At 45.5% G+C, this 61,869-nt stretch overlaps 1 protein-coding gene and 2 long non-coding RNA genes across 4 annotated transcripts; 2 read left to right on the forward strand and 1 right to left on the reverse strand.

Annotated features, from left to right (window-relative positions):
- Nucleotides 1-1,850: 1,850 nt before the first annotated feature.
- HSPB8 (heat shock protein family B (small) member 8) lies at nucleotides 1,851-5,480 on the forward strand. 2 transcript variants are annotated; one of them, XM_005524414.3, is made up of 4 exons: nucleotides 1,851-1,959; nucleotides 2,052-2,721; nucleotides 3,744-3,807; nucleotides 4,705-5,480. In XM_005524414.3, the coding sequence occupies exons 2-4, from the start codon at nucleotides 2,343-2,345 to the stop codon at nucleotides 4,865-4,867; spliced, it is 606 nt and encodes a 201-aa protein (XP_005524471.1). In that variant the 5' UTR covers nucleotides 1,851-1,959; nucleotides 2,052-2,342; the 3' UTR covers nucleotides 4,868-5,480. The 2 variants fall into 2 exon arrangements, with proteins under 2 accessions (XP_005524471.1, XP_087921343.1); XM_088065217.1 differs by having other exon boundaries at nucleotides 1,872-2,721.
- Nucleotides 5,481-19,371: 13,891 nt separating this feature from the next.
- LOC148182766 (uncharacterized) lies at nucleotides 19,372-22,627 on the reverse strand. Its single transcript, XR_015774227.1, has 2 exons — nucleotides 22,466-22,627; nucleotides 19,372-22,164 (listed from the first exon to the last, which is right to left on the reverse strand). It is a non-coding gene; the product is annotated as an uncharacterized LOC148182766 (long non-coding RNA).
- Nucleotides 22,628-24,244: 1,617 nt separating this feature from the next.
- Nucleotides 24,245-25,477, forward strand: LOC148182767 (uncharacterized). Its single transcript, XR_015774199.1, has 3 exons — nucleotides 24,245-24,365; nucleotides 24,920-25,021; nucleotides 25,148-25,477. It is a non-coding gene; the product is annotated as an uncharacterized LOC148182767 (long non-coding RNA).
- Nucleotides 25,478-61,869: the final 36,392 nt, after the last annotated feature.

Here is a 61,869-nt window from a genome sequence, read left to right on the forward strand (position 1 = left end):
GCTGGTATTTGCCCAAGGGGGTGCAGATCCTGCTCCCCAGCCAAGCTGACGTGTGCCCAGCCTAGGCTGTGTGTGGCAGTGACCCCCAGGACTGTCCCCGCACTGTCACCCACGGGCACCAGGAGCTCCCAGCCAGGCAGAGGCAGCCGGGCAGGACAAGGAAATGGAGGGGGATGCTCAGTCCCTCCACCCGCAGCTGCCTCCCTGCACCAGGAGTACTCAGCTGGCACCTGGGACCTCCCAGGCACCTCCAGGTATCCCTTGGGACCTTTGTCTCCACGCACGGCGGGCAGCCCTGCCCTTGCCATGGACAGGCAGCTCCCTGCCCCCAGCGATGCTGCGGTGATTAATGCCATGGAGTGACCAGCGGCTGCATCCCTGCGCGGCCCGTGCTGCATGAAAGCATTCCTGCTGCAATTACTTCCATAGAGTCCATTAGAAAAATTGCAGATGCTGGAGAGAAGGAGCATGATGCAGAGCCAGGATGCGGCATGAGGAAGTGGTTCCGCAGCCAACGTGACCCTCACTGATCACATCCCATCCTCCAGCCCACCGGAGCCGTGCCTGGATCACCTCCACGGGGACCCGGTCGCTGCCAGCCGTACCCCCGCCCGTGGCCGGGCTGGGGGCCGTGTGTCCGGCTGGGGGCCGTGTGTCCGGCTGGGGGCCGTGTGTCCCGGCCCGGCCGTGTGTCCCGGCTGGGGGCCGTGTGTCCGGCTGGGGGCCGTGTGTCCTGGCCCGGCCGTGTGTCCCGGCTGGGGGCCGTGTGTCCCGGCTGGGGGCCGTGTGTCCCGGCTGGGGGCCGTGTGTCCGGCTGGGGGCCGTGTGTCCCGGCTGGGGGCCGTGTGTCCCGGCTGGGGGCCGTGTGTCCGGCTGGGGGCCGTGTGTCCCGGCCCGGCCGTGTGTCCCGGCTGGGGGCAGTGTGTCCCGGCCGGGGGCCGTGTGTCCCGGCTGGGGGCCGTGTGTCCCGGCTGGGGGCCGTGTGTCCTGGCCCGGCCGTGTGTCCCGGCTGGGGGCCGTGTGTCCGGCTGGGGGCCGTGTGTCCCGGCTGGGGGCCGTGTGTCCGGCTGGGGGCCGTGTGTCCCGGCTGGGGGCCGTGTGTCCGGCTGGATGCTGGCTGGGAGCTCCCCCTCCGGTCAGTGCTGCTGCCGCGCCCCTTCCCCAGCGCGCAGCCCGCTCCCTGTAATTATTCTCCCGGCCGCGGCTGTGATTAGCGCCTCGCCCTGCCCGCACCGCGATTGCGGCAGGGCCGGGGCATGCGGTGGGGCGAGGAGAAGGAGGAGGAGGAGGCAGGTGCTGAGCAGCGCCGTGAGCGCCCTGCCGGCTGCCCGGGGTCCCTCCTGCAGGGTTAGGGGATGTTTCTCCGGGCCCAGCTGGTGAGGATGGCCAGAGAAGCAGTGCCGGAGAGGCTCATCCTGCCCCCCTGCCCCACCACCCCAAACACCCCGCTGGGGTCCCAGTGCTCTGGGGGTCCTGCAGTGACCATTTCCCGGTACACTGGGACCCGCTGGCGCGGGGACACGTGGCTTTACAGTGATGGGAGCAGCTCGCTCAGCCCCACCGCGGTATTTTTAACAGGTGACACCGGGGTGAAAGCAGCCAGCCCTGAGTGAGCTTGGGGGCTATTTTGGGCGGGCAGAGCAGCAGGAGGGGGCGGCAGGGGCTGGGGCAGCTGCCGAAGCGCCGTGGCCCCGTGGCAGCCGGGATCCTCGGGCCAGCGGGAGAGGTCAGCTGCCACTGCCCAAATTCTCCACGGCTGTTTCATCCTCTCCAAAATACTCGGCTGACAGGGCAGGACTTGCAAAACACACACCCCCCTCCTCCGAAATCCATATAAATAGTACTCGCCCAGCGGCTGGAAGGTTAGAGAAGTTTCTGGGCTCCAGGCTCAGGCATTTATTGCAGCTCTCACCCAGGAGCAGCAGAGAAAGTTGCACATAAAGTGCTGGGGAGTGAGAAGTGAGAGAGAAGCTTTTTAATCTCAGGATATTTGGGTTTTATTATTTTTTTTTTCTCTCTCCTGACAAGAAGTTTTATTTTCCTCTCCCCAGTCCTGGGATCACAGCCAGACAGGAAGCGTTTTCTCGCGGCCAGAGAGCTCCCTCCGTCCTTCCTGCGCTGCTCCAGCTCCCGGTGATTCAGCCAGAATTGATTTTCTCATCGTCCTTCACCTGGTGCCGGGAAGGAGGGGCCGTCCCCGCGCACCCACGTCCCACCCGGGGTGGATGCGTCTCCTCCGGGACAGGCTCCCGGGGGAAGTTTGCAGCCAGGAGCAGCCACACAGAGGCTGAGGCTCCGTCGGAGAGCCCCGGGGACACGCTCAGACCCCTCGGCAGGCAGCCATGGCCGATAGCCAGATGCCCTTCTCCTGCCATTATCCCGGCCGGCGCAGCCTCCGCGACCCTTTCCGGGAGCCCGGCCTGACCTCGCGCCTGCTGGACGATGACTTCGGCTTGTCGCCCTTCCCCGGGGACCTGACGGCGGACTGGCCCGACTGGGCTCGGCCCCGGCTCACCACCACCTGGCCGGGCCCCCTGCGCGCCGGCCTCGGCCGCAGCCCGCCCATGGCCCCCGCCTACGGCGCCCACTTCGGGGGGTACCCCGAGAGCCGCAGCCCCGCGCCCTTCCCCCGCGAACCCTGGAAGGTGTGTGTCAACGTGCACAGCTTCAAACCCGAGGAGCTGACGGTCAAAACCAAGGATGGCTACGTCGAGGTGTCAGGTGAGAGCCAAGGCACCGGGGAGGCGACGCTGCCAGCTCAAGGAACTGCTGCAAAATGCCAAAACCGCCTTTATTTTAAAGCGGCGGCAGCAGCCCCGTGCTTGGGAGCGAGGGAGGGCTGCAGCAGGGCTTTGGGGCATCTCCAGAGGCAGTTCGGGTGTCACGGGGGGATCTGGCTCGCAAGCCGCGGTGGTTTGCTGCCAAAAGGAGAAAGGACACGTGTCCTTTGGGGTAAATGTCCCTGCTTTCTGCCCTGGCTGGCGGCACCCTGCAGCGAGCGGCCAAGAGGGGCCCCAGCTCTGCTCGGTTAATTATAGCCAGGGTGAGGTCGGCACGGAGGGAGATTCCCTTTAAAGGGGCCGAGGGAGAGGCTGGGAAGAAGGGAGCAGCTGCTCACAGCCCCCAGCCCAGCCCGGCTCTGAGTCGGCTCGAAACAGGTCCCCGAAAAGTCAATTAATGGAGGGAACAGTGGGTGTGGGGTCCAGCACTTTTGGGGTGCCCGCGACTGCTCTCAGTGTCCCATCAGCCTGGCACTGACATTCCCCATTTTCCCTGGGTCCTCTGGGCTTGGATCACCAGGGAAGGCTCTGGGTGTTTATCTGGAGCTCTCTGCAGCACAGGGGGAAAGCCACGGGCCACGGAGCTCCAGGCAACCTCTGGCTGATACTCCAGGTACAGGGACCCGCAGCCTCACAGAGTGGTGGAAAGGAGCCCATCCTGGGGAGTGGGGCCAAGGGAGATGCTGCCACCTACAAAGGTTTTATTATTTGTTTATTTTCTTAAGCCACAGCTCTTGACAGCCTGTGAGACCCCAGTTTTTCACTGGAAATGTGGCTGTGCTGTGTCTAGCATCTCCTTCCCCACATGCAACGGCTTCCTGAGCCCACCCCAGAGGAAGAGTTTGCAGTGGGGCAGGCAAACAGCTGCTCGGAAAACTTTCCTGTTGGGTTTAGTTGTTGTTTGTTGGAGAAAAAATAATCTCCTGGTAAAGTGCTGATGTGGGGCGTTTGCTTTCCCTGCAGGCAAACACGAGGAGCAGCAGGTGGAAGGAGGGATCGTCTCCAAGAACTTCACCAAGAAAATCCAGTAGGTGCCGGTCGGCCCGGCCGAGCTTTGCCAGTCCCCGCGCCCCAGCTCTCACACGCAGGGATTGTTTTCCACCCCAAAATCTGCCCTTCTGCAGCCTGGCTGAGCCGGGCCGCAGAGTGATTTCTCAAGGGAAGGAAAGGAGGAGGAGGCCTTTTTTGAGGCGCTCCGTCAGTCTCCTGCCCGCCCGGGGCTGTGTTTGGGGGCGCGGGGGGCAGGAGGGGCGCGGGGAGGAGGCGGCCCCGGGGAGCAGCCGGGCACTGCTGGCACCGACCCCGGAGCGCATCCCTGCGTGTCCCCGCATCTCGGTGATGTCAGTGAGATCGCTATCGCCCTGACTCACCCGTGCCTCGCTTTGGCAACAACAACCGCAAAGGCGAGCCCAGAGGCCGGCGAGCCCCGACCGATGTGGGGGGCAGATCCCACCCGCGGGGCTCGCACGGTTAACAGGGAAAAGCATCAAAGCCCAGGGCATGGGAAGGGTTTCCTCGGCTGGCAGCGGCTCAGCTTCGCTTCTCTGCCCCGAAGGAGCCCTGTGCATCCCGAACTCCCACGGGAAAGCTGGGGCGAGCACCGCGCTCGGGCTCCTTTTACGGGCAAGGCTGGCGGCTGCCCTGGGCTGCGGCACGGCCGGGATTTACTCGCGCTCCGCAGCAGCGGCGCTGACATCCCGTCAAACACATCTGCCGGGGAGATTAAACAGAGCTCCCACGGGGCCAGGCCGGCCAGGAGCCCGCTCTAAATATCCCCCGCACATTCCCGGGCGCTCCAGTAATACCAGAGGCTTTGCCGGGGCTGCTGCCTCGGCAGCGCTGCTTTCCCCACGTGCTGGGTGTCCAAGGCTCAGGATCCACCGGGGATGCGGCATCCTAACCCATCTTTCCTGCCCCCCTGCAGGCTGCCCTACGAGGTGGATCCCATCACGGTGTTCGCCTCCTTGTCCCCGGAGGGGCTGCTGATCATCGAGGCGCCCCAGATCCCCCCCTACCAGCAGTACGGCGAGGGCAGCGGCGGCAGCAGCGAGATCCCCGTCGAGAGCCAGGAGGCCACCTGCACCTGAGCAGCCACCGCGGCCCTCCCGCGCCCCGGCACCCCCGTCCCTTGTCCCCTTCCCCTGCTCCCCGGTCCCTGCGGCGCGGCGTCCTGACAGCCTCCGGCACGGGTGACGGGTGCCGCTCGCAGGGATGGCAGCACCCGCCACCCCAGCGGGAGCCGGGGCACACACCGGGTGCCAGGCCACCGTCCCTGAGGGCTCCCAGCGGCCTGAGCTGCCCGTAGAGATTTAGTGCCCACGGGGCCAAGCAGAAAGGATGTTCCTCCTTATGGTTATTGTTTGTTCCGAGTCGCTCGGATGGGATATTTATAACAGTAGCAAAAAGGGGCCTGTTTTGTTTCTTTAAAATTGACACGGAAACCTGTAGATCTGTGTCTTTTCCTCCTCCATGAGTTGTTTTTGTGGTTTTTTTTTTAAACTACATCTCTGCGAAGGACACGCGTCCGGCGCGCGGAGCTTGATGGCGTGGCCTCCATCCTGAAAAACGGTCTGCGTGCTTTGAACGTTGGTTTGGGGTTTTGGTGGTGCTTTTTGTTTGTTTTTTTTTTTCCTTATTTCCAAAGAGAATTTGTGCTTTTACTTGTCAGACCTGAGGAATAAAACCCAGTTGATGTTCTTAGCCTCCGCTTGTCTCGGCTCAGCCGGTGGGGTGGGCGGAAGGCTGCGGGAGGGTGGTGGGGAGGAGGGGAATGTCACCATGTGTCACCTCCCAGCTTGGCACAGGTCATCCCCATGAAGCCAAGGACAAGAGGGATGTGTGGGGGTGCCTGCACTGATGGGGGAATTCCAAATCCCAGCTACCACTGTGCTGGGGAGGCATGGAGCCTGGCAAGGACCGTGGGCTCATCCCGTCCTTAGCCCCTCAGGGGCTTGGAATTCCTGCTTGGGGATGCTAAACCAGGCTGTGAGCTGGGAAAGTTTGGTTTGTCCCATCCCCATTTCCATCTCTCCATGCCAGCTCCACAGGGAAACTCTTCCCAGTGGAATGGCAAAAGGTTTTGGCTGGGTTTGAGTTGATGGGAATGCCTTCAAGGAATGGCCTTGAAGGCATTCCCAGGGGCAAAGCACTGCTGGTATCCCACTGCAGCGCCTGGGGCTAGCAAAGCCGAGCTCTCCATGGGCTGGTAGGAAATTTTCCATCGATCTGTGAAGCACCTGGGCCAGGCACCCAGTTTTCCATGTCACCAGCACCTCAGAGTTAAAAATACAGCTCCACGTGTCCCACTCTGGCCCATTTGGGATGTGGTTACCAACAACACCCACCACGTGCTGTAAGCCCTGGCCCAGCACCCGCCTGCCACGAAGGCACCCACATTCCAGGTCATGGAGGGGAACCTGGGCACCCTCACCCAGTTTTGTGGATCATATTTAACTTCCAGCAGTTGTCCCAGAGCTGGGACCCCCCCGATGGTGCAGCCCCGAGCTCAGCCACTCCGGTTCTGCCAGGCACGGCTGTGAGCACAGCGATTTTTATGAATAAAATATAATCCTCGAAATGCGATACCGGCACCGGCATGGAACGCCAAAAAGTCACGAGTCACAGCTCCAGCCCTGTGTCCTTGTGCCACTTGGAGCCGTCAGGCCCTGTGGGTGACACCTCTCCAGCACAAATTGTCCTTCCTCTTCCTCACCCCTTCAAAGAGTTATTTCGATCAGACTTTTGGAAAAAATGTCCCCAGGCCCAGCCTCAGTTTTTTCCCCTTTCACAGGAGGACCCCAGGGGCTCCTGGGGACACGCTCAGGCCCAGCACCCCGGCTGGATGTCCCCCAGTGGACCCCTGGCCTTGCACCCACATCTGGCACAGGATGGTTCCCCGAGCAGGGCTGCAGGTGCAGGGGACCAGCTGTGACTCCAAAGGGAGCTGCCAGGGGGGAATGAGCCGCTGCTGAGCCACTCTCCCATCCTGGGCTATTTGGGGAGGGCCCCAGGCTGGTGCAACACCAGAGCTGGGACAAAGGGAGCTCCAGGCTGAGCTGTGGGGCTGCTGCGCTGGCACAACAGCTGCAGCTCTTGTTCCTGCTGATCCAGCAGTTTGGGGTGAGTTTTGTTTTTCTTTAATAGCTTTTTGCTTTATTTGGTTCTGCTTTCTGATGAATTCCTTAATAGTGTCTTATAAAAGCTGTTGTAAGGTGCATTAGCAATAATTTTCTAATGGCTGGGGTTGGCATTGGCAATTAGCACTAAGGACCTCTTCCATGGGCAGCGTGCTTGGACCTGTGCAGACAGCAGCTTCCCAAGCTCTTGGATGGTCTGGATTCATCACATCCTAATGAATTAATTGTAACTGGAGATCCAGAGGCTCTTTTCAAGTATGATCTGATTATCCCTGCAAAGGAGGTTTTAAACAAGTAATCCCAACTGGTGATTCTGCAAGCACAAAAATCAGTTTGGAAACACTGGGGCACTTCTGCACCAGCCTCTCCCCCGTGTGTGAGGAGAGGGGCTGGGGTCTGTGCATTTCTGGGGTTCCAGGGTGAGCAGAGCTGGGGCTGGTGGGGACTGGGAGCAGTTTGCTCACCCTCCCTCGTGTGTGAGGTGGTGCTTTGGAGCCTCCAGCCCAGAACACAGAGCAGTGGGCACCCTGCAGTGACAGCACAGGGTTTGGAGCAGTCACAGCCAGGTGCTGTCAGAACATGTTATGGTTAATACCAGCTCTAAGGGACAGAGCTGGTGAAGGCTGGGACTGAGGGCAGCATCCTCCGGTGGGGAGCGGTGGGCATCCTGTGGGTCTGACCCTGGGGCTGACTGAGGGAGCCCAGGAGGGACTGAGATCCTGGCTGTGCATTTTGGGACCTCTCTCACACAAGGGAAAAAGGGCAGGATTGTGTTTTATCAGCAATTCACACTGCACAGGGCACCCCAGCCACTGCAGCACTCCTCTGCCAGCCCTGTCCCGATCATTCCAGGAGGACAGTGCTCCCTTTTCTTCTCCTGGAGCAGCATTAGACTTGCCAATATCCACATCATGCAAGACCAAATGATTTTCACTGCTGAAAGAGACAGAGGAACCCTCCTAATCTGGCCTTTCACATACTGCTCTTGGAGCAACACTGATGCTGCCTACGCAACATCCTGGATGAGGAGGACTCAGGTGCTTGGAAGAGTTTTTTCCTCTCTCTCTCTAAGAAGCCAGTTCTGATCAAATACACAACCACATCTGAGAGAGCTGGTGGGATTAAGTAGCTGGATGCTAGTCAATTTGTAATTGGCACTGATGGGGCAAGAGAAGGGAGTGTGCCTGTTCCAGCAGAGGGATTCTGGGGCTGAGGTGGAAATCCAGCAGTTCCTGATGCATCTCAGGACCATGAGCTCGCAAACTCACCTCTGAGTCCCAGCAAAGCTCTCCTGGGCAGCTGCAGAGAAATGTGGTTGATCCATGCAGCATTTTTGTTTTGGGAAAAAAACAACTGGTGATCCCTCCTGCAGCACAAGAGGGTGATTCCCTGTGCAGCCAACACAGAGCAGGAATGGGCTGATGGGCAGGATGAGATAAGGGGCTACATCATGGGAAACTGGCCTTGGAGGACCTGCTGCTCCAACTGGCTGCTGTGAGGGGCTGAAGGACGTGGGGAGATAAGGATAAGGTCACCCAAGCCGTGGGACAGCTCTCCAGGCAGCTCAGTGGCAGGAGGCTCAGTAAAGCTCCTGGCTGTGTCCTGCTGTCTGTCCCAAGCTGCCCAGGAAGCTGTGGAGCACCTCCTGCTCCCTGCAAAGCAGGGACATGGGGTAGCGGGACCAAGGGGTTCCGAGTCCCATTCACATCCCACCGGGGCTGGGATGGGGAGCATGCGGCTCCCAGCAGGGCACCAGCTCCCAGCCTGTCCCAGAGGATTTATTTTCCTAAAATGGAAGCAAAAGCTGAATTGATTTATTTTGGTTGGCAGCATGTGGAGCTGGGTAAATAATCCACAAGAAGCTCCAGAGCTGTCCAGATCCACCAGGCACCTCCAGGGACCTGGTCTCTTCTCCTAGAAGAACGGGGTTCATCTATCTAATTTTCCAAGTGCCCAGCCCCTGTGGCAGAGCAGGTGGTGGCTGTCACAGCAGCTCCCAGAGCTGTGTCCATCCCTGCTCTGGGGAGCACCACTCATGTGCCCATGGACTGGGACACCCTTTCTCACCCTGCAGGGATGCCCTTGATGTCTCTGGTTGCTCCCTGTTGGATCCCACTATTGGATCATGCCTGGGGTGCCCACAGAGGCCCCTTTGTTGTTTCATGGGGTTGTTTGTGCTTTCCAGCCCCCCTGGGAGCCTCCTGCACATGCAGGAGCTCAGCCTGACTTCCTCCAGCATCCTCCTCCTCAGTCCCTGGGGCTGCAGAGCTCCCCTGGCCCCCCCAGGAAACGTGCAGCTCTCCAGGCTCTCTCTTGGCAGCTGTTCCCATTCCTGCAGTGACTCCAGCTGGGTTTGCACAGGGGATTTGGTGTAACATTTCTAGGTGGTTTTCCTTCCCAGAACCCTCCAGAGCATCCCTGGCTCCCCAGGGATTTCTCACTATTTCTCACACAAATCTCAGCTGCTTCAGTACAAGCCAGTCCCTTTTCCCTGAGAAAATATCCTGTAACCACCCAGGTGTTTCTCTGCTTTAGCTGAAGCCATTTGGGGGTTTTCACGTTTCTCTCTGGGAGTTTCTCTTCCTTTGGAGGTTGCTTTCATGAAGTTTTTGTCATCCTTGCAAAGTGAATCTCATCTGCTTTATTTTGGATGTCTCCAAAGGGAACACTTTCCCACCTGATGGCCGTGGGGACAGAGAAGCAAAAGCTTCCCTCTTTTTCTAATGGAAGAACCCAATGTCACAGAAATAACCCACCTGGCTGACCAGAGGGCTTTTCTCTCCCTTCCAAAATGGCCATGAAATGACCCAGCCACCCCTGGGAGCAGACCAAGAAGTTCCTGCAGCTTCACCCATCCCAGCAGAGGGAAGGGGAGGAGATCTCTGTGGGTAAAGCGGATGATGGCATCGTGTTCTGGGTGCTTCTGCTTGTGTCCCCCACCAGGAGGGGACTGGGTGGGCTCTGAGGCCCTGTGATCCCCCCCAGCAGCACAAACCCTCCTGGGTGGGCAGTGTGGGTGACCCTGGTGTGCAGCATCCCTGACCTATCTGTGGAATTGCAGCTGTCCCTGGGCAGCAGCACCTTCCAGGCCCAAATTCCCTGCTCGAAAGCTGCAGCTGCATGAAGGAGAGTTTTCTCCTATTTGTTTTCTTTTGTCAGTCTTTAAACCCAGTTGCAAACGCTGTTGATAATTAAGGGCTCTCCTGCCGTTTGGGTGAAGTGCTGAAGTGCAGCCTCCTGCTCCCAGCCAGATGCTTCCAAGCAAACCCATCCTGGAGGAAAGGAAAATTTCTGCCTAATTTTGATTCTTTCATACTCCAACAAAAACCTCCCTATCCGAGGCAACCTTGGAAACCTCTCCTTATTAAAAGACCTCCTTGAAATGCATTGTAGCAGCCAAGGAGGGTGGTTATGAAGCACAAAAAGCCTGCAGAAGAGCTCATTAAAACAATAAATTACAACTAATTAGAATAAATCAAGCTAAATCATCTCCAGTGGGAAGGTAAAATGAGGTGTGAGTGAGTGGTTTTAATAAGGATGGTGCTAATCCCCAGCTCCCCTTTAAAATGATGGTGAGTCCTGCTGCAGCAATGATCTGCTGCTGGGGCCAGGGTGGAAAACAGACATGGACAAAGAGGAAAGTGGAGCTGATGGCATTTTGAATTGTGTGCCAGCCTGAGCTGCCTGTCCCTAATTGCAGTGGGTTTGGGGGTAGCACAGCACCCACAGCGGCTCACAGAGGTCAAGGCGTTGGGTTTGCTCACTCGGGGTTTTATTTCTGTTTCATTTGAGATGCACAAAGTGGCTGTGGGGTTTTGCTCCTCTCATATCACTTCATCACCACAGCCACAGCAAAATGACTACTCTGCATAATTAGCAGTGAGATCATCGCAGCCGCCTTGGCTCCGAATCGTTTCTCCTCGGTCTCCAAAGAGCTGCTCAAAACAAGGGAGAGGAGGGAGCTGTGGGTGGAGGCAGTGGGATGAGTGCCCTGCCAGGGTCGGGCTGGATGGCTCTGAAGCCTGGTGGAAGGTGTTCTGCCCATGGAATGAGCAGGCCCTTTCCCGTCCAAACCATTCTGTGGTCATTGACCAGAAGGTCTTGGAGCTGCCAAAGCAAAAGGTTGATGCTGGAGAGAGTGAAGTGCTGCTGAAAGGGGTTTCAGCTCTGGGGAACACAGAGCCCCGAGCCAGCAGGGCACTGGTGCAGCAGTGAGGCTGCAGGGACAGCACAGCTCGAGCCTTCCCTGGCTGCCACCTCCCCCCAAGGGATGAGCACTGCTGCCAGTGCTGGAGAAATGTATTGGTTTCATTAAGCTTAAATGATTAGCTCCAGGCCTTGATAATGATACTTAATGGGTCTAATATTTTTTTGGCGATTATGCTGTTGTATACAGCGTGTATATCATTAATAACCTTCTTTAAACCTCCTTGCTTTCACTGTCACTAATGATGTTCGAGCCCTTCCTATGCCTAAACCCAATTAGCTGCCAAGAAAGAGGCTTTGTTCCGTGGAGGATGCCTGGCTGTGCTGGGAGGCAGATGCTGATGGTTTGTGCAGGAGGGTGTTTGGATTTGGTGGCAGGAGCCACGGGCTGGACCCTGCAGGGGCTCAGGGCAGCCCTGGTGTGTGCAGCAGTGGTGGAAAGCCTTGGGACAGCTCTGCTCTGCTCAAAACCCCTTTCCCAATCCCATCCAAAGCTCTGCAGTGGGGTTAACACCAGTCAGGGTCTCTCCACATCCTGGGTTTTGTCACCTCTTGGTTTCTGTAGGTGATGTCAAACACTCCTCACCCTTTTCCTCAGATGCACCGAGGGCTCTGTTTTCTGGGGGAAGACATGTCCTAAATGCAGGACACGTTATTCCTCTGTGGTCCCATGCTGGGTGCAGCCAGGTGGAAGAAGGAATATCACCACTGTGTCCACATTCTCCCTGAACCTTTCCTGGGAGGAGGAACCAGGCTTGGCTGCTTCTCTGCTCCTTCTCACCCGAGCCTCCTTCCCATCCTCCTGCGAGTTGATTAATCCATTAGGATTAACCTCTCTTTAACTCCTTGATTAGCTGCATTTTAAAACTCCATTTGTTTTCCTTTTTACATCAAGCTGGAGCCAAAAAAAGAGGGCAATTTGCAGCAATAGTGATTTAATGCAATTTCTGAAAATCAGGGTGAACGTTGGGAAGGCGTGCTCTGCATTTCAACTCCTTCCAGCGAGCTGCAAGGGGCTCCATCCTTGCTGGAGGCAGATTTGGGAGGAACACCACAGAAACAGCATCCACCTGAGTCCCCAGAGCTGGTTTCTGATGGCACTGGGGCAAACCTGAAAGATGCATCCTGGTTTCAAGATGTTGTTGGGGAAACTGAGACTCTTGTGATGTGATGTGGGCTTTTTGGTCCCACAGGGACGACCCATTTCTCCATGGGAAATGTCCCTGATTTCCTGAGCTGTGCATGGCAGAAACTGCTGAAGACAGAGCTTCTTGCTCTCAGATGAGACAGGATCATGGATTAGATCCATCCAGGTTTGATATGCCAGGTTTAGACCTGGTCCTGGGTTTACCAAACCCAAGTTTAGTCCGTGCCTGAGGTGAGCTACCAGACCCCTCCAAAATCTGGGGGTTTTTGATGACAAAACCTTTGCTTGTCTGTGGCAGGGGTTTGGCTCAGTGTCAGCTCCACCTTTTCTCATGGGACCCTTCTTTGCCATGCAAGAGCCACGTGGGAAAAATCACTAATATCTTCAAAAATAAGCAAACCCTCTGAATCTAGACCAAAATCTCTACCGTTCTCTAATGCCTGTCTGTTCCTTCCCAGTGTGTCCCAGTGGGAGAGAGTGACTGCTCCATCCTGGGACCGTCCTGTTGCTGAGGCTGGAGCTGTGGGGCACAGGCAGCAGTGGGGGTGTGTGGGGGTGAGCAGTGCTGTGGTAGTTCCATGGTTCTTTGGGGCTCTTTGGACCCCCTGTCCTGGTGTCACCCCAGCTCGGAGCCCTGTGGCTTCTCCCCGTGCAGGAGGAGTGGGCAGTCACCCCCTGGCCCATCTCTGCCAGGCACAGCTCATCCCCTGGGCTGACTGAGTAACTCCAGAGTCACTCCTGCTGTGTTTATGTCATTATTAAGCTCTAAAGTGACTGACACCAAGCACCCCTGGCCTGTGTTAACCCTTGGATTCATTCCTGGGGCATTTCCTCTGGCTGTGAATCAGTGTTTGAGTTTGGCTGGTAGGGCTGAGGCTCAGGGAGCTCAGCAAAGCCAAGGCTGAGAGCTGAGGCCTGGGGTGTCTTTCTCACCTGGCCGAGGGCTGGGAGTCTCCCCTGGGAGTGCTGGGGTGCTGAAGAAAAATGCCTTCCCTCTCCTGTGGAGCTGCATTTTTGGGGCTGTCTGCACAGGGCAGCTCTCCCTGCAGTTGTTTGGGGCACCAAGGAAAGGCTGAGAGCAGCAGGGACATCACTGAAGCCTTTCTCCTCTTCCAGACTCCCCACTTGCAGGATGTTTATCAGGACCTTTGATAGGTTTTGGAGCAGTTCAACATGTTTCTAAGCTATTTTGAGGTGCATGAGTGGGAAATACACATCATGAACACGTGTGCCACCGCCTGCAGCTCCAAGTGTTCAGGCGAGATCTGCAAGGGAAACTTCTTCCCAGTACTGAAGCAAAACAAGGCAAATCCAAGCAGAAATTGGTACAAAACCAAGCAGAGAGCTTTGCCTTGTAGGACTGCAGCTCCCAAAGCTGGGCCCCCCTGCACGGGTGGTGTTGGAACAGGGAAATTCTCTCAGGAGCTGTCTGGGAGCTGTCAAAATATATCATAGCTGCTGTTGAGGTTTAAAAAGCTTCACACTGATGTGCAATTTAGAGGAAGCATCTTGCATTTCCATAGATGTACAACAAGATTTTCTGAAATTGCAGTGATATGAGAAAAAGTCTTTTAAAGTGGCACCCAGATGGCGGGAGGAAATTGTGCTGTTTGAATTCTCTTCAGATAAATCGAAGCTAAAGGGATGTTAAACATTTTATAGGTTTTTTCCCTCCCCCCACTTCCACCACCTGCTACTAAAATGACATAAGAGGAGCAAGCAAACAGTGAGATCCTTACAGCATCCTGTGGCTTCATCTGACGGCATTTAACACCCAGAGACTCCAAGCCAGGTCAGGTCAGGGCTCCCCCACACCCTCTCCCTGGGAAGGTGCCTTTTGGGACAGGAATTTCTGGAGGGGTTGCCCAAACCCATTTCTACCAAAGCAGCCATTAGGCAAACCTCGGGTGTCAGGGGTTGCAGTGTGAGTGCAGTGCCATGTCTGGAGCTGTGTTTCTCCTTGGAAAGCCACCTCCTGCAGGATGCAGAGACCCTCAAATGCCCGAATGGAACATTTGGCTATAAATCTTAATTCCAGCCATGCCCAGGGCTGCTCTGCCTTCGGGACAGGCTCTCTGTGCCTCTTCGAGGTGAGGTTTCGGAGCCTCCCCAGCAGCAGGCATTTCCCTCGCAGGTGCTTTTTGTTTTCCTGCTCCTTGGCATTCACAGGCGAGCAGCATTTTCACTCCTGAGCTAAATATGTCACTTTGTCTCTAGCGGCTGCCAGGCTTTAAAGCGCTGGCACCTCTCGAAAGCACCCGAGGACAAATGCCAGTGATTACACAGCGGCCTTCCTCAAGGAGGAAGGGCTTTGCTGCTCCTTGTTTTTGTTTGGAAAGTAAAACGAGCCTGTTTACCTGGCTGTTTACTTGAGCTGGGTGAGTCACGGCCCTGGCAAGGCGTGCGGGCTGGTTTGTCCCCTCGGACGGGTCCCACTTCCCGGGGATGGGCTCAGGGGACACGGTGAGCAATAGCAGCAAACATCCCAGCCCCGGTTGTGTTCCCTCGGGGGAATGCGCTGGGGATGACAGGGAAGCCTTTTTCTTGTCCATCCCTGTCCATCCCCATCCATCCCCATCCATCCCCATCCATCCCCATCCATCCCCATCCATCCCTGTCCATCCCCATCCATGCCTGTCCATCCCTGTCCATCCCCATCCATCCCCATCCATCCCTGTCCATCCCTGCCTGAGCTGGTGGGCACCAGTGGCGTGGGAAGCCGCAGGGATGGGCAGCACCTGCAGCCACAGCTGGGTCAGAAGCTGCTGCTCCGAGCCCCATCCCCGTTCCCCCGGGGCAGCTGCGCCTCCAGCCCGTCCCTGGGTGAGCTGTTTTTACACACTCCTTTTAAAATTCTTTCCAGAGTTGACGGATTCATCACAGATGGGTCCATCAGCAGGCGGGGTGATGCTCCCCACGGGAGGTGAGGTGGTTTTGTGCTTAATACCTAATGGAGGTCACTGCCAGGACATGTGGTTGTGTCTTTAGAGCGCTTCCCAGCTGGGATCTGGCTTAGATTTTGGGAAAAGAGACCCTGGGCAAGATCCCAGCAGCTTTTTCAAAGGGCTGAGCCTGCAAGGAGCACCTGCTCATCACCAGCATGGGCTTCCCGACTCCCAGCAGAGCAGCAGAAACCACGGGGGCCGGGACTGGGTATTTTTAAACCCCCTTGGCCGGGCAGGCTCTGCCGGAGCGCTGCCTTTTCCTGTTATCTCTTCCTGCAATTCCGGAGTGATTTGGAGGCAGCAGTCCCACGGCTCAGCTCCCGCAGCTGAGGGGTGTGCAGCTCACAGCCACGCTGCTGCCAGGACACAGCGCTGCCTCGCTTATCACAGCGTGGGATGCTCAGCAAATATCCCAATCCTGCCTCCAAATTGCTCCCAACACCAGGTTATTTTGGAGAGGTGCTATCTATTATACCCACAAACCCAGATAATAATAGTAATAGCATGTGGTGGAGCGCTGTTGATGCAACGAGACTGTCGCTTGTCTCCGAGGATGCTGCGAGTGGCAGCCTGTTCAAAAGAGAGTCACAACAAGGCTGGCAGCAGAGCCAGCACAGCCAGGAGAGGATGTTCTGTACTGCCCAGCTCTGCTCCCAGGCTGCTGCAGCCCCGGTGCAGCCATGTCCTGGCATGCTGTGGCTTGTAGGGACACTGAGAGCACGGCCCCAGGGCTCAGGAGCTGTCTTGTGGCAGAGATGCTTCCCTGAGCCAGGCTGGGCCTGCCCGCCTCGCTGTGTCAGCTCGCTCCCTCCTCAATCCAGGTGCTGCTCAGAGGGTGGCCTTGCCCAAGGGATCCCAAATTTGGGGGTCAGGGGATGCTAAATGCATCCCATGGGGTGTGCAGGGGGAGCAGCAGGTGTGTGAGCCCCTGGGCTGCCCACCCCATGGCATGGGCAGATACTGCATCGCCCCCAAACCTGGGCACAGCTGAGCTCCCAGAGCAGGCAGCATCAGCTCGTAGCTGGAGGCACTGGGTGCTTATCTTTCTCCTCCCTTGTTCCCTTGAAAAAAAGGTATTTCAAACATGAAGGCAATGTGAAGACAGGCACTTACACATCTGGAAATGTGTCATGAATTAAATAAGAATATAGGAGGGTTTCTGTAGGAATTAATTAATCTCTGCTGTATCTGCTTCACAGTGAGCCATAAACTTCTTAAGAACACAAAAATCTCACTTTTCTTTTCCCCTTGAGCACATACCCAGTGCCTGTTTCCCCCAGCTGCAGACCCTGTGCATGAGCAGGGAGAATGTTCTCTGCATCCATGCTGAGAGCAATGCTGAACCTCCCACAAGCCTCAATAACTCCAGCATTTTCTGTTTATAATGGAACGGGGAACAGAGAGCTCTGTGGAAGCGAAATGTCTTTCTCAAATCATCAGGTTATTTTTATGTGCATCGATACTTTCTCGTATGTGTGTAAATACCTCCCCCACACGTGTACCTTTATCTCAAGGAGTGAAATAAAAATAGCTGGGGATTGAAAGGGAAGCGGGTGAGGGGGCGGTTGCGCTTTTGGGAGGAATCTCTTCAGTGTTCGGAAACAGCGAAGTCATGGTGATAACACCATCTGACAAAGCCCCAGCCTCCCTGGGCCTGGCAGGAATGGTGTTAATGGAAGTGGCTTTCCCTCTGTGTTTCCATTTCTCCTCCCCAGTGCTGCGCTGGGGGAAGTTCAGGGCAGCTCCAAGGATCAGGCTCTGTGCCTGCCTGGGACTGCCACACAGCGCCTCGGATAAATGCCCCCCATCCCAACAGATGCTGGGATGGCACAGAGGGATCCCCTGCCTCTCTGGACTCCTGGCAATGCCCACTTTGCCCAGCTGCTTTCCCTTGCCAATTCCTGGCCCTGCTTCTTCCCTGCTCCCCTCCTCTGCGAGCCCAGGCCAGTCGCAGGGGGAGATGGTGCTTGACCTCAGAGGAGAAGAGGGATGTGCTGCAGCTTGATACAGATGATCTGCAGGCTCTTATTTCATTCCCCCCAGCCTCCCTGGTAGGAGAGCAGCAAAGGGATTTCTGAGAGCTCAAGCTCTGCAAAGTGGGGAGGAAATTTCCCTAGGGCATGTAAATAAGGAGGGTTATATCATCTGGCAGAGCTGGTGCCCTGCATGCCCTGGCTTAGTATCATTTATGGTCATTGCTTTTCTTGTTTTTTTTAGTGATAACAAAAGGAGGATTAGGAAATACCCCAGCTGCAGGAAGATGCATGGCAGGGGACATGGTGACTGTCAGCACCAAGGGTTTCTGGAGGGACAGGCTGCATCCAGCACCCGTCACAGAATCAGAGCTCAAACTGCAGCAGCTGAACTTTGGCTGGAGCAGAAATAAAACCATCAGGTCTAATAATACCCGGGTGCAGCCAGCTCCAGGGAGCCTCTGCCAGCTGCTGCAGTGTCACGAGTCACCGAGGCACAGCATTGTGCAAAGTCACCGTTCCTGTCCCAACCATCCGGGTCCCACAGGTCCCCTCTCCCAGCCGGTCCCTCAGGGGCCTCACAGGGGTTGGAGGAACCCAGCTGGGCTCAGGCAACTCCTCCTTCTCATCCACTTTGGGAAAGAGCTGGGAGGATTTCCAAATGCCTCCACTTGGCAGCCAATCCCTGCCATTCCAGTAATGCACTAGAAGTCAGTCCAGAGAAAGTTCAAGGCTTGTATCCCTATGAACTTTATTTCTGGTCCCCCTCCCTCTGCACAGCATCTCCTGGCTGCTGGCAATGCCCAGTCTGTTCATTTCCAGAGACACCAGTGCCGGATGCAGGTAGGAAATGATGTGTTGAGAAGGGACAACTCAATTTTCATTTTTTTCCTGTAAGCTTCCCAGCTCCTACGATGTCCCCACAGCCGCCTGCCATGGCTGGCACAGGGACTTGGGCTTCCCCCACATATCTGTGCTCCTGGTGCTCCTTGCACAAGCCTGTGCACCAGGCAAGTCACAGGTAATGCCTGTGCCAAAGGCACGTTGTGTGCAAAGCCAGCTCCAGGGGATTGGCAATGTCCCATGAGCTTCTTGCTGAGCGAGTTCCTGGCATTCACAGGGGCAGAACAGCACCGTGAGGGACAGTGTGGCCTTTGGTAGCAGAGAAATGTCCTGCTCCATGTTTCGGCCACGGATTTGCTCCATGCACTGAATGCCAGAGCTGCTCTGGTGGTTGGGACCAGGGCACATCAGACCTTGGCCAGGCCCCCGGGAGCACTGGTGGAGCTCTCCCCATCAGTGATCTGAGCCACTCCTGCTGTAGCAAAGATGTTGGCAGCACAAACTGAAGCCATTTGGGTGTTCTTCCCTGCAAAACTCACTTTGTCAGCAGCCCCTCTCCCCTCCTCACCCACACTGCAGAAGACACTTCTCACTTCAGTGGTGTGTGCCCACCACTCCTCTGAGTCACATCTGCTAGCAGCAAGCTCAAAATTCTTCAGGTTTTTTCAAGTACAAATGTCTTTGGAAAAGGGCATTAAATGAAACACTTGACTGAGGTCCCGGTGGTGACTAATTCCCGTGGTACGCCCTGTTCAGCGTTCACCCTGCTGAGCTCGTGCAGCCTGGGGGCTGCAAAGGGACCCTCGCAGGCGGAGGAGCAAAAGAAAAGCTGGATGTTGCAAGAGAACAGCTTGAAAAGGGCAGATGGGGGTGGTGGCCCAGTGGGGATGGACCCCAGAGTGCTCCCTCCAGCTGCCACATTCCCTGGAGAGCACATCCATGTGAGCTGTGCCTTAGTCCAAAGCAGGGGTACAGCCCGAAGCTGGGAGTGTAGCAAAACCTAATGCTCGTGCCCAAAATTGGCTAGAAAGCTTTGAGGAGGCGGGGAAATCAGACAATGGTTTGGGTGGGAAGGGAATATAAAGATTATCGAGTTCAACCCGCCCTGCCATGGGCAGGGACACCTTGGGCAGGACTAGGACTAGACCAGTTCCTTCAAGCCCTGTCCGAACCAACCTTCCAGGGATGGGGCATCCACAGCAAGCTGAAAGAAATCCTCTCCATGGAAGAGCTGGGTTTACTGGTGGACCTGGCAGTGCTGGATTAATAGTTGGACTCGATGATCTTCGAGGTCTTTTCCAGCCTGAGTTGTTCTGTGATTCTGTGATCTCCTTGTGGCCAGCGCTGGGTGGCTCTGGACAGCTCTGCAGGCCACCTCCAAAAAACAACCCCAGCTTTGTTTGCTGCTTGGGTCCCTGCTGAAAAACACGACTCTTGTGGAGACTTTAGCAAGGTGAAGCAGCTTTTCCCCCAGCTTTGCTCTCTCCCTGTTCACCTGGGGAGCTCAGGGAGCTGCGGAGCAGGAGCAGCCTGTGAGCACCGCAACTGAATGGCTGCGGGACGGGGCACAACTAATTAGAGCCTCTAGAAAATGACATCTCTTTCCACAGATGGGAAGCTGCTTCCCCTTTGTCTGCCTCCTTCAGTTAATTAGTTATCTAGGAGGTTGCATTTGCATTCCCCTCTTTGTGGAGTACCCTTTTGTTAACTACTTTTCATATACTTTTATGAAGTCGGCCACTGAAACAGGCTCATTTATCTCACCAGCGACAGGCTGAGAGGCTTGCCCAGAGCTCTGTGCCAGATGCTGGGATTGGAAAATAATGTCTGGCTTGTCTGGTGTTTGGAAAGGAGACAGAAGGTGCAGGGCTGCGAGAAGAAAGTCCCAGGCTGCTAAAGCCAAGGGCTGGATCTTGACAACTTCTATAAAAATGTTCAATCTGTTGCTGTTGGGCAGCTTGCAGGAGCCAGGGAGGATGGGGTTGCTGCCAGCCACGGGTTTGGCATCCATTGTCATCTGATGGAAGCATCCTAATTTCTCAAGATTTATCTGCTGCATCCCTCCTCCAGCACTGCTGGGTGTGAGTGTGTCCCCCCAGGAGCCCTCCTTTCCCACAGGGAGCTGAGGGACACCTCAAAGCTGCTGCTCCACACATTTATCCTCCGTTAGCAAAACTGTGAGCAACAGCATCACAAATCGATCCCTGCTGTTATTGTTAGGAAATGCTTGCAGAAATCAATGTTTCCTCTGTAGCACAAACAACCCATGAAGCCCTGCACCGGTGTGGGGAGGCACGGCTGGGTGGGTTTGGCTGCTCCAAGGCATTTTCCAGGGATCCCAAGGGATGTCATGTCACAAAAAAGGAAATTCTGTGAGTTCTGCCATCCCTCCAATCCTGGAGAGGGTTTTTTTTTTTTGGCAAGGAACAACCATACCTTTAAACCGAAACTTGGAAAATGCAGAGCACAGCTCGACTACTGGGGGAGAAATAAAGCCCAAAATACATAAATCTCTTTATTTTCTGCACCAGTGGATTTGTATTGGCCTGTTAGTTGATGGTCCTGGAGGTATCCACTGGGATGCAACTATTACACATCCAAACTGTCACAAATGGAAGCGTTGCTCCGAGAGACAAAGGGTAATTTATTGAGAAAAGGTGTCATTTAGGTGGAAGGTTGGAAGGAAGGGAGACAGTCACTGTGGAACTGCCAGAAGAGAATACCAGATCTGCTGATAGGCAGTGAACAGCTTTGAATTTCCAAGGCTGCCCTTGAGGGATAAGAAAATAAAAGCTAAGGACAAAAAAAGAAAAAAAAAAGTCTTAAATACAGTGACAGCAGAAACCTGAAGGATCACAGTGAAAAATGGGACTTTCTGCTCTAACAATAACAGTGAAAAAGATAGGAATGTAATTTGTAAAGGCTGTTAAATTGCCGCCAAAATTGTAAGCTGGATGGAGAAATGACACAGAAGGAAAAAAGAAACAAATGCAGACCTGTTGTTATTGGAGTATTGCTTGGAAATGGGACTAGAGATGAATAGGGTGGAGGAGAAATGGAGCTGAGGAAGGGAAGAGCTGGGAGATCCCACCCAGCTCAGCTCTGAGCCCCCACAGGCTGCAGGAGGAAAAGAGGGGGAGTGTCTCCAAAACCATAAACCTATAAATCCATCTTTTGGGATATTTTTTGTTTCTTTCTGAGTAATACATCCCCCTGTGTCTTAGAGGGAGCTCATTTCTGTGGACGTGGCACTGAGGAGCCAGGCACAGGCACGTGCTCCTCTCTAAATTCCAGAGGGAACTCCTTGCCAGGAAGGAGTTTGCAGGGTGGGCTCCCCATGGGAAAAATTTTGGGAGAAACGAATTGCAAGGAGCCTGGAGACAGACATGGTGATCTGTGCAAGAGCCTTGCCCCAGGGTTTGCAGGCTGCCCTTGGGGTGCAGGTGCCACTGGGATGGGGGACAAATGGCAGGAAGAGACAGGGAGTGTCCAGCCTCAGGAGGACACATCCCCTCCATCCCCTCGGGGCCCTTCCAGGCTCCTGAACATCCTAACACAGGTGGCACTTTGGCTGTTTCAAAGCCATTAAAAACTGACCTGGGAAGCAGAGTGAGTCTTGGGCACAATTCCAGAGGCTGCAGGGTGGGGTTGTGGGATGGCTCCTGTGTGCCCACCCACTCCTCACAGCTCCTGCATCAACTCACAGCTCCAGAGGCTGCAGGGGTGATGTGTCTCAGCTGGGCTCCCCCTCTCCAGGAGCCAGAGCCCCAGCAGGTTCCACCCTGCTGCAAAGGTTGCCCGAGCTGAAGTCCCAGTTCCAGATGAGATGTCGTCATTTGTATTAGGGAATTCATTGAAATTGGTTCTTTCTCCAATATTTCAGTTGAAATCATTCCTGTGTGCCCACGTCCAAAACCAGCAGGTGCTCACAGGGTCACTGTTACAAAATTGTGATATTTCTCGTGGCTGTCTCAAACATTGTGTGTCAGAATATTTCCTTTCAGCTGGAAACATTTATGATTAAACTGCATCCAATGAGAAAAGTAGCAGAAATTGCATTTCCAGCTCCCCAGTTTAGCAGGTCAGTGGGTGAGCACCTCTGGCCTCGACCACTGTGTGCCTGAGAAGTTTTTCCTGAAAAGAAAAGCAGAGCGATGCATGAGATTTGAGGGTAAAAATCAGCCTGTAGAAAATGTAAAGCCAGAAAAGAAAATGAGGTGGGGGCAACCTGCCCAGCTGCAAATGCCCGCCTGCTTTCTCCTGCAGCCTCTGGGGCCCCACTGTGGCTCCCCACTTCTCCTGTCTGGTCACATCAAAATCAAAAGTTATAATAACAAAACAGATTTGGACAGATTAAAATGCAGGGAAATGATAGCAAGGGTGATTTTTCAGAGCTGAGAGGAAAGACAGGGAATGAGGAGATGTTTTCAGATACCTTGTCCCTTTAGAGAACTCGCAGGATTCAGATGGTTGGAGTGATCTTGGCAGGCTAAAAACCCAATCTGCTGGAAATCATATACCTCAAATAATGTGCTATTGCTGCTGATCGGCCCTGTATTTTAGGGCTGAATAGGTACAGTATTAAATTCATCTCGAGTTTGCTTTTACAGCCTGTTTGACAAGCTTTGAGTGGAGTTTTAAAGGCTTTTACTGAAAACAGCTGTGGGAGGAGCAAGGTTTGATGGGTTTTCTCACGGGCTGAGCAGCACCAGGGGGTTGGGGTTGCTCTGTCCTGTATCCCAAGCTGCCACATGGGAGAGCAGCCAAGGATTATCTTTAGCTAATTGAAACACTGATTAATAGTGCCCTTACTGTTATAATTACATTCAGGTCTTCTTCCCAGTGCTTTAACTACTGGGCCCTCCATCAGTGTCGTGAAATTCTCTTGATCTAAAGGCAAAACACATTTATGGCCATGTCCTTTGGCCACAGCTCTGGTGTCCCTGTTTGAGACAGGGGGACACCTCAGGTTGATCCTTAGCTGAAAGAAAGATGAGAAAATCCTTCCCTAGAGGTGACCTTCAAGCTTGGAGAAACCAGCAGCTGCCTCCTGTGTCCCCTGTGTGGGTTCTGCAGGAGGAACCCCCTGGCAGCTCTGCCCTGGTGCACAGGGAGATGTCAGAGCTGATTCCAGCACAGTTGCTGAGTGGGGTTTATTAATTTCTTCCTTATCTTGGGAGTTCTGTCAGATGACCCATAAATTCTGCATTCTTTGTGTCCACTAACAGTGGGCATCCATTTTCCCCAATTTGTTAACCTCTCCCTAAGCCTGAGATCACTGGAACATGTCAAGCTCTAAACTTAACAAGGCAATTCTACCAACTAGTAATTTGGTTGTTTTTTTTTTTTTCCTAATGCATGAGTTTGGTTATCAGCTCTTATCTGTTGATTAAGCTTGAAAATATATAATTATCAAACATCAAAAGCATCCTTTCCTGTGACAACTTTAACATATTCCACATTTTGCCACATTCCCATGACCCTTGGCAAGTCTGTGGCCACTTGTGCTCATGTATGGCCCCCTTGGCCACAGGAGGGGATGAGGAAACTTCATCCCAGTCCCTGGAATTTGGGTGGTGGGAGGTCCTTGGCATGAGGACTGCAGGCAGGGAAGGTGGTGCTGCAGCTGGAAATAGATATAAATATGTTTTATTTGACATGTAACTACAAAGGAGGTGTTCTGGGTGGTCCCCAGGAGGCTGGTTAGGTTTAAGGTGTCCTGGCCCCTCAGGATTTGTTTCTATTTCTGAGAGGCTGCTGAAGGCAATGAGACCTCGTGGAGTGTTAATTAACTGCAGATCCTTCTGCTGGGCTACCCTTTAGAAAATTAAAAACTCTTGCTTCAGAGTTTGGGCAGCTGTGTGTGTTTTCATAACTGGGAAACAACTGGCTTTAATAACTTAGGGAATTAAAATCACCAAGGCTCCTGTTCTGGAACAATGCCAGTAGCAGATGCATTTAAAAATTGTAGACTCAAGGGACCTGTGATAGCAAATGCAGGTGGGAACAGCAAACTCGAGGCACCTGTGGTCCCAGAACCACCTGGGAACAGCAGAATAAAGGTGCCAGCATCCACCAAAATGCCAAATCCTCGGGATTTTGTGCCCATTTAGCATTTGCTTGGCTCTGCTCAGGAGGAAGGAAAGGTCTTGGCCTGGAGCAGCAAACTTCCAAGGGAGCAAGTTCTGGGAAAATTATCATTATGGGGGGAAAAAATAATTCATTCAGAAGTGCTTCAACCACCAGAGAAGCCTTAACAGGAGCTTGGAGAGATTCTCCACAAAACTCCAAGTTTTCCTAGTTGCCTTTTAAAGCATGAGAGACTTTTCTTTGAAGTAAGCTCTTGTTTCCAGGGAAAAGTAATCATTATTTCTATTTAGATAAATGCTTGGAACATTCTTGCCTGCCTTCCTGTGGATAATCACAGGAAATGTATTATGGGCTACAATATTTGATGGTGGTACAGTGTTTGTAAGTAAAGCAGGACTGGTTTTTGGGTATGTTGTGGCTTGGGAATTGGCTTTTTGAAACTGATCTTTGAAGTTCTTAATAAGAGCACTTAAAGTGGAGCAGGGACAGTAGCAGGCTGAGTGAAAAGGAAAATGTGAGATAAGGAGGATGTATTTAAGGGAGAATATTCAGGGGAAGGTAGCAAGTCTTGAAAATGGAAGGAAAGGAATTGTAGTGAGGGTTTGAGGGTAAAGAATGAATTGAGAAGCAGGAATGATAAATGCTGGCAGTTGAGGGATGAGTAAACAGCTCAAAAGTTGAGCAGAAGAGTGGTATAAAAAATGAAGTTTTTGCAATACAGCTTAGATAAGTAGGATGGCTTCAGAGATGATGGATTAACTGTTTTACATTTCACTTCAGCTCTGTGTTTGGGTTTCAGGAGGGTGTCAGGGGCGAGCCAGGACTCTCTCTGATAAAACCCACACAAACAACAAACTGATTATCTCCTGGTCTCCTCAGTCCTGCAACAGTCACTGACTTGGTGAGTCTTGCCCTGTCTCAAGTCACCTCCAAGTCCAGCTTGACTCCCAAACCTCAGGGACAAGAGCTGTGTCACTGATCTTGAGATGGGCTTGCAGCATTCTGCTGCTTGTTCTCTTTTCCTCAGTGCTGTGGGCTCACACAGGGAGAGCTGAGGCTCTCTGAGATGTCTGGGCTGGTTTGTGCTGAGCAATTTTGTGTGGAAAAGCAGAATGGAGTCTCTGCAGCCCCCTTGTGCCATTAGATCCAGCTCCAAACAACGTCTGCATTCACTTCATTCATTTTTATATTCTACCTGAAGCAGCATCTGCCAGCCTGTGATCATCTGGAGGTCATCCAGCAAGTGTTGCCAGTGTTCTTGCCCCTTAAATTCTAAAATATCTTTTCTGCTGAATATTAGAGGTTGCTTTCAAGAATTTTTAACTGAAAATATGCCCTTTTAAATTCTGGCAATCCTGAAAATACTGGTTAATTCAAGGTAACGATTGTTGTTTTGGTATTGAAACTGATGTCAGGGTTTGGTCCTTGAGGGGGCTCTGAAACCCAGTTGGACTTTGGCTGTAACTTGACCAAATTAAAAGTACACAATTAAAACAGAAAATAAACTATGTAGATTACTGAGTGTGTGGTTGTGGCTTGTGTTTGAGCTTCATGCAGCAATCAGAGCAGGATGGTCTCTCCTGCTGTTCCCTTTTGTGCAGAGCATGGCTGAAAGTGCTACAGAGTGTTGGAAATCTCAGGCTGACAATTCTTTTCCCTTTTACTAAAAGGTTACTGAGTTGAAAAAAAGAAAAGGGAAAACAAAGGAATCTGTCCTGTCCTTTGTTTCCTTCCATCCCCCCAAACTGGGGAAAGCCCAGGGATTTCATGCTGCTCACACATCAAGTCTCACTATTTAGGCTGTCAGTGTTTTGTGCAGAAATATTTGTTTATCGGTTATTTTCTTAGAAATCTAGAACAGAAATGTGTTTTTATAGCCCAAGTCTAAAAATACTTTGCTTCACCTGTGTTTTTGCTTTGTATTGTTAATTCGCTGCATTCCTACCCACACTGAGCAGTCCCCATAATATTTTGAATAGCTGAGACAATTACAGGTACTGGATATGTCTAATTATAGGTGTCTGAGAGCATAACATTCCTGGCAGAAAAAGCATGATCTCTGATTAATGCATTTGCACTCATCTCTGCCTTCTGAGTTAGTGTTTTCTTCAGCCACAAGTGCAGCTGATGATTTGCAGTGATGAATGACAGGAAAATTTGTAAACAACAAGATGATGATAAAATGTGAATTCAACAGGGCTTGAGTATGTTAATATCTGCTGGCAAATGCTGCTTTCTAAGCTGATATTATTTTAAAAATTGATTTTAAGAGCTAAAACCACTTGAAGGAGCGTGGATGATTTCACAAAATGATATGGCCATAGGGCATTATATGGAATAATTGCATATTTAGGACAATTTTTAATATACTTGATGGCAGCAAAAAGCTGTGTGTTCGTAGATGCTTTTTGTATCTTTATTAAATAAATTTGGTGTCAGGAAAGACAGAGCTGATATTTGAATGTTCTCTCTGCCACACTGGAAGCTGTTGTTTTGTGGTCTCCTGGGAATGTGGTGGCTCTTACAGGGACAACACTAAACTGGGCCAGCACACTGGAAGAATTACATTCCACTGCAACACACTGGAACAAAATAAACCCTGTCCAACCCGCTGGCAGTACCAGTGAAGGACAGGGGAAGCTCAGGGTGTGTAGCAGTTGTGTTTGTTTGTAAAACCAACCAAACAACAAAACCTTCCCCAAAACACACAAAAATTAAAAATCCTCCAACCCCACAACGAGGAGACCCCTTTTAGCCATCCCAGGTGGGATGGAGTGGCCATTTTTCACAGTGATGTGGATTTGGTGACCCTCATGGCTTTAGACTGCCCATGTGGTGGCTCTTCTCCATCTTCTTGCCACTCTGTTCTCCAGGAGAATCCTGAGGAGTTGGACAGGCCATGTCTTTTAACCAGAACTGATACCCCAGACATCTTCCAAGTGCATTTTGGGTTCTTGGGTTTTCCAAACCTTGTTGAGGAGGGGACTCCCTGCAGGGCTGCTTAGTTCTGTGTTGGGTTAAAATCAGCTGCTGTCAGTCCACGTGAGATGGAGCCCTCCAAGGCCCTGTTACAGATCACTGGAAGTTACTTGGTCTGAGGTTTGTTCCCCTCTACCTCAGAGGTCGGGTGTGCATTGCAGACACCACTGATTCATTGAAAGTCACGGAATGTAGCTCTCCAGACTGTATTTTTGATTTCCTAAGTGTTCAGAACAATGTGTTAAAGGTCTCTCTCTTATTCTGTAATGTAGCGGTGCACGGTGTTGTCAGTCACCTTTTATCATGGCTAGATAGATTCTCCCCCTTAATTGCCATGACAAATTCATTTGCAAAACCTCTGAGGTGGATTGTTGACTTTTTGCATTGGAAGGAAGGTGGCCTTTCTGACCAAGCACTAAAAACAATCCGAGTCCACAAAATCTTGAGTGTTATTAGTGTCAAAGCCAGCTCTGTACTTGTCATAATATTGTGTTCTGTAATTCTGTGCTTTGGGTAAATGGGTCACTAGAAAAGATTGACAAAAGCCTCAGCAATGAAAGGTTTTAAGCTGGAAACTGGATGAGAAAGTAGAGCAATTTCTTTCAAGAGAAATTACACTGATGTTATTTGTTATTGCTGCAGTTAGAGATCTGTCAGTGTTTCCAATTTAAAACCTTGCTTTCTAGAAGACTAAAAACATGTATTTCAAGGCAGAACTTTTAATACAAAGATTTATTTTTTTTTTTCCCTGCCATCTCTCTTATGTGAAAGTTAGTCATAATTTCTTATTGCTCTGAGAGAAGCAGGAAAACACTGATGGTGGATGGTCTTCCTAAGTTCTCCAAAATGGAGCAACTGGTCTGGCCAGACTACACTGGTGTGGTGACATTCCTAATCCTTTCTGAATTGAGAACCAGTACGTGGTCACTGATCAGCACAGGTCTCCTCTCTGTATCTGGTAAGTGCCTAAGTCACTTAAAAAACAAACAAAAACCACCCCAGCTCCAGACATACCCAGAAGCTTCCTATTCCTAAAGGAAAGGAACATGAAATTTCAACAAAATGCTATTGAGAATGGATAACCCAGTGTTTCTTTCCAAAAGCTACTCAACTCTCCTTGGAAGTCAAAAGGCATTAATACCAATACCTGAGTATTTTTCTGTGTTAGCTATATGAGGTAGATGGAAATGTGGTGAGATGTTCAGATTCAAGTACCTCTTGGGGTATTTTGGTAGCTTCCTGACAGGTGAAACTGGGCCTTTCCACATCTTTCCGCTGCTTGCTAGAGGTGATTTCAAAGACTTCACTGGTAACACTTGAGTATCTTTTTAACAAAAAATGTATATTGGCAGCATGGAAGTGACAATTTTGAGATGTGCTTTGTTTGCAGGGGTTATTTTATATTTGATTTGAGGTTGTTTGGGTGTTTTTTTTCCCTGCTGTACTATTTTGCCAGGCTCTTCATGTGACAACCTATCAGCTCAAGAATTCCAGTGTTAGTATGGGCTGGAGTTTTGGACACAGTGAAGGGAACAAGACAAAACAGGGAGTGTACAGAAGAGATTGTGGCAGTGAGAGTCATGCTTTCAGTCTTCCCAGCCATCCAAGTTTATCTTGTTTTTCCTTGTGCATTTATAATGAAGAATTGGGAATAAAGAGAGAACTTGGGTATAATTCTGTGGGTTTTGGTTTTTTTTTCTTTGAAGCTCTGACTGCTGCATGTGCCCTCCACATGGACCAATGTGAAAACTAAAAGCATCTGCAAAACAGGTTTGTTTTCAGCCCACAACTGTGTCATGGCTTGCACAATCTTGCAGAGCATGAACAAAATAAATTTCCTGAGTGCAAGAAAAGTCAGTAGTTAGAAACCTGCCCTTTGTCAATTATCTGCAGTTTCTCACCTTGCTGTTGCCTTAACCTGTTAGTGATGGTGAATTTGGAGTATGTAAAACCAAAAAAAGCAGCTGCAAACACACTGGCCCCGTGTGTGGTTACAAATCCAGAGTGAAGGAAAGACTCTCACTGCTTGTTCAGCAGTGAAAGGGTGCATGCTTTGGTGCCTCTGAGGGATCTGGAATGTCTGAAAGACTTTGTGACAGTGTGTGATGCCTCCCTCTGAAAGCTCTGCCGTGCAGAAGGGACACAGGTATGCCTGACTTAGGTTTCCATGGAGATTTCTTGTCCCCTTATTACCATAGGTGGATTTTGCACATAGTTTTTCTTTGCCTAACCTTCTCTAGTTTCCTTTTCTGTTTTGTTTGGTTTTGTTTTGAGAGGGGGCAAAAGGATGGTGTGGTTTTCTTATTGTTTGGGATTTGTTTCTTTGGGTTTGTTGTTGTTTTTTTTCCTTTTGGTGCTAACAAGTTGTGAGCCCTTTGGGTTTTTTTTTCCTTTCTGGAGTGAAGGGAGAGGGAAGCAGCTGTTTCTGCTCAGTGTTTGTGGGCAGAACAAGCTGTGGGTGTTGCACCAATGGCTTTTCCTAGCAGCTCCATCCATAACTTGTTGTGCCAGCTGGTAACCCCAGGCAGGACAGGATTCATGCCCATTCTCCATTTGAGGTGATGTCTCTGCTTCACTTCTCACGATGAAAACTGATGTGCACTTGCAGCTCTCAGCAAGCCAGTGGAACCCTGGCTGTACACGTTCGATGGGGAGCGTGCTTTCCAGCAAACAGAATGAGTTGCTCAAGTGTTATTTTTAACTGTCTCCTGTTGCCTTTAACTGTATTAGCAAGGCTAGCACTACGCTACTTTTCCCTTTTTAAAATAGCAAAAGATGTGTTTCTTGTTGCAGAAGATGAGCTAGGAGGATTTTTGGTTTTTTAATGGAAATAAACCTATTGGCCTGGGTTCCCTCTTCTATATGACCTCCTTCTCCCCCATCCCAGGAGGCACTGAGCCACCAGACATTTGCAATATAACCATGAAGTGCCACTGTATTTCTGCTTTTATGTGCTGTTATTGAATGTTAGTAAGGCTGAATGCATGAGGTATGGGGGTGTGTTAGGAAGTGGTGACCAAGCAGATGTGGATAATTTGGCTGTGCAATAAAAGAAACCGCTGTGTCTTTAGGTGAGAGAAGTGTTGGTCTGCAGCAGTTGGGTTTGTGAGAGTTGGTGAAAGGAGGAGAGGAATGAAAGATACAAAGAAGCTGTGAAGTGAGGTGGTCATAGAACTGGAAGAGAGCAAATGATGCAGGAAGAAAAGTTAAATTTTAGATATATGTCATCAAACTTGGATACATGTTTAAGATTCAATGGCAGAGAGCTTTCTGTCTCTTTCAACAAATATTACATTAGGCTGTTAGACTGGCTAATGTTGGTTTTATTAATTAAGCTCATTTGATAGCCTGAACCATAAACATATTTATTCTAACTTGGGATTAATTTTCAAAAAGCCTTAATAAAAAATTGGAAAGTGTCAGTAACACCATATCTAAGAAACTAAAATTCTTATTTGCACATGTGCATGGACAAAATGGGGAAATATGACATCATACTGCAGTAATTCTAACAAGAGAATAACAACACTGACAGCCAAGTATCTGAGATTACTTAGCAGGCATAGTGAAGCTGGTGGTGCAGAATTTCTGAATTTTATCTTTTATTCTAACTGTAGTTAGCCTGGATTAGAAATTCTTGACTGTTTTAGAAGAGCAGCAGTCCTTCAGTGCTGAAGTAGTTGGTTCTGTTACTGTTAACCATAACATTTAAGCACTCATGTACTGAGAGTTTTGTTGAAATGTTTTTCTTCGTGGCCTTGTGAGACTGACAGTCATTGCCTTTCTTGTACTTGCATACAAAATTACTTAGAAAAGTGAATTATCTTTAGGTAATTTCATATGGAAAGGGCAAAACTGGTACTATAGCAAAAAGCTTTGTTATCCTGAGCTCTTGGCTTTTCCTGCAAGTGTTCTGCTTTGTCTTTTAGAGTGTGATAAAAATCAGACTCAAGATGGGGCTCATGCTTATGGAACTGTGGTTTTAAGAAAGGGCCTTTTTTGTTTAGTTAAAAGTGTTAATTTTACTGTCTAACATGAATATTAAATGCAAGGTGGTACTCCTGACCTGAACCTAACGAGGTGAAAATGTTGTGTTCTATAAAAATGAAGGGTGTATGATCACTAAATTAGTTTGATATATCTGTGAAACAGCAGCTACCCAGGAAGAACCACACAATATTCGTGCTATTAAAGCTCAAAACAGTCTAATCAATTCCAAAAGTTCAATTTCTGTTCCTAAAGGCTGCTTCCATAATGAATTAAGGGAGGCATATCAAATGTAATAATGCATTGTTATGAAGGTTTCAGTAAACTTGCCAAATGTCAGGCTGCTGGTCCAGTCATGGCGCATTAACTGCTGTGATTAAAGCTGAGCTGTCCTCGGAGCTCACCTGGCTTTGGGAATTGAGCTGCAATATCCTGCCTGGGGCAGGAGGGAAGTGCACTACAAAGGTTACACTGAGCAGTGAATATTCAAAGTATTAGATTTCTAACAGATTTTGTGCCTGTTTCTCTGCAATGGAGGATACAAGTGCTCTGTAGTCTGGATAATGAAGGTAATAAACTATTCCCTGTATTTGGAGAATCTGCTGCTCCCCCAGCTGCAGTGTGGCAGCTAAAAATTACTTTCTGTAACTGTAAACACTGCATGGAATGGCTATTTTTGGGTGAGAATGGGAAAAAAACCTTTTCATATTTGACTAGAAGTCCTATGTAAGAAATAAATGTTAGTTCCTGTTTCTGGGTAGGCTCAGTTTAGAACTTGTACTGGACAGTAAGGTTAACTCCTGGTAATTTATGGATGAGCTTCTGGTTCCTTTGTGTCACTCAGCACAAAGGAATGTTAATGCTGATCTTACCAGACACTGGTGGATTTCTCTAATGTCATGTTCAGTGGAATTATGTCTGGAATGAATGTGTGCATAGCTGAAATGTTAAGAAAATGTTTCAGGAGGGAAAGCTGAGCTCTTTTGCATACACATAGCTTAGAAACTGCTCTGTGATCACTAGCAGGAAATGGTAACTGTTTAATTAGGGGCAGGGGAACATGATCTATGTGCAGACTTTTATATTCCAAGATAAAATAATCAGAACTGATTGAGAAATGCAGGACTAGATTTGTAGATAGAGGTTGGGTTGTGATAGTTTCTATGAAAAATCATATATTCATAGATCAGTTTCGCTCCAAATGATGCCAAAAGCACCTTGCAGGCTGAATGTAGAGGTCACATCAGCCATCCCTGGTTAACTGTGGCCAATGGAGCAGAGCAAAGCTACCTGAGAAAGCAGGGTAGAAAATGATGAAGAATGATGGATCCAGCTGAAAAGGAGAGGTGAGATTCAGTGAGTAGACAGCAGCTGAAGCAAGTTGAAGTTTAGCTGGGACACGGGGCTAATTCCACCCCAAACACTGCATGGCAGACGAGGAATCACTCCCCTCAGAAAGAAGATGAGTTTCAGGGTAACTTGCTCCACATCCAAGAACTCTGAAACCTGTTCTTGGATTGGAGTATTTCCTTGTGCAGGCAAAGTGGATGAAGGCATTCAGGAGTGACAGTGTAATAATTAAATCTTGAGTTTGGCTTGCAGAGGGAAAACCATTTGTGTACAATCAAGTGGGTGGTGTTTTGCTTTTGTTGAGACTGCAGAATGATGTGCAACAGCAAGTGGTGGAAGGCAGGATTTTCCCTGGATAGATGGTTTCTCATTATTCATGAAATGCTTATAGAAAATGCCTTGCATGCACTGCAGCAGTAGGGGGAGGACTGTGAGCAGGGAGAGAAGGACACAGAGGAATGTCACTCCCTTCCTTGTAGTATAATGTGACCTTTCCATTAAATTAACATTGTGCTGTTTGCACAGAAGGAGAGCTAAGATAGAAAGTATTTTTAGGGGGCAATAGTCAAGTTAATTAGCCAGCTGTAACTTACTCTGTACGTTAAGAGCTGAAAAGCAGGGCATGGGCAATGGGGGTTTAACATTGCTTTGCAGTCCATCTATTTTGAAGGAGTAGCTTTGTGTTGATTGTGAAATCTGGGCTGTGACGTTGTTCCAAGTACTGTAGCCTGGACCTGTTTTTTCCCAGTGTATTAAGAGGGAGGTTTTAACTTTAATTCCTCAATGACTTGCTGCTAAAAGGTTTAGGCATCCTCTCTGCTGATCTAATGGGCAGAAAGGACAGATTCCACAATCCTTCTTGGTGTGGAGGGCTGTGATATTTCATATGCCTGTCTAGCAACCTCTGAGCAGTAATCATGGAGTAAGGCACAGCTCTCCAAGAGAAACACTGCTAGATTTTGGTCTGTGAGCATTTCACTTCATCCACACCTACTCAATTTCATTTAAGGGTCAAAAGATGCTTCATAAAGCTGATATGATGTATTAAAATTCATAATGGCTCATTCATACACAGCATCCATTACAAATCTTCCCTTTTGAAGAATGACTCTGATTTTTTCCTAGGTTTCCTTACTCATAAAAGGCACATTCTAGCTGTGTTACATCAGGCTGCAGATAACAAGCCATGTGTTTGAAATAAAGAGATTGCAAAGACGTTAGGATTATTTGTAATATTTTCTCTTCTGCAATTAAAGTCAGTAGGTTCCAGAACACACTGAAGCCAGTGCTGGTCACTGTGTGCTCTCTGCTGTGTCTTTGGCCTTGAGCTAAGGCCTGTGGCACTGCTGGGAGGGTGAAATCATATCATTCTTCATCTGTTAGAGCACCCCTTGGACTGCAGTCCTTCAGTCTGAAGTGTATTTACTTCAATAGTTTTGGCCTCGATGGTTCATTTCTCCCCTGCAGGTACAACGGTGATCAGAGAGGCTCATTTGTCTGCCATGCTGAGGATCCTCATCTGTCCAGGTGGCATCATTTAGTCCCAGTGTTTGTCAACATTTCCTTTCCAGTGCTTCAGGAATCCAGTGGTTTTGACTTCTGCTCTCAGTTGATTCCTCCCTCTCTCCCAAAGTTGTTCTTTAGTGCTTGTCCCCCTTGAACCTGGTAATTCCCACTTCAGATAGAGGAGGATTTACAGCTTTCTAAGGTAACAATTGATCCTCAGGGCTCATCCCTGCTTTTTGGGGAGCTATTTAATTTAAGAATAAATGAAGTTATCTCACAACTAGGGCTTAAAGCTAAAGAACAAATTTTAACCTTTATGATGGGGGAGTTAATAGCAGGAAGTCAAACCTGTCCTGTCTGACACTGTTAGAATAAGACTTTTACATGAGATTGTTGATTGAATTGTGGATGAATTTAACTTGTGTGTTTGTGGGCCAGCAATGTTTCTCTCCTGTCACCTCCTGCCTGGATACAGGGGAATAGGAATGAGGAAAGGAATGAGGACAGGTTGCTCACTGAGAGCTCCAAGATCTGTACCTTGCAGATGTTCACTGGCTGCTGAAGAATGGTGTGACTGCCTTTGGTTCATGATGGCCAAGCACGACAACCTGAAGCCACAACTCAGTGTCAGTTTGCTAATGCCAAAGATTTTTGCCCAAAACATGCTGAAATAGAGGGTTTGTGATCCATCTGCAGCATAATGACAGCGTAACAGTAGGGCTGAATTTAACAAGGGTTTATATTCCCTTCCTGAATGACTTCCAGAGCCAGTATTTGCTGCTCTATTTGGTGTTGATCAGTTCAGCCAGAGCAAGAAATATTTATGGCTTTCATGCACTTATCACATTAACAAGATAATTAAAGCTCTATAGCAACTGTCTTGTAATTAAACCCCAAACAAATTCTAGTCCAATTCCATTGTGATGGAACTGATGTCCTTTTCCAGTGGGCAGAGAGTTGAAATACAGGATCTGTTCTTCCACTCAGGAAGTCTCTCACATACATAGGACCAACACAGTATTAGCTTAGAGCATATGGCTAAAATATTTTGTCCTTTATGTTGCTTTACTTTGTTGATACTTTGCCTTGGGTAGGGTTATGTATTTATGTGCTCAAGAAATTGAGAGCTTTTGTGCTGTAACAGGAGATATTTAACTTTGCTGTCAAGACCTGCAGTAGGTGATAGGTTATCTACAGATCTCTACCATGCACTGCTTCCATTTATTTTTTTTTTTTTACTAGGTTACCCTGAAATGTTAGAAATTAATTCCTGGAGTCAGTGTCAGCTAAAGTGACATTGGATCAAAGCTGTGAGACAAATTGTTCATCACAGTTCAGGGAGCTGACTCCTCTGTGCAGGCAGCTGTACATCACCGGAGGCTCCTCATCCCCGCCCAAGCACATCCACAACTGGAGGAAACTCATAGGTGAATTTCTGTAAAATAAGCTTATTCTAAACACCCATCAGAGGCATTGCTGCATCTTGGAATTGTTATTTGTTTGGTTGGGTTTGTTTCTTGTCACCCTGTTTAGAGCCTGTGTCACTATGCAACAGCCTGAACTATAAAAACAATGATGTTAATCCACGAAAAATGAGAAATTAAACCTTGGCAGGATCCTGGTGATCCCTGTCCAGGTTCATCAGATGAAAGCTCTAGTTTTATTTTTTTTTCAGACTTTTAGAATAAGCTCAGAAGCATAAAATTCATTTAGCTTTGTTGTCTGACTGTCAGGAATCACTCTTGCTGATAGTGAGCTCGCTTCATCTCTTAGCAAAAGCAGATAAAACATTTAAAACCCCCTCAAACCAACCCCCTAAAAACCTTTTCCAAACAGTCACTTTGCTGTTTCCATTAGCTCATCGGAAATGTTCGAATCCTTCCCTTTTGAGAAGCTGCTCTCAGTGAAATATTGTGTATGTAATTTTTTCCCTTCAGGTATTTCCACTTTGAGCTGTTCTCATAAATTAATGTTCATTTTGATTATCTGTGTGAGATCTGGGTTGCTGTGTGGTGAGTCAGAGCAAGTTTGCTGTGTGAGCTGGAGGCTCTCAGCACCCCTGGCTTGTCAGAGAAAGTGGAGAGAATGCAAGTCTTTGTGCCTTTGCTCTGAGGTCAGCTGGGAGACACGGCCGCTCAAAAACAGTGATTTAACAGCAGTGTGATATCCAGCCTTAAAACTAATGGGACACAAACTAGGAAATCAAAACAAAGGCAGTGCTCACAGAGAATGGGCCACAGATGCAAGGCAGGCTGTGTGTGCAGCTGGCAGGGCCATACAAACTGCTGCTCAAAATAGCTGTCCTTCAGAAAGGCAACTGGGGCTTATTCCCTTATTTACGTGTCAGACCTTTAGCAGCTTGGACTGAGCATCACTTGCGAGGAGTGTAGGATAGTACCTAAATACTAATATTTTTTAAAGTCACAGATAGGGCTTTGTTTGCAGTAAACCAAACAAATCTAGGCCAGAGGGTTAAGAAATATAAACTGCTGTCCAGCCTGGATGTGTGTGCCTGAATGCTAAAGTTTTAATATAAATTACAAACACATAATAAAGAAAGGTCATTTTGAGTTCTGTATGTTACATTTAAATTGTGTTATGCATGTTATATTGAAAGCACGTTCTGTATGCATAGCTATAAAGGTGATTTGGAGTTTGTATTGAGATTAAAGGATGCTCTGTAGTCTTGCATAAAATGTAGCCACTAAGATCTTTTTCTTGACATGTTCATCTGTCTCATGTTTACTGTGGATGGAGTTGGTGCCAGGCAGTCTTTGGATACACACTCATTCTGCTGTTTCAATATGTATCATATTCATCCCTGTCAAAATACATATTCAATCAGGATTTTTATTCCAGCACAGAATTTGACCCTTTGACAAAAACATGCTTGAGTGAGACTAAACAGTGGCTCAGAATTTGCTTATCTTTTTGTTTGCAAACTCTCTATTTTCAGTTTACTTAGAGAATGCGAATATTTCACAAAGTGTTATTGGAAAAATATTGTAAGAAATATTTAAGCATTTAAATATTCTTAGTCTTCAACTTGCATCCCAAAATGTACATTTGTTTTAAGGAGGCAACAGGAGTGGATGCCTGGAAAAGTAACAGTGGAACCATCAGTCCCGTATTGTGATATGCATGTGGCAAAAAAATGACTTTTTAGGGCTGGCAGATGCACTCACTTTACAGGTCATTAAATTTCTCATTATACAAACTCAATCATCTGAGTTTTTGAAATAGGTTTAGAATCTCAAAAAGATTAGATAGTGTGAAAAATAAATGTAGAAGTTGAAGTTTTGATAGACAAAACATAATTTGTTAAATTCCGTAATGATCCTACTACATTATTCCTGTTGTCTAACTCCTCCATATGGAGGGTTGCAGTCTGACCTTAGGTATATCACTGCATGCAGAGTAACAGCAAACAAATTTTGTATTTGCCAATCTGCTGAGAGATTCTGATTCATCTGCCTGTGTTCTTCAAGGAGAGAATCTGTAATTTGTGCATTAGGATATTGTCTATCTGGATGTGATGAGAAAATGCATCCTTTTAAAAGGATGTGTGTTCTGCTTACAGGGCTGGTTTTGCACCCCCAGTTCCTTCCAGAGGTGAATTTAACCATAATTAGTTGTTCATTCTACCGGTAGTTTTTCTGCCCCTAAGCCAACTAAAAAAACTTTTCTTTGGATCAAGGGAGTTCTGAGATCCGGGTTTGAAATAATGTCTGTTACAAAGCACAGCCAGCTCTTTCTTCTGTGTGAGTCTGTCATACTTGGCCAGCTGTTGTTTGAGACAGTTATTCCAGGAAGCCTGTCATTGTATCTTTTAAATATGTTTTTCTTTGTTAATGGGGGTTTAAATGATTTTTAGTTCTTATGAAAAATGTTCATTTCTTTTTGCAGAATGAGTTTTTCTATTTATGGACAAAACCAGTGGGTTGGTTCATGGTTGCTCCCAGGACCTCTCAGGGAATGCTTTTCTGTGGGAATGGGCTCAGTGATGACAATGGCTTTGGCCAGAAATCCATTTACTCGCTAAGTGGGATACAGCAGCTTACAGGAAAAAGGACTCCAAAGCCCCTTTCTTTCACCTCAAGCTACATAGCACGTCTCACTGCATTGTCTGCTTTGTGTTGGCATTTGGACTTTTTTTTTTCTCATTGTATGTCTGACAGTGAAATAGGAAGTAGTTCATCTTTCTGAGAGGTTTTTTTCTGGGCCAAGGATGGTACTTGTAGCAGAAGTGAGATCTGTTTCACTGAAAAATTAATAACATTTTCGGCATGTCTGCACTTCAGTAAGACCTATGCAAAAACTGTAAGATGTATACCCCTAGGGGAAAAAATTGTCTTGCAGCATCAAATTTTCAGTTATTTTGAAATTCTGGCTAATGTGTCTGTGATTTTGGACAACAAAGGTGCTCCACTTGCAGGTTTGATCCCTGTGTGAAGGACCTATAAAAGTTGGTGCTCTGCTACAGGCCAGCTTGATGCTACTTTGTTGGTGCTGTAAAATTTAGTTTCTGCTAGAATTTCATCTCACAGCTGTACTGTGAAGGGGATAAAGTAGATGATCACTGTCAGACACCTTGTGAGGAGCTGGTGAACAGATCAGCTGAGCCAGCCATCCCAGCATGTGTGCTGTGAATGTAGATGCAGGATTCTGGAGATGGAAAATGACCACTCTGCTTCCCTCCAAGAAAAAAAAATCCAAGCAAAGGTCACATCAGAGTGAAATTTCATTTACTCCGCCCATAAAATGAACACATTTTCCTGCTCACATATAGACACCAAGACTTTTAAAGAAACTGTTTGAAACACTGAAAATCTTAAGGTCCCCGAGGAGCTGTGATAAGAAAGAGAAAAAGGCAGAGGGCAAGGTGTCGACAGCACATCTGAAATCTGCTTTAACCCTAGTGCCCAGCAGCCACATGAAGAACAGCTGTGGAATGTTAAACTAAAACGTGGCTGAGGAGAGAGGAGGAGGTTCAGCAATTTGCCTCCTCACACGTTCCTCAGTGACAGTGACAAATGCTGGAACATTCAGTCAGGCTGTGTGAGGGGATCCGGGGCTTCCATGCCGAGATGGAGATTTTGGGTTCACTGCCCTGCTTGGAATAGCCGGGACAAGGCACTTGTCCTGTTCCATCCTCGTTCTTCAGCAAGACAAAGAGGATAATGTCACACTGCTGCTGTGAGGATTAATGTCTTAAAGGTGCTGAACTGCTAAACTGCTGTGGGGATGGGGACCATGCATTATTAATTAATTATTAAAGACAGACAAGCTGGGAGGCTTCACTGCTGTTGGATGCCAGTGCAGCCCCTCCATCTCTGCCTTGCCAGAGGACTCTGTCCCATCCAGCCCTGCTTAGCTGCACATAAATGACCTCTGGGTGTGAGTATTCCTGCTCAGACCTGGGAACGAAGCCAAGGGAGAGGTAAGATCTTGCTCTGGTTTATTAACACACTGACAAGAATAAGTGCTTGCCTTAAACTCAAACAGTAAAGAATTCCTACATTGGTGTTTGGTAAATAAAAGCCAGCAATGGAAAAGTAATGGAGATTCAGGAGGAAACAAGAGGTCCTGGAGATTCTTCTTTCTGATTCCTGAGTAATGATGGGGTATTTTGGGAGTGGACAACACAGTGAAGCGTTCAGTCTTCACAGCTGAGAACAGTGAGAAGTGGCCAAAAACAACCATTAACTTCTGCACACACTGTTTGTTTATCAAGCTAATACCCTTCACACTCTTCTATTTTTTCTTATTTTTTCTTTTTTTTTTTTTTTTAAATTTGGTAAGAGAAGTGCTCTGATTGTCCTTACCACAGCTGTGTTTTAGTTTTGTGTTACTTTTCAACTTTGCTGTTCTTAGTCCTCTACCAGGTGGCATCCATCATGCTCTTTATTCCATGCTTCTTATTGATTTGGTCAAAAGTAATTAAAGAGATAATTTGTTCTCAATTACATTTCCTTGAATTTCCTGAGGCTGGAAACTCTGCTCTCCAGCTGTGTCTTCCCTCAATTCTTTTTCAAATTAACTTTGCTCTCACTCTGAAATAAAACAGAATAACATGTTCTTTTTTTTTTTTTTTGTTTGCTGCTTTTGGACTGAATAGAGAGTCTGTGCTGTAGCAGATATCGATCTGATAATTTTGTTAGGTACTTCTGCCTTAGTTCATGAACTCTCATGTTTTTAGCATAACATTGCAATAAGAAATCCTGTGTTAGACTAGCAGAAGTACAAAAGCAATTTTTAAAAGATGTTTATGGATGTTTCTGCTTTCTGAGTGTCCTTTGTGCCTGAAGGGTTCTTTTCAGCACTTTTATAATCTATTTTGAACTCTGATAGCGAGGGGGAAGTGTGCGGTATTATGGTGCAGATGAGGTTTTCTTCTTTTCTGTTTAACAGTGATTGCATTAATTTCTAGTAGAATGGATTTTTGGCAATTGAAAATGGCTTTGGGACATTTGGTATTCTGGGAGATTTGGCAAGGACATTTGTAATTTTGACTTAAGTAGGGAGAAAATATCTAGAAAACATTAGCTAAGGCTGAGCTACATTGTCATTGCCAGCAAGCAACCAAAATGTGCATAAAGGGCTTTGGGAGGGTTGCAAATATCTAATTACAGGCACAATGTTCAAAGACCGCATAAATGACAGAAACAGAAGACAAAGATAGGTGATATAGATAGATGTCATACCCAAGTGGAAACTTTTTTTTTGCTTCCGTATTTGTACTGATTTCCAAGGACACATTTTAAAATTTTTAAGTCACCTGAATGAAAAGAGTTTACAAAGGCTATAAAGATGGCAGATCAAGTTATGTAGTTGCTTAAAAGGTTCAAAGTTACTGTAGGGTAAATGCACTGATAGCAACAATATTGCAACCGTGATTAATTTGATCCAATTATTTTACAAAACTTAACAACCTTGCCAGAATTATTAAATAATCCTTGGAGACAAGAAAATAAAAAGAAGATTTCTCACAGGAGTATGAGAAATGGAAACAAATGTATGGAACAAACAATACCAAGCTATTCAAGATGGTTTTGTTATGAAAACAGGGTATTTTTCTGCACAGGTGCTTTCCATCACCATAATATCAGAATGCTTTGTGGATGTTTATGGAAGAGAAGTGTTTTATTTCCCATTGCAGGCACAGGAAGTGGAGGCATGATGAGCTGTGGAATTCATCACAGTCAAGAAAAGGCCTCTGCTAGCTGGGATAAGGTGCTAAATGTTTTATTTAGTGTGTCAGAGGAAATTCCTGACAGAGATGAAATTGAATCTATCTATTCCGAGTCTCCTCCTCATGCTCTCACTAGCAGGCAACCTTTGTCTGACTTCTGAGCTGTCTCCTTCCATTTGGCTGATGTGTCTCCACTGACAGTAACATGTTCATTGGAGTGCAGAGGGATACCCAGCCAGACTGGAACTGCCTTGCTCATTAAAACTGGCATGGAAAAACAGTGGGATGAGGCCCCTTTCCGTGGGTGCCGGCACCGTTCCAACCGGAGCAGCAGTGTGGAAGCTGCTGCAGCAGCTCTTACCAAGTGCTCCCCTTGGCAACTGAGATCCTCAACTGCAAAGTGCTTTGCATTATTGATATGGCACAGCACAGCCTTAACAAATCAGGTGTCTTCTCTTTGTTGCAGATTTAGTTGTGACTTTTTACTAAGCACTAAAATAGTGTTGCTCTGAAAGAAATCTAAATTTTCTGCAGTCTATTCCTTGTCACGTCCTTTGTCTTGGAGCCTCTTGTGTTTAATTGAAAATTCTCTTTTGGTCCTGATGTCTGTTCTGTGTTCCCACTTTCTAGTGAAAGGGCAGGATGGGTCAGTATTGAGCAGCAGCAATAAAAGAGGAAATAAGGTGAAAAAAAATTCCATAGTGCTTGGCTAGAAATGTTGTCTTTAAAATTCAACATTTAGAATCCTGCCTGCGGAACTGCAGCAGCCATCTCTGTATGTGGTGCTTTACAAAAGCTGCCTAAACATTTTCAGAAAATAAAAAAATATCTTTTTTGAGGTCGATCTTGCATTTGGATGACTAAATATTGGCTCGTGATGAGGCTGTGCTGATTTATTTTCATCAAAACACATTCAGTTTGCAAATGTTATCATAATAGTCCCGGCTGAGTGATAGATTATCAGGAAGAAGAATACAATAGGTGTGTCAATCTGCTAGTTTTGACACAACATATAAACTTAATGAGTTACCCAGAATGAAAAAACTTCATTAATTCAGAGGAAACAGGTTCTTTCACCAGCTTAAACAAGCAAACAAAAAAATTGGAAAAATCTCAAAGCTTACAGAATGACATCGGCAAAGACAACAGGCGTGTGACATGGGGCTAATGTTAATAAAAGGATGGATTTGTCAGAATTGAGCAATTTTTAACTTCCAGAATGATCTAGAAGAGAAAGTAGAAGTATTTGAGAATTGTTAGGGTGAAATCTAGAGTCTACAGAAGAGGAGTTTGACTGAAATAATTTTTTTTTGCTTATTTTTTATTCAAAAATACTTCAGGAGCCTGCAATTTTCTGTCTGGAGTTGAGGAGATCACGGGAAGAGCTGTCTAAAGCAGGGAGCGGGAATTCCAGGGCTTTCAGTGTGCTCTGGTCGCCTCCAGGGCCTTGGGAATTGAGTCCTGGACGATCAGAGGGCATGGAGCTCCACCTGCTGCAGTAGCACTGCAGCTTGGCTGCTTTCCTGTCACCTGGAGCTGCCCAATTCCACCCCGAAAAATCACCATTGTTATAAATGCATATCATATTACTGGTTTTTCACAAATATTATAATGAATGTTATATGTATAAGTTTTGAAAATTTTGTTGTATTAATATAGTTTCCTTTATTTCTGTTATTGATGAAACTTAGAAATAGTGGTATAATACATATATGTTAGGCTATGGCATAGTATTAAAACAAAAACTACTTTTGTTTGAATAACCCAAAGACAAAAAAGATAGCTAGAGACCCCCCTGCATTCTTAGACTACCTTATCCAGATGAAGACAGCAGTGTCCAGAGCTCCAGGGGTGGAATTTATTGCATTTCTGTTATCAGGGAATGTAAATCTCGGTGGTGCCAAGAAGATTGATCTATTGGGAAGGGGGAAAGAGAAAACTAAACAAAAGAACACCAAAAATCCAAAGAAGAATGTCTGAATATGTATGAGAATTTATGGATATGTAGTAGGATTCTGTTTTTAAGGGACAATCCTTTCTTAGTAGGTGTGTTCTCTTGGCTGAATGCAGAGACACCCAGCCCTATCTGTATACTTTATTTTTATCTCCTAATTGTCTTTTTATTAAACTTTTAAATTCTATAAAAAAATATGTGAACCTTATTTTTCACACCATAATCATTCTCGCAGAAAACTTTTGGGTCATTTCCTTATGTAATCTCACTTTATGATAATATCTCATGTATTACTTTATGGGTGTTTGTTTTGGGTTGCTTTTGGTTTTGCTTTTATTTTTTTAAAATTTATTGTTTCTTGCATAAGGAGTTGTACGAGCTTATTTTTTTTATATTTTTTTTTTATGTCAGGAAATAATCATTGCAACAACCTTAAAGCGAATTAGATGAGCTATAATGAAAGTCTTAAGTTGGAAACACTAAAATAATCCCCACCAACACCCAAGCTGCAAAGACTGTTCAGGTTGTCACAATAATGTATTGTTGAGTTTAACAAATGAGACACTCCAGCAATGTTTGCTGGTTTTATAACTGCACGGCAAATTAAAGAGTTCTGCTGTTTTATAATTACGTCCTGTTTTAAACTCGGATTGCACCTCTCCAGTACATGAATAATGTTGCAGGAAAGGAAACTTTTCTCTTGTGTTTCCCGAGAGGAAGGTGATGGAACCGCACCCTCAGGGCCTGAGGGGAGGGGATGAGTGTGAGGGAGGCCGCGGCGGCCCTCAGCTCCTTCCATTTCCCCAGGGCCCGGCAGAGCTCGCTGGCCACAGGCAAGATACAAGGAAATGTTGCCCCTGAGAGAACAAATTCTCAATCTCTGTGGCGTTAAATGTTTTAAATGATTGTGGTTAAACGTCTGCAGACCGTGCCCGTGGTCACCGCGCCGGTGCTTCCCGCCATCGAAACGTGAGGGCCCAGCGTTCCCGGCCCTCAGTGGCGAGCGAGCCTGAAAGACTCTTAATTTGTTTTAATTGTGTCACCAGGGGGAGAACTAATGGTACCTGGATGCTGGCAACACTGAGCTGCTTCTGAAAAACAAAGCAGATTGGAAATTCCCTGCTCCTGGAGTACCCAAGGTTCAGGTTTCTTCTAATATTTTATTTATATACAGTGTGTGTAATTAAAAAAAAAAACAAACCACAAACCAATCAGCAAAACATTAAGTCCTGTCAGTGTCACTCTGTTCCTGTAGCAGAGGTGATGAGAAAGCTGGCACAAGTTCATGGATTTTGGGGGTGTTGTTATATTTTGTGCTGAGGAGGTGGTGTTCCGGATTACAGACATGCCAGGGAAGACAGCCTTAAGGAAATGGTAACTGAAAAGGAGAAAAAAGATCAAAGGGTGTTCAAATACTTAGAATTTATTGGATTTTTCACTGAACTCTCAAAAGCCATGTCCCCTGATACAAGCTGAATATTGCCCAAAATATGAAAACTTCAGTTTTTAAAACCAATTTGTTTCTGAAGCAACTTCTCTGAAGGTGCTCCACCTGCAAAATCTGTTCCATCCATCTGGCACCTTTCTACCTTCAAGAGCTCTGTGAAATTCAGAAGAGCTTATCAGAGGAAATAATTATTTGTCTTTTAGCATTATTAAGGGGAGATCAGTTGTGTTCTTGGGTGTACAGGAATGAAGTTACAGATACTTATGTTTTCATGCTGGAAATAATTTTTTTTATTTCTTATATATTTCACTTATTTCACTTATATATTTCTTTATTTCACTTAGCTTTGTCTGGTAACTCATTTCTAAAATCCAGTCTACTTTTGAAAGCCTATTTCCACAGATGAAGACATTTACTATTCTAAACCTGGTTTTTATTACAAATTCTTACAATAAATAACTTTGATCTCTGGAAAAAAATATATCAAATAGTGATTACTAAATTTATGTCATGACAAATACTTAATTTTTATTTTCCTTTCAGTTCTGTGTTTAGAAACTCTCCATGCTGAATATGTACAGTAATCTCTGGTTGGCATTTCCAGTACGTGAAGGCTGAGTGCCCAAGTCACTGCTCCTTGCATTTTGAACCTTTGTTCTGCTGAAATCTTAGATGGGAACACAAATTTTTAAAGAGTTTTATGCCTTCTTAAGTCAAGATTCCAAACAGCAAAATGTTCTCCTCCAATTTGTTTTGGAGTACCTGAATGTTCTTGAGCTTTGCTCTGTTGTGCAAAAGCTGCACAGCAGAGCGAGTGTTTCAGCCACAGCTCTGAGTCTGCTGGGCTCCCTTTTTTGTGCATTTGCTCTACCTCGAGTACATGGACACAGATTCTGGGGGCCTGAAGCTTTGGATTGCTTGGAATCAGTGAATGAGCTCTTTGATCTAAAACTAGTGCAGGAAGGAATAACTCTTTTCATGTTCTTTTTAGCCTGAGCTCCAGACACAGCTAAGTGATCTGAAGTCTTTTATTAATCTACCTATATAATTTTTTTTAATAGGCAGGAATGTGTCTTTTTTTTCCACTTGAATTAAACTGATGGTTGAGGGAGTTCCAAAATTGTGCTTATGTCTGACTTGAGGGCTTTTTATGGGTCTGTGCCTTCCTTGAGGGTGAAAGCACAGACCCAAAATAGAGTTTTATGACAGAGTGTATCTTCAGGGAAAAGCAGCTACAAGTAAGTAATTTTCTATTCCTGGGTTTGGAAATTGGATATTCTTTTTATGTTAGACACAGTAGTCTATATAATAGTCTCCCAAGAGAAAAGTTACATTTCTTGAGCATTTAAGCATAATAATTTATAAAGCATACATGCATTTTGCACAGGTACTTCCTATGTGAATCTATTTGTGCACCAAAGACACTTCCTGACATATGAAGTTTTTCTACACCAGACTAGTGGAGACACTTTTGCTCTAGTTTGCATCTCAGTGGAAAAATTTATTTGCACCACTTTGGTTTTGAAAATTATGGGTAAGTTTTGTAGTTTGTTAATCCATGAGCGCTCACAGCAGCCATTGTCTAAGTCTAGGCCATTGAACAAACTCTTCTCCCTGCCTGGTATTTTAATGAAAGTCGTGGTTACTCAACTTCCTGCAAGAGTTCTGTCAAACTTGAACTCAAACTTGTTTCCATGCTTGTGAGATGACACGATGCTGTCACAGGTGATGACCAGCTCAAAAAATATTTGGTGATTGAAACCGAACCCTGAGACTGCACATACCTTCTCTGTGCTGGGCTATTCTTAATTAATGCTGTAATGTTTATTTTTAATTTGGTGACTTTCAGTCTGATCCACAGGAACCAGGGAAGACGCTCTTCCCCTGTAGAGAATTGGGAATGGATCTGAGTCAAGGGAAGGAACCCATAGCACACAGAAACTTTAGCCAGGCAAGGCTGTACAAGGTTGTATGTTCTTTTCCTAGAAGCCATCTTCTATTGCCACTAGACACAAGAAACTTCTGGTCCAGCAGGACATTTCTTATGGTCTCATTTAAATAAATAAATAAACATTATAAACCAAGCAAACAGAACACCAAACGCAGGGGAGGGGGTGTGTCACCATTGACACTGCAGGTGCTTCTTAAGCTGACAGCACTGAGGCTTCATTCTGCTTTTCTGTGGCACTCACAAGTTCTGCTTGCCATCCAAACTTACCTACAGAGACCACTCACTCTGTTTTCTTGGAATTACTAAATAATAAAAAAAATAATAAATAGTTGCTAAACTGCATAATAAGCCTAGCAGTAGGTGACTCCAGGGTTTTCTAAATTTTTCTAGAGACTTCTGACTTCGTTGATGGGAGCGTTAATCTAAGGAAAGAGATTCATTTGCAATTGAACAGCAAAGAGCACAAAAAGATGATTTACATCTGGTGGGGTTTAGTTACAGCCTGCTGCAAATAAAACTGACAAATTACCCCTGCCAGCCCCAGCAGGGTACAAATTACACGAGTGTTTACAAGCTTCTGAGACTTCAAGTCTTTGAAGAGCATTCACCAGGGGGAAAAAGTTGAATTAAAGCAAGCAGCAATAAGACAGACATCTATATAAAGACTTAATAATTAGGTTAAATCTAAGCAAATGTGGCAGTCGAGACAACGTGGGATATTGTATCAGCATATGTCGAAGAAAAATTAAGCTCTTGCAATGTTTGAGATTAACTGCATAAAAGTCAAGGAAGTTAAAGCAGCTTTTTTGCATGTACTGCTGGAGAGAAACCAGAGCTTTACATTTCACAATAAAGTGAAATTTAAGTGGTTGAAATGTTCCCAAAATTTTATGTGACATCAATTTATAAATTTTATACTATTTACTTGTGGTAAATAGTAGATTACTAGTATATAGTAAATAGATTTCACATAGCTCCCTTCTTATCCTTCTCTGCCCCCAATTATTTTTATTATTCACTTAGTCAACTGAATCAGTTTTAGTGGATTTTCCCTTGATAAACTTGACTGAAAATAGTAATAAACTGTAAACAAAATAATAAATCCTATGTATTTTGAAGGCTGGATAAGCCATTTTAGTAAAGCATGACTTGGTTTTGCCATAAATGCACTGTTAGTTATGTTTGCCTGCAGTCATTATTCTCTGCTAAGTTTCAGAGGGATTGTCTCCTTGAGTTCAAGTTAAAGTTCTTTTGATGATAACCTGCCAAAGATCACTTCTTGATCTACAAGTTGCAGGTGTTTGGAGCTTGCTTTTGGTTGCTTTGCATTCTTTATTTTCAAATGAGTAGGAGGAGAAATAGCTGCAAGTGTTCTGTAGCATGCAAATTACCCTCATTTAATTGGTATTAAAAGACTTGCCCAGTTTAAATAGTAACACATTGATTTGTAGGCATTTAGATGAAACAAGATGAACCACTCATTTCAGTGCAAGTTACAGGTTTTTTACACATGAGGAATTGTTCTTACTATTTTAGTTGAATTCTTTCTTTTTTTTTATTACCACTCTCTTTACACTTTTAGGAATGCTAATCTGATAAATCTTATAATGCTTAATACTCAAGTATGTGCAGGCATTGTCCTGTTCAACTCTGCATCACTGGTAGGTATTAGGTGGATAAATATTATTACTCTCAGAGCAAAATTATGAAAGTCAAACTAAGATTATCACTTTTACAGCTGCAATTGGAACTTTGGGTGTCTCAGGGAAGTAAATACCCTACTCACCTTACTAATTCTTCTAGACTTCAGTGCTGCCCCTGCTGTTCTGATTTGATTTCTAATTTCAAAGTTGACCTATTAAATTAGAATCTCCAGGGAAAGACTTTTTGTGAGCTGCAGCCCATTACGCCGGGGGAGTGCAGTTGTTCTCTCTAACAGATGGACTGTTCAGACTGATTTTACTGAGGACATTTGTTTCCTGGGCCACACTATGATAAATGCAGATTCACCTTCTGAATTTTTAATGGTAATGCAATCTGCAAAATTGTTAAATGTATATTTTTTAATGATATGAATAAATTTGATCTTAATGTGTTTTGATGTCAGGTTTTTTCCCTGAGTGATTAAACTTACTGATTTTAGTCTTCCATCCCTGCCCACCCTACAACAGCCAGTGCTGCTAACAGGACAGACATGATTGCAGTCCTTTATGTACATTATCAGCAGAATTGTCTGTTCAGTCCTGACTAGACCTGTCCTCCAACTCACAGAGGACAGTGTTTTTTGTGAAACTGTTCTTGGATATAAAATTTGGGTTGCAGAATCCCTTTTATTCCTGATGTAGAAGATGGAATGAACCCAACTTAATTTTAACATCCCAAGCAGAGTTTGAAGGGCTGGTAAGAAGCCCTCTACCTGTTAAACATCCCTTGGCCATCTTCTTCTAGTTCCACAAATTTAACTCATGGCCACATTCAAAACTAAGTTCACTTGATTTCCTGTGCCTGGGTAGAAACATTTTCACAATGAAAACATGTTAGCCATTCACCTTAAGGATTTGTTACTTTGGCTAAATCTAGAAAAAAAAGAAACAGTAAGAATGGCAAAGAAATCAAACCCTACAGCAGTTTTAATAACCAAATATTGAAATAGGAAGTTGCAGGAGAAGATAATTTCAAATAAGAACTGTGCTGCTGGTTTGGATCAAAGGCTGTGTCAGCAATGCTTCTTGTAATAATTTCAGACATTAAAAAAGGAGATATATTAGGAAAAAAAAGCAGAATGGAAAGTGCAAGAAATAAAGAATACTGGAGTTTTCTTCTCCGGGGCAGCAACTTTTAATCTCAATTAAAGCAGTCAGGCTAGCAGAGCAGCATGCTAATACTTACTACAGAGAGTCAGTGAATACAAATGACCTTTGTGGATTTGGTTTTTGCTGTTTTTCCTCCTGATTGAAAAGGACACCCAGCAGTTGTCTTAATTGGATGTTAATTGATACATATTCACAGGAAGTAGAGTCTGTGATCTTGCAGCTTGTTTGTGTGAAAGAGTATAATGGAACAAAGTGTGAGGAAGTTTTTTTAATGATCACAGTGACATAGCAGAGTAGTAGGAATTTTTAAATTATCTAAGAAATGTTTGAGGAGTCATTACCAGAACAGACTTAGCTGCATTCACACAGCTTTAATATTCTGCCTTAGACATTAAAAACATAATTAAACTAAACCTTATAATTATGACCTCATGCCTCCTGTCAGTAATATTCTCTTACACTATCCTGAGTCCTCACGATGATGTAGAAGAGGATGGTGAGACAGAATGCAAACTACTCATCTTTCAAAACTGTCAGCCACTATTCCCAGGTGTGAAGTGTTTCCAGATGAGCTGTGCCCAGTCACTCCAGGAGACCCCTGTCCCCTCCTGGATATCCTTGTACCCCCACACAGCATGGAAACATGGCAAGGAATTTGCTTAGTACTTCCCAGTGTTGGATTCAGTGGGTGGAATACAGTGTGGCAGGAAAGACACCACCTTTGTCCTTGAGCATTCAAATATCTGTGGCTTTGAGCTAAAAATTATGTTTTCATTTCTATTGCTATTTTTACTAGAACTGAGTAAACTCAAGCACAGTCCCTTCAAAATGACATTGAGCTCTGAGGGAGATCCTGTCTTATTGCTTTGTTCCAGTGACACCTGTAAATGGGATCCAGAAATAATGTTAAATAACCCATGCTTGCATGAGGATGTACTGTATGAGAACCAAGAAAGTAGAAGTCTTTATAATTAATAAATTGCAGAAGCATTAAGAACAGTTACACAGCTAGAGAGATTACAAAAGTATTGGAAATTTGTAGTGGTTAATCCATAAATAAAAGCAGGTTGCCATAAACCACTTCTGAGACTAACTCAGCCCACTAAGACCATGCAAGTGTACTGGACATACTCCTGTTCACAAAAAAATGGTATTTAAAACAAAGCATATTGCTTCAAATGAGACTTAGCTGAAAATACCTTTTTTGTGTTTGTAAGAAGGAGGTATGAGAAATGATAGATACTGGAAACTCTGCAAGGATTAGTCACTTAAGCATAGATGCCATGTAAAAATGACAAGCTGTGGTCATCCTCAATGTCTAGGAATTGACAGCTTTGAGCTGCAAGCCCAAAGGGGAAGTGTCTGTGCTATTCCATGAACCAGCCAAGCCCTTACTTGCAAAGGGCACGCGGAACCTCTGCATGGAATTAGCCAGAGTTTGAGGGAAATGCCTCCTGTGCTCCTGTTTCCCTGGGCTGTGCTGGTTAGATAAAGCAAAATGTCAAACTGCTGGCAGTTCAACAGTGTTCAACTGGCTGCTTTTTCTGCTTTAAATTAGGAACTGGATTGCTCTTTAAAATGGTTTAAGTTTCCTGAAGGCAGCTCTCTAAAAGTCACTCTGCATGCAGAAAGCCCAGCCTCTCCTAATCCATCCTTCCTGCCTGGAATAACAGATTGACTGTAACCTGAAGAGCAATTTCTCCTATTTCTTTACCTGACAGTGGCTGTGGATCTCCCTTTAGTACAAAACCATTTCAATGTGATTGGAATGGCAGCCTGTACTGAAAGGCTTTAATGTGTTATTTTTGGAGTTCTGGTTACGACCTTGTCTGTCCTTACCTGTGAATCTGTCCCAGTGCTACTTGAATATATGCAGACAGAAGATGTTTAGTGTTTAGGAGTGTGATAAGCTGGCATCCCTTAGTGAATATATTTACTGGAAGGTACAGTGGAGTCTATAGGAACAGGCAGGACAGGAAACATAGAGTTAAGAAGCAAAGAAAGAGTGAGGCAGTGCTGAGAAGGTGAAGTGTTTATCTGCCAATTTTGGTTTCCAGTGTACTTAATACTTTATAATGTCAGTTGCTTGGAAACCAGTGTTTTGTGGCCTTTTGCTGCGTGGCAGAAATCACTCTAATTGGCATGTTTCTAGCACTGTCACTTCTGGCAGTCAGCAGCATTTTTTTTTCTCCAGAAAAAAAAATTTCTTTTCCATGAATGATGGCTCACATTAATTAGACAGCAGTCATGGGGAAAGACGGCCATTTAAGTGTATGGATGTATGAACCATTATCTCTATCATCAATCACTGGGAAGACTGCTATTCCTATCAGCATTTCTGCCTTTCCAGAGGCTGTTCCTTTGAGTCTCAATTCCTTTCCTTTTAGACAAAAATATGTGTTTATGTTTGAGATTTCTTAAGTGGAAATAGTTCATCCTTAGTAGATTTTACTACTTATCTAAACACAACAGTGTAATCTCACATTTCTGGTACCCCAATGACACATTGTCACTGGATGTTTGAACAATGCTGACATGTAAAATGAGGTTTCTGTTATTTAGCAGTAAAATGTCATTGCTCTGTAAATACCTTAATGTAGTAAAGCAAGACATTAAGTCTCTGAGAATTGTTTTCTACTTTCACATGAAAACCTTGAAGCAGCATTATTTCCTGGTGGAGGATCAGGGTCCTCACTGAAATTCTGCTTAACAAGCAGTGAGTTTTTATTGATAATATGAACATAAAGTAATTATTGTACATTCTTACATCTAGCAAATGGAAACCCCAGCAATCTCCATGTGAATTCTTTTTTTCTTTTGAAGTTTTGGTAATAGCTTCCCACAGATTTTTGAAGAAAAATTTAAAGCAAAGCTCTGAAATCTCACAGGTCTCTTTTTCTGCCCTTCATCAGTACAAAACAGACTTTTTGGTTTGGAAGTACTTCACCCATTCACCTTTGTTAATGAACTCCTCCTGAGACTGGTTTTTTTGTAACTCCTAGTAGCCAAATATGTTTGGGCTTCTCAATGTTAGAGAGCTTCCTCATTTTCTAACAAGAGGTTCTGTCTCATTTCACAATGGATGCAGCATCTGTGTTTCAACATCTTTGTAGGTAATTGAAAACCACTCTGAGACACTTTAAATATGCAGTTCTACATGAATACATCTACCTGTGACATCTCCTATAGCAGTGTGGGTGGTGTTTTGACTACTGAAGATCTTTATTTCCTGCCACACAGCCTTCTGTGAATGTTCCACAAATTTGCTCATGTCTTATTTGAACTTGTTTTGTGACTTATTTCCTGGTCAGATTTCCATGGATAATGTGCATCTTTCCTATTATGCAAATCCTGGTTTTGCTTTTTAAACAGACATTTGAGTTTACAACAGAATCTGAGTTTACAACAGAATATTGTACTCATCTGCAGGAAAATAAAATGGGAATCAACCTCTGAAACAATGTGGGTATTCCAGATTGTTTGTGTGTCTTCAGCTGCTCCAGACAGATGTTGATGTGGTGCTACTTAAGTTCCTTGGCAGAATCATCAGTGGTTCAGCATGGTAAATTATCACAGATGTCTGAGTTTCTTTTGGTTGGAACCTACATTTAATAGATTTTTAATGTCGTTTTCATTTGGTCTTCACCGAATTAAAGAAAAGTGGGTGGATAAATGTTTACCCATTTGCTTCTTAGTGTGTAATTATTCAAGCATTGAATAGGAGCAGTCACCACTGTGTTCCTGATTCCTTGTGTGAGCATCTCTTACTTGGCTGTGTACACTACCAAACCAGAATTTATAATTAATTTGCATTAGTATCTACATTTGAACTGTGAGTAGTTGTAAGCTTTTTCTGTCCACATGCTGAGCTTTCAGAGCATGACCCAAATGCAGGGTTCAATAGCAGGACTTGCTGGCTCAGGCTCACCACAGTGTAAATTCAACCCCAGGGCTTTTGTTAATTTCAGAAATAAATTTCAGGATAATGTGTGTGCCCTGTGATAACTCACTGAATAATTCTTAAGTGAACAATGCCCTAATTCTCATTTACAATGAGACTGCCTTACATTGCTCAGGAGAGGTGATAGAACAGTCCTAATATAAATAAATTTGGGACACACTGGCATGGATATAAATTACAGTGCTGAATGAAAGGCCCTGCAGTACTGAGTGAAATGGTCAGCAGCCCCAGTATTTGCTGATAAGAGAATGGAACACTGGTGTAAATCACTATCACTGTTGACAGTTTACAAGAAATGCAGGGTTTGCTCTCCTGTTGTTCTGTGTGTGCTCTGTAAATAAGAAAAGCACTGTGTACATATGGATTTTCTTTTATCTTGGCAATTCCTGCAGTTTTCCAATTATTTGCTATTTAGCTGTTACAGCACCTTGTCAGAAAGTTAAGGGACATGGAAGAATTGTTTTAGCCATTAGAATGCAGCAAGAACTCCAGTGGAGTCTGATGTGTTATAAAGCTGATACATTCAACATATATTTTGGGGACTGGAAGGATTAAAAAAAAAATTGTCATATTAAAAGTGAAACAGCAGTGAGGGCAGTGGTGTGTAATCAATTGAAATCTGATTAATGCAGTGTTAACACTTGTGCTCCTGCAGAGAATTACCATGACATCCTGAATCCTTCAGCTTGTCAAAACTTCCATTTTACTACATGTTCCAAAAAACCCCAGACCTTCCAGTACCATTGTGCCCCCAGCACTATGGAAGGCTGTAGATTTCAGGTTTAATCCAAATGAATTTGGAGCTTCCTGCTCTCCCTGCTTCCTTCACTGGATATTGTTTCCAAATCTTCAGGGTCCAGATGCTCACTGTCCTCATTTGAGATTTGTGATGGAATCACAGCTCATGATGTGGCACAGTTTGCAAATAATGCAAAGTGCTCATTGGGCAGATTTGTAGTGGGTTTTAATACAGTTTTAGTCCACTCAGGAAACAGTTCAGCAGTATCTGGTGTAAATTCAAAGTTGTTGCCTCCCGCACTTTCTGGTTTATAAGAAAATGGATTGTTTTACTACATTTTCTGCCACAGAAAATACTTACTGGCAATGGTTGAAGTTGCAGTGTGAATTAAATTGCACTTGTTTTTCACCTGGGAAGCCTCAGCTCCTCTCCAATTTGCCACTCCTGCAGCAAATCAGGCAGTGGCCAGCAGGTTACCTCCCTTGGCAGGGTCTGGCCTGGTGCCCAAAGAGGAACTTTTATGGGTCTAGCAGAGAATTACTGCAGATGCACATTGAAACGCTTTTATGAAAATAAAGGAAATGGCCCTGAGCTTGTGCTTGCAGTGGCTTTCAGAGCAGTGACACATGGGTTTCATTTCTATTTACAACTGGCTGTAAGCCTCTGGAAAAGGCTGGATTCTTTCTAACAGTGTGATGTTCTGTCATTAGCTTTGTTGATATAAAGGCTGATTCCATTAAAGTAAGAAAATTGAATAAGACATTTTATGAAATGCTGGCTAACAATTTCCATGATCAGAGAAATACCTATGTATACATTGCTTGATAGATACCTAATTACTTTATTTACTGCTTAAAATATTTGTTCACCAGGAATCTTCAGTCTTAGAGAATCAAGCTGGTATAAATTGTCTGCAACTCCAGCCTCGGGGACTGGGGCAGAGGGAGATGAGCAGGAAGAGTGAGAGGCTGGAAGCACCTGCTGACACCACCCATTGCATCAAACAGTGGGGCAGCCAAGAGCTTTGCAATTTCCTTCCCATTTTCCTGTCTAATCTGTTCAGGCTGGAGCCAAATCAGCTGAGCTGAGCAAGGGTTTGGCATCCCATCAGTCCTTTAATAACCATCTCTCCCCTGAATTTGTTCTTGCACACCGTAGATCTGACATTATCAACTACAGAATTTGATTTTCTGGGACAAATACAGCTTTGCTGTGATTCCTTTGAAGGCAGTGAAGATGACCCAGGGTACTTAAACAAGTAGAATCTATGTAAAAGAACCCTAGTAAATATCTAGCTTGTCCTTACCCTGATGAAAAAGTTTCTGACACTACCATCACACCTTCCTAATATTTTACTAGCACTTTAATCATAACTAAGACAAATTTAGTATTTCCTTTTATTTTTATGAGTCATTTCTTAATCAAAGGCACCAAGAATCCCAAATCTTAGCAGTAAAAGTTCAATTCCCCAACACTTTAATGGTCAATTAACTGATGACCTTGAGTCTCTAAAGGATTTACAGAGTAATTTAGTAAGTGCATAGTTACACCAAGCACTGAAAATACACTTGCAACCAATTTCCTGTATGTGCAGTACACTGCTGGGTCACTCCTTTGTGCATGTCTTTGACCCTTATCTGTAATAATATATTCCTGCAGAGAAAACTGGAATTATTCCACAGTACATTATTACTGCTCAGAAAACTCTTTTAATGTTCATGCTGATAAAGATATTAATGTAGAAGAATTAGACATATCCTTTTGTCTGAACGGCACTTGAAAATCTGTGTTGTGACTACAGTTGACTGAAGCTCAATTACTTTAATAAACGTATTCCAAATTTCACCTTGATTACATTTGCATTTTAATGAACAATTCTCACCTACTTGTCAAATAGGCAGCCCAGCTAAATTTATTAAGTTATTGTATAAACAGGGTATTGTGATGCCCAAATTTAAATGGAGAAATATTTGATGTCATATTCCAGCAATATGTTGTAAATCTACTGGGTAGAAGAGTGGTTATCTCTGTATTTTAATTTTGAGTTTATTTTACTGGGGGTTTTTTAAAGAGCCCATGAACCTTTGGGATCATTCATAAATAACTCAAAAATATGAAATTATGAATAGATATTTTTGTGTGTTTAAATCAGATGGTTATTACAGCTCTTTTTTACACTGCATTGCTGTTAAACGTTCTGTTATTTATTTCTTTTGCTGTAGTTGAGAAGGAAAGGGAGTAAACTGTTCACCTTGAGAACTTGGGGAGTTTGGTGCCTGAAATCAGAATCAGAGAATCACAGAATGTGCTGAGTTGGAAGGGACCCACAGGGATCACAAATCCAGCTCCTGGCCCTGCACAGGACCAGCACCAAGAATCATATCCTGTGCCTGAGAGTGATGCGCATCTTGTGGCCTTTGGGTGCTTTAACTCCTCTGGTAAGAAAAGAGAGTTATTACTTGTCAGTGAAACAAATGAGGCCCAGCTTGAGAGCCTGGATTATGTTTGAAAGAATCAATACAGTCTGATGACACCTGATTCCAAAGTCAGCAGCATATTCACTGGCAGGGATATGTCCTGTAGTGTGGGGTAAGATGCTCCTTGGACTTGGATATGCTGCTACATCTTTACTAACATTGTACTGAGGCTGCAGAGTACCTGTGTGCCAAATCCCTTTCACTGCCACCTTTGCTTGTTTTATTTCCATTTCTTTTTTTTTTTAACCTCTGTTTTCCCACAGGCAGCACAGTGTAGTCATTTCTTTATTTCCTTCTCCTGCAGTAGTACCCTGCCTGATCCCTCCAGCTCACTGACAGGCTGCACTGACACCTTCCCTTTTCCTCAATAGTGCAACCTTCCAAGAGTATGTGGAATTCAGCAGTGAACAGGCAGCTACAGGGCAGTGACAGCTGAGCTCACACAGTGAGTCCAGTACTGCTAGAAATTAGAACTAGACAGGTGTTTTTGAACCAAGTACTGGACAAAGTGAAGCTGAGCTCAAGATGTCCAATAGTTCGCCTGTGTGATGCTGAAAGAGATAAGAAAAAGTTCTCACAGTTCATACTGGGGAATTGTTGTCCTTTGTTACCATATTTCAGAGGAAGATACTAATGTTGAACTCTGGAATATAAAAGAATGTGAAATCACCTTTAAAAATTAAGTTGGTGAGCAACAGAAAAATGAATCAATTTAATAGTGTGTGATCAGAACACTGCCCAAGTTGTGGTGATTTTTGGCAGGCACCAAAATCACCAAATCACCTCAGCTCTGTGAAGCAAGGTGGAGAACACTTTCATAATTAGTCAGGAATCACCGAAGAGAAAGAGCACACAGAAAGCAGCCCAGCAGGCTCAGGGCACATGAGAAAGAACTGAGTTTCAGCTACCCAAATATTCCTCTGATGTGGAGGAGTCAAAGGAACAAATAAACATGTAAGTCAGCTCAGAGGGCTTTGGGTGATCTGAGGGCAGTGGTTTTAAGAAGCAACAGTTTCCAGTTTCTGCCATTCCTTGCTATTGAGGTGGTTCCCTTGGATGGACTAGAAAGGGTAAGTGAGCAGCTGTAAACTTGGCAAGTGTGGTGGGGAAAAGTGCTTGAAGTGGTTTTAAAAAGAGGACATTTAGAAGGCAGGAGGTGAGCGAGCTCTGGAGAGGTTTCATAGCTACCTCAGAAATGAAAAGGAAAAACCTGGTGAGCTTGTGCCACGCTTTTGTTTCCCCAGTGTGGGCCCCCACAGCACTAAGAGTAAAATAGAATTATAGTTAGCAGAAGTAGCTGGGTTTCTTCCCAACTCCACACTTATTACTTACAACCTTCTTCAGGTTTTCTCTCCATTTGATCACTGAATTATCTTCAGTCCTTTGGCTCCCACTGTACCTCTAATGCCCATTGTAACCCTAGAGTTGTCTTCCACCTGCCAGCTCTCACTGGGTGATGATTAAATCCTTGCTCAGCAGGACAGGGGGACTCTTCTGGAGGTTACAGATCAAAAGCTCATCCATCTCCAGCAATTTTTTCTCATCACTTTGCTGTGGCTTTTGTCACTCCCAGTACCACCTTATTCTCATGAGCTGAGTCTCAGCTTGGAAAACTCACTCTCCACAGTCATCAGAGATGGCATCACGCTCTAGTCATGAACTGAGGCAACAATATATAACCATTCATAAAAAATAAGAAATCTCTCCTGAGTATACAAATAAAAACAGATCAAAAATCCAATCAACTCAGACTGAGTAATTCTCAACAGAAAAGTATCATATTTACTAGAGTGACACTGACTATCCAGCATTCTAAATGGTCCCTAATAGAACAGCTAGAAAAGATGAGAAAGGAACAAAGTATTCCTGAGAGACAGTGTGATGGAAGGAGAAAACAGGTCAAAGAGACTTGTGGCAGTGAATGAGCAGCACCCACAGCCTATAAAAGGCCCTGTTTTCTGTTACACTGGTTTGGCCAAGACTCTTCTCACTGGGGTGGATCTTTTCAACTTAATCTTTACTATTTCTGTGCCCACAATATGGTTACCCAGGAAAAACTGACATTTTGAGCATTTGCTTGAGAATTTGAAGCATATTTTGAAACTTTGGCCTCAGGTATATAATGCTACCACCTCCAGTGGCATGATTCCAACAGGAACCAAGTGAAAACAAGAATGGAATGCCAGCAGTGTCAGCATCTCTTCTCAAACAAATCAGTCACATTATTTCCTCTGCCTCCAAATCTGATTTCACATAAATGCTTAATTGCTAATAATAAGCAGTAGTACAAATGTGTGAATACAAATAATACTGTATTTATAATTTAGAAAGTACTGTAAGCAAATTAGAAATAAATTAAAATTATATATCTTGGTAAACATATAACTATCCAACTTTCAATATTAATAAATGCTAATAAGTGCAGTCATTAACAATTTAGAAATGCATCTAAATATTCTTTTAAAAGCTAAGAAGAGGAGGAATTGTGAGGAAAACATTACCGTTTTATTTGCTCTACCTTCATTTCACATTTCTACTTTTTAAACTTCAGTCTTTCTTCTATCCCACAGGAGACAGCCACATGAGGCAGTCAGGAAAGAAGAAAAAAAAAGCTGACCTTAAAGTAATTTATTACTGTTTATGCCAGTGTCTGGATTTCAAGCCACCCTAGAGCAAAAAGGTAAGTTTGAAGGAAGATTCGTGTCCTGCCCTCCATAGTGGGACATGAGTGAAGCTCAGTGACACAATCCCATCACAGATACACCCAGAGCTGCTGTTCAGCTGCTGAAATTGTATTCTGAGCATTTCAGGAGTTGGTGGGGATACAGTCTGTCTTTACTGATAGCAACTGTTCAATTTTAACATTAAATGATTGAATCCTGAAGAACACCTTGTATGTGCACATGCACAGAAGTACAATCACATGTCATTTGCCTTGCTGACATTCACTCAGCAAGTTCTAAACTGCATAGAATGTTTTATGTGGTGTAGCTTTCAGGATTGGGCTCATTTTAAGGAAAGGCTGTGAAAATTAAAATTTAATCAGCCAAGGTAAAAGAGCACTTATGAAAGAGAGAGGGAGAAGGCAGTGCTTGTACCATGTTTGTTTCTCTGTAGTTTTGGTTAGTCACAAACACACACAGTCTGGTTTGTTCTAAGTTCATTAACCCAGTTGCTCAGCAAATGTGTCTTTCTATATTTACATGGAACAAGCTGAATGCCAAAGATAATCTTGGTTTGGAAAAAGATGAGCTCAACATTTTAAACTTGCATGCTGTTTTTACTTAAGTGCAAAACTTAGAAGTTCCTGTAGAATCCAAACCCCCAAGAATCCACACCATAATGGGATAAATGTCAGAATTCTTCTAGGTTTGAAAGCACTGGGCACGACATCAAGATAAACCCATTGGAAATTTCACATCCAAAAATATTCTTTGAGGACATGGTATCAATACTAGAAAAACCTTGGGAGGTTAAAAGCTCCTGCTACAGAAATTGGATGTGTCTGAGCCCACACAGTGCCAGCTGGGCTTTTTCCCTGACTAGAATGTAACATGATGGTTTCCCCTCTTGCCAGTGAACACCTTTTCCAACAGCTCTATGCCACATGCTGGCTTTTGGAAGCTTTGGCTCTCAAATCCAACAGTTATACCCATTCTTTGTTGACCTGCTGGAATACAAGGGGAAGGAGCGAGGTGCTTTGTATGTTGCTGTTTCTCTTCTTTCAAGAAATAGTAACCATTTCAGTGGAATGTTATTCATTTGGTGCCATGCACCATAAATAAATACTGGATTTACTTTATCCCTGTGCAGTCAGCAGGGAGTGGTACAGTCAGACCAGCAGCACAGCCTCCTCCTCTCTTATTGCAGCTTGCAGAACCTGGAGAAAATACTGAAATCCCAGCCAAATCTGTGGCTTTCTTCCCTTTTTCTCTTTTGGCAAATAAATATGCAAATTAAACACTTTTAGTCAGAGATGTATGTATATTCCCACAGTCTTCCCTTGAAGGGCTATCCCACTGAACTCAACAGGAATTCCATATACATTATCGCTACAGAACAAAGCCAGCTATTAAGTGATATTTAGTAGATGATTTTATTCTATCAATTATGTATGACAGTGATGGGTATTTTGTAAAAAACCTCTTGCTTCTGACTTTTATTTTGCCAAAAGTAAATAGTAATTTAGGTTTTCAACATTTTTTTAGTCAATATAATAATGTTGACATAACATGTATTTAAATTATTTCGTTGGTTGGTAAGAACAATGAACAGTTGATGCTCTGACATGCAGGGTAAAGCTCTCCAAAGCTCTCTCTGTTGTGTTTTCTCTCTGTGTTCTCAGTCAAGACAAACTGCGTCTGTGTATAACAGATGCATAAGAGTAGCATTATATAGAATTAGACTGATAAATTGGAGGAGAGAAGCAGTCCTGGTGTGTGTGGTGAATGGTTTTTTCACCCATTCACATATGGGGATCAACCAATAGACTGGGTTAAAGGGGAGTTTGTCAGCAAATCTCCCAGGTACAGGCTGGCAGCAGAGTCTAAATGCACAGAGCTCTGGATTTTCCCCAGGTTTTCCAGTTCTGCAGCTTCTGTTTGCAAACTTCCTTTTGCCTCTGACCGCTTGATAGACCTGACAGAGTCTTTATCTGTTGGCTCTGCAATGCAGTTCACTACAAAACTAGGTGATCTTAAATCTTTTCATTTCCTTCCAAGTCAAACTGGACCACAAAAGCACATTTACCATTTAGTACTACTAATTACCTTTTAATTGATATTTATGTTATCATTATTAGTCTGAGAGCATGCTCTGCTAGACCCTAAACTACCGCTCAGGAAGGAGCTCTTGGAACCATTTGGGGAGAGTTCTGGGACTCTTCAGGAGCTGTCAAAAAGGCAAGAAAGACTCTAAGAATGAAGAGGAAGTTAAAAAAGAAAATATCTTATGGAAAAATGTAAATATTTTTTAAATGCTTTGTCAGTTCCTTCCCATTCATCCAGGCTGGTTTCACAAGTAGTAAAATTTGATTGGAAAAAAAAATGGGAAGATATGGTAGAGATCTGAAATGACTTCCACATGAGAAGCAATTAAACAGGCTGAGGCTCTTCAGGGCAGGAGAGAAATGGCTGGAGACAAGGTTATGACAGATCTCTCTAACATCATGGAGTGCATGGAAAAAAGGTGATTAGAGAGTGGTTATTCACAAGTTCCCTTGACACCAGATTTATTGCACACCAAATTAAATTATCTGGCAGAAAATTTAAAGCAATGGGAAGTGTTTTTAAGCATGATTAAATTTAGGAACTCATTGCTACAATATATTGCTGGAAGTATATTCAAGTGCAAACACAATTTAACAGAATAGAAGGAAAAACAATTAATGGACT

The sequence above is a fragment of the Pseudopodoces humilis genome, chromosome 20, assembly GCF_049639895.1.
Source record: "Pseudopodoces humilis isolate 2021_Gansu_Grassland_sample_001 chromosome 20, ASM4963989v1, whole genome shotgun sequence".
In the NCBI taxonomy this organism is placed as follows: Eukaryota; Metazoa; Chordata; class Aves; order Passeriformes; family Paridae; genus Pseudopodoces; species Pseudopodoces humilis.

Coding starts and splice junctions, on each gene's coding strand:
- HSPB8 (XM_005524414.3), top strand. CDS start 2,343: ATGGCCGATAGCCAGATGCCCTTCTCCTGCCATTATCCCGGCCGGCGC. Junction 2,722..3,743: donor TGGCTACGTCGAGGTGTCAG/GTGAGAGCCAAG, acceptor CTTTCCCTGCAG/GCAAACACGAGGAGCAGCAG. Junction 3,808..4,704: donor AACTTCACCAAGAAAATCCA/GTAGGTGCCGGT, acceptor GCCCCCCTGCAG/GCTGCCCTACGAGGTGGATC.